Here is a 70896-nt window from a genome sequence, read left to right on the forward strand (position 1 = left end):
GCTACGACATTATGATGTGCAGGATTTTTCATGTTATTCATGCCAGTTTTGCCCCTAACCAAAAGTTAGCCCAATTTTGGAGCATTATTTAGCCCCCTTCCCGACAAGCAGTGCATAAAAAAAAGGGCACAGCCTCTAAAGACAGTTATGGCAAACGTTCATCAAGGGGACCATGGTACCCCTGCCCACCCCTAGGGGGCGCCACTGCTACTGAGCACCAGTTGATGTAAAAAAAAAAAATTCATTAAAATTTGGATCTCGGAAATAATGGACGTGTGAATAAACTGATTATTTTGACATTAATCTCATGATGAGAAAGATGGTTAGCTATTAGTATTTACTCACTCCAAATACATTTCTCAGAAATGTAAATCAAACATTTTGACCATTTTCTAGAGTGATTTTGTATAATTTTAAGTCATTTTAATAATCATGATAATAATAATAGCCTAATGACAATGAGTCTAATTTTTTAAACAGCTTGGTGGTCTTGTGAGAAACAAGTTTTTTTTTTGTTTTTTTTTGTCTACCAAAAACATGGCACCATCAATTGATGTTTTCTCTGGTAATCTTGCTCCATTTAACAATTTCCTCCTGGCTACTTAACTCGGTGGTAAGTGTTTTCCATGGCAGAAGTGTGCCCGTAATTCATTTCCAAGGCAACACACTGAAATCCTTTTTGCATGGATACCGCTGAGCCTTTAGGTGCATGTGTTGACAAGACAGCTGCACCTGGGGAAGAAATGATTTTTCTTTCCTGGAACTAATTTTGGTTGCGTTCAGATCAGATATTGACGTGATATGGTCAGGGAGAAGGCCAGCTACGAACTGGAGGTCTGCTTACTATTTTTCTGCTGTAAAATGTAATGTACATCACCGGATTGAATATTTGGATGGGAGAGGGAATATTCTAATGTAATTTTCTCTGACTGTTGGAGCTGATGGCACCTGCCGATGCGGAACTGGACCTGATATCTGCAAGGATGACGAGAAAAACACATCTGCGGGAGTGAAGATGAATCCTTAGCTACTCTTCCTCTTAAAATATCTGCATGAAAAGAAATCTCATAGGCTGTTAATAACACTTTTACACTCCTCTCCTCAAGATTTCACTGATCACCAGACAGGCCTTGAACATACTGCTGACATGTAAATGTGTTTGAGACTTGCTGCTGAACATGATGTAGCTCTGACGTGTTGGGAATATAACAACGCTTCCCATAAAGGAAAACATTTCTTTTGCACTTCATGTACGGAATCTGAGTTAAAAACATCAGAACAGTAGAAATTTGGGAATCTCCAACACTCCTGGAACAAAGAGGGAATTTCCACTGCAGAGCACTGATGGTCGGCGGGGCTCTTAGGATCTAATCCTCGTCGTAATACGATGGATAAGGTAAGAAGAAAGTTTATATTTATTTCATGAAATGAGTTTTGTTTTACTGATGATACAGAATGCTTCATGCAATCTATCTATCTATCTATCTATCTATCTATCTATCTATCTATCTATCTATCTATCTATCTATCTAAAGTAGGCCTAAGTTATATAAATAGGTAAATGGACAGTGTTAGGGAAGCTACTTTGAAAGCATATAGTTTTGCAAGCTACCAATTACCTAACACAGGAAGCGCTTGAACTTACAGGTGATACAAAATTATGACAAAACACAACATAAAAAGTCACCTGCCAGCAAAAAATCCCCTTCATTTAGTTTATTATAAAAAGGTGTCCACTTGTTCACAGGTCATACATAACGCCCAAAATAAAATACTCCACTTTTAATGGGAAAGTGCAAGAAAAGTCAGCGTTGGTTTTGTAGACACCTGCCTACAGAAACTAGAGTCCAAGTGGGGGCATTGCATTACTTAGTTAACCTCTAAAACAGCATGCAGCAACTCTTCTTAACATTTAATTGTGGTCAAAAGGGGTTCAATTACAGTAGAGAGGCAATGGTAAAGTAAAAAAACAATCCTTTGCTTTCATGGCCCAAAATATGTTGTGAACTTGTGAAGTTAAATACTTAAATCGCTATGCAAATATGAATGCAACTGAACTACCAGCAAGTCTCTGCAAAATGTAGTTAAACAGAGCCTACTAGTTTAATTTAATGTACTTCACCACCCCCCAACACTGTACATGAGTTGATAGTTGCAAAAGGTGACTATATATTTATGGGTAAAGCATCATCAGTAAAAGGCATCCTCTGTTTAAATATTCTACCAGCATTAAATGTTCTATAGCGTCAATAAAATAACCAGGAGATGCATAATGTTTTCAAAAAGTAGGCCAGTAGAAGACTTTTCTTTTTCACAAACTTAAAGTTACTTAAGGAGGCATCTAAGGAGAAAATCAAGTTTAAGTATAAATTTCTTCACTAAATATTACATGCTAAAATTAGCAGTATTGGGTTATTTTAAGCAGATGTACGTGTCCTCAGGTCAGTGTTAGAAATCGTACAATCAGGGCACTGGGGGAGAGGGTCACTGTTACCTTACAGCCAGGGGTCAGAGCTAAAAAAAAGCTGGTCGGGTAAACTATGGAGCTGATAAGCACAGGAGACCTTCACCTGCAGCACAATATTGTTAGTTTTAGAGGTCATTCCTCTCTCACTGTTGCTAATTTAAGACATGTTACTAATTTTACAAATATATACGTAACTCTCTCAGGTCTTTGAAATTCCCTCATTGAGCAACTCTGGCATTGGATGCTGCTTCTTTAAATAAAAGTTTGATGAGTTCAGATCACGAGGTTCAGGTTCACGTTTGTTTGATTTATCCTGTTGGTGGGCTGCTCGGGGTCACAGGTCACACCTTGCCACATGAGCGCAAAGAATCATTTACCAAATTTATCTGAACTCCTTTTTGCGAGGTTAAAAGGCCATCTGATGAATGGGTATGCAGGTCTTTACACTGATGCATCAGTGATTATTGTGAGGTTATGATTTTGTGTTATATTTTATTTTATTCCTACAAAACAAGCAAAACCTAACTTTTTTTTTTGAAGAGTTATTATGGCAAATATAGCAGCAGTTTAACTAAAATACAGGCAAGCAACACAAGACATAGTGCGAAAATTATATATCACAAAATCCATGTTAGATTGTGCAGTACGTTTAACACTGGTTAAACTATTTAAAAAGTCATCATGAAAACATAGGAATCATAAATCCTGTAGTTCAGACTGCCATTTATTTTGATTAAGTGAGGCATGTATTAAAGAAGTCAGCATGTCCCTTGGTTATTAAGATTTATAACTGTGTATATTCAATCATGATAGAGTTTCATGAAATATAAAAACATATTATATATCTCCATTTTAATGCTCAGCCAGTCAATTATATTTATAAAGTTTCATCCCTGCAATGAAACTTCTGTCCATAAAACTTAATTCTTACTTTGTAGAAATGAGGTCACGTAGATTTTTGGCTGTGTGTGTGTGTGTGTGTGTGTGTGTGTGTGTGTGTGTGTGTGTGTGTGCGCGTGTGATTCCCGGTGGCCAGATGGGGTGAGTTTGGGAAGGGGTTGGCATTTGCGTCTGGTGTGGCCAGCCCACTTCACCTGAGCATAAAAACAGCTGAAGTTCTCATTCAGTGCTACTCACACTTCAGTGACTCTGCACACACACAGGGTGGACACACACTCACCACACACCTAGAAACACACACAGAGGCTCATTTAGCTCAACCCGTGAAGATGCCGTGTGTCAGCTCTCATCTCGACCAGATGGTGAAGATGCCCAGTGGCTACAGCTCTGTGGTTGATGAAATCATCATGGTAAGATTTGATTTCCTGTCTGTTGGGACTTTGTAGAGGTTTAAGTCATTTGTTTTATTTCGGATTTTATGCCATGTTGTTTCAGAAGAAACTCAGGGTGAAGCGCTTGATTGTGTTAGATTCAGATGCAACTTAGTCCTGCACTTTACTGAAAATATGGTAAAACAGACCTCAGAGTCCTCTGCTCTTCATTTCATTGTTTTGTTTTGTAAAGTACTGATTTTTTTCCTTCTGTAGCATCTCATTTGTCTGTGCTCTGATTCCCTTTTTGCTCATACCGCTTCTGATTTTCCTTCAGCTTCTGATCTGCTCTTCTCTCCTCTCGCTGCAGGTAGAACAGATCCTGTCAGAGTTCAGGCTGAATAAGGAAGAGCTCAAAGAAGTCATGAAGAGGATGCAGCGTGAGATGAACAGAGGGCTGCGTTTAGAGACACATGAAGAGGCCAGTGTCAAAATGCTTCCAACTTATGTCTGCTCCACTCCCGAGGGATCAGGTAAATACTCATTCTGGCATAAGATTTCTTCCACATTTTTTTGTCATACAGATGTCACCAAGATGTAACCTACTGAGTACCACCTGTGCAGGTAAAGCCAGTATGTGCACATTCAGACATAGTGCGTGTTTTGACAGAGGTGGGTGATTTCCTGGCTCTGGACCTGGGGGGAACGAACTTCCGCGTGATGCTTGTGAAGGTGGGTGCAGATGAGGAGAGGAGCTGGAAGGTTGAGACCAAGAACCAGATGTACTCCATCCCTGAAGACGCCATGACGGGCACTGCTGAAATGGTAAGCAATAAGTGTAGTTTCTCATCACCTGTTATAAGGAGTTGTCCACTTGTAGTGCTGATAGTATCTCCATGTCTCTTAACTTCTCTTCCTCTCTCTCTCTCTCTCTCTCTCTGTGCAGCTTTTTGACTACATAGCAGAGTGTATGTCAGACTTCTTGGACAAACATCATATCAAGCACAAGAAGCTTCCTCTGGGTTTTACCTTCTCCTTTCCTGTACGACATGAGGACCTTGACAAGGTAGGGTGTCACACTGCACATTAGACATACCTTGGGTCAAAGCTGCCAGATTTATAAAAGCTCTGTATGTTTTATAATGTTAATACATTTAAGGTTTGTCTTTTTTCTTCCACAGGGTATTCTGCTGAACTGGACCAAAGGCTTCAAGGCTTCTGGAGCAGAGGGGAACAATGTTGTGGGTTTACTCAGAGATGCTATCAAGAGACGAGGGGTGAGTTACTGCATATGAAAATTGTTTTAATAGACAACACAAGACTGATTTGTAGCTCCTGCACACGGCTGTATGACTCTAAATGCATTGTGATTTGTTGTAGGACTTTGAAATGGACGTGGTTGCCATGGTGAATGACACAGTAGCCACCATGATTTCCTGCTACTACGAGGATCGCAGCTGCGAAGTTGGGATGATTGTTGGTGAGTAGTTATAAACACATGCAAGTATAAGTGCAGAGACATGTATGCTAAAGCATATCTAAGGGTTATATTTTGCTTTTTTAACCAGGTACTGGCTGTAATGCATGTTACATGGAGGAGATGAGGACTGTAGAGCTGGTTGAAGGGGAGGAGGGCCGGATGTGTGTGAACACAGAGTGGGGGGCGTTTGGAAACAACGGGGAGCTGGAGGAGTTCAGGCTGGAGTACGACAGAGTGGTGGACGAGACCTCGATTAACCCCGGGCAGCAGCTGTGAGTGCATTCAGCCAAACATGCAATCAAGTTCACACATAGGAAAGCTCGTCTCAAGCTCGTCGCTTGTTTGACCTAACTTCATTTACTGTGTGCACATGCACTCAAGTGTTCAAGCTTAGAGTAATGTCATTAAAGGAGCTAGGAAATTCACACTGCAATTTAAAACGTGCCACACACTCCCCCCCCCCCTCTCATTCTCTGATTGTTTTTTTTCTGAATTAATCATCCTTTTGTGACAATACTCACCTGAATCTCACCTGAGGTCTCTGTGTGGTTGCTAAGCTACCAGTTGTTTTTCCTGAGGATGTTTGTGAATGGCCAGAGCCCTCATACGTCAGTGGTCAGTCAGTGTGTGTAGGTGTCAGATTAATGACCCCTCTCCACTGCTTGCCATAGTGCCTGTTGGCCTAATGGCTGTTTACCTTTAGCACTGGCAACCCCTTTAACACAGACAACTGCTGAGTCCAGCCTCATCCAGCCTCTTAGGCATTGACGTTGTCATCCTCATCTGCCCTCCTTCTTTGACAGAAGAGAAAGTTGTTTGCTCATGTGTTTTGTGACGTGCATGTCCTTCCTGTTTCTTCAGCATCCTCTCTTGAGTTCACTTGTCCCACCCTTCCTCTCAATATTTATTCAAAGTAACCTGTTTCTTTGTTTGTTCTCGCCTCCTGTAGATACGAGAAGCTGATCAGCGGGAAGTACATGGGCGAGCTGGTCAGGCTTGTTCTGATGAAGCTGGTGAATGAAGACCTGCTGTTTAACGGTGAAGCGTCAGAGCTGCTGAAGACACGTGGCAGCTTTGAGACACGCTACGTCTCACAGATAGAGAGGTGAGCATCTATGTATACAACAAAAGATAGCGATCTATGTCGACAGTTTTCATGAGCACAGAGGGAAATAAAACAAACATATATAATGAAACGCAGACAAATGTAAAGCCTGTTGTGCTTGTGAGCGTATGCTGTTGACATAAGCTTATATAATGTATTATAATGTATAACAGAGGACTAAAGCTGCTATTATAATAAACAAATCACTAAGTAAAATCATAATGAATGAAAGAAATTAAATAAAAGCTTCAAATATGAAATAAATATGCAGGTTCAGTTGAAAATAAATTAATATGAACAGAAATAGAAAAAAAATTAATAATAAATAGAATTTATTTAGTTAGTTGACAGTTGACTTATTTTATATTCATTTTTTTCATATTTAATTATTTTTGTTTATTTTTCTATTCATTCATTTGTTGAGTCATCTATTTGTAGCTTGATTTAATATCCAAATCATGAGTACAAAAAAAAAGAAAAATAGAAAACACGTCGACTATAATAGATAAATAAATGACTCAATAAATTGCTAAATAAAATTATAATTAATGATGAAATGAGCTTTAATTTTCAAGTTTATGTGCAAGTTAATTTGAAAAAAAGTAAATAAAAATGTGCACAGAAACAGAAAAATAACTAAATAAATTAATATCTAAAAATAAATATTGATAGATAGCTTAGTTTTGTATTCATTTATTTTCATATTTAATTATTTGAATTGTTTTTATTTATTTTTCTATTTATTCATTTGTTCAGTCATCCATTTGTAGCTTGATTTAATATCCAAATCATGAGTGCAAACAAGAAAAATAGAAAACATGATTACATTTTTATTATAATGAATAAATAAATGACAATAAATTGATAAATAAAATTGGAAATAATGATGAAATGAGCTTTAATAAATAAAATAAATAAGTAAGTAAATAAATAAATAAATATGAACAGAAATAAATAAAAAAACTAAATACTTTAATAATAAATAAAAATAAATATATATACTTTGGCAGATAGTTTTGTATTATGAACATAGTGGACCTAGAAACTTTTGCGCTTTTTAAATTGTCCTTTTGCTCTTTATCTTTCAGTGACACTGGGGACAGAAAACAAATCTACAACATCCTGTCCTCGCTGGGTGTTCTGCCGTCAGAGCTGGACTGTGACATCGTGCGTCTGGTCTGTGAGAGTGTTTCCACTCGCTCCTCTCACATGTGCGGCGCAGGGCTTGCTGGTGTGATTAACCTGATGAGGGAGCGACGTTCTCAGGAGGCCCTGAAGATCACAGTGGGGGTTGACGGATCTGTCTACAAGCTGCACCCATGGTGAGGAATGCCCCATGTTTTAAATAGCCTACATATAAAGCAAATGCATTATGGTAATTATGTGACTAGATTTACCCCAAATGCAGAGCTTCCACATGTTGTTGATAGATGGACTGATTTTTTAGACTAAATGTGTTTTTCTTTCTGTCTCAGTTTCCGTGACAGGTTCCACAAAATCGTCAGGGAGCTCACGCCACACTGTGAGATCACCTTCATCCAGTCAGAGGAGGGGAGCGGTCGCGGAGCCGCCCTTATCTCAGCAGTGGCCTGCAAGATGGCTGCGTGCATGCTGACACAGTAAGAGGAGCTGTGAAGCAAGCCTGAACTCTGATCTGAGAACACTGATGACATGCTCATCCACAGTCGGCAGCTCTGGCCTGTTTCAGGCTCTGAAGGATGTGTGTCAGCAAACAGGACACTCACAGCTGGAAGATGTACAGACAAGAACGCAACTTGTATTATACTGTATTTGGTAGCGATAGGCCAACTTGTAGCAGTTTCAGTGGTTTTGAACCTGTGTATCACTGCCTGTTGATAGTGTTTGGGTATGCAAACAGCTCATTTCAAAAATGGCTGATGTATTTTTGATGATATATTATAAGACCTGTGCAAACTACTACTCAAGTAAAACACAAGGATGCTTTTTGTAAATGCTATTGTAAACTAAATCAAATTCATTGCTTTACCATGTTGTAATTCCTGTTTGTGAGTAACGAAATATTTCTCCTGTATTGTATATTTAAATTGTTATGTTTACAACTTTATGTGTGTTAGCCAGCAGCATTTAGTTTTGAATAATGTGAATAATGAAATGTGCTTTGGATGTGAATAAACTTAACTGTAAATAAAAGTACTTTAAATGAGTTATTATGTTTTTTTTGTTGCCAAATATGACCCAGATTTAATGCCACATTTTAACTGGATTAGCTCATGTTTTTTAAGTCGTGTGAACCTGTAAAGAAATCTTGAAGTTGTGACTTATTGTCACTTTCTGTCTGCTAATGGGACAGGAAACTGCTGTCCAATGTAAAACAAGAGACGTTTTTAGAGTGTTTCTCTGTTTGTAAGTGTTACTCTGATTTATTTCACTTGGTCCTAGATAATTTTACCATTTCTAAGATGATTTTATTTGATTACAGTCCTCTAATTTTCATTTCAACCATTTTTAAAATCAGATATGTATGAAATAGAAAAAGAGTAGTCCATATAATCTCCCTAATCTCATTGGCTGGACTTAGAAAATCTTTCTTACATTAAAATCTGCTGTGTAACATTGCACAGTGTTGTTACTTAATATTAGTGCTCATGAAACATACATATGATCTTTGAAGTTTGATTTGACCTCTGAGGAGTAACTTTACTTGGTTAAGTGGCTGTCAAATGTCAGAGGTCACTTTCCTCTGTCTCCTCTCTGCTCTTCATATCTCTATTTTCCAGCCCAGAGGAATCCTGCCTGGCTGTTTCACCTCTTATCAGGTACCTTCAGTGACACACAAAAAGCAGCCGTGGCCATGTAAGGGACTGTGCTGCCCACCACAGGCTATTTTAGGAGGGTAAAAGATAAGATGGGTCGCACATAAAACCCACCCCAGCATCACACCTCGGCTGGGAGTCCACGTACGATCATTCAGAGATGGTAAGTCAGAATCCTGTCATTGTATGTAGATGGGTTATAGTGTATTTAGGAACAAATTTTGTTATTGACTATTGCAGTGGTTGCAGTGCAAGGTCAGTGTGTAAACTGAATTAGTTTGTATTTATCTTCTCAGGCAAGCAAGAAGGCCTCCAATAAGAGACAGAGGGGAGGACAGAAGTCCTGCTCCAATGTCTTCTCCATGTTTGAGCAGTCCCAGATACAGGAGTTCAAGGAGGTACAGTGCAGCATCTTGTCCTGCTTTGAAACAGCTCCCTTTAAAACTTCTGTTGGAGGAACCTTTGAAGCAATTTGCCTTGTTTAGTCACCTCAATCCAGGGACGCTCAATTTGCTTTGCCCAGGGGCCACTTTAACAAACTGATAGACCATGATCTAGTTCACAAACAAATAATGATATGTATCAGTATATAATAAATGAGTTGCCTTCAATCCAGTTGCAGCAGCCCCCACAGGTCAGGTGTATGCAGGGATGTTTCACAGACTGAAGAAATGCAGGGCTTAGACCTCTGTCAGGGGACCTGGGGGATCCTCCCCTCAAACTTAAAAAAAACTCTATTTTGATGCTTTTTTATGCACTCTGGCACTTTTTTAAAGTTAAAGTACAAAAAAATGCCTAGTGTGAATCAGTTTACTTTCATCGTGAATTAGAAAATGGTCGGCAGGCAACCTGGCACCCTACTGTGAGCCAGATGTAGCACTTAAGTTGAGTAGCTCTTAATCACATAGTTTCTCAAAGTGCAGCCCACGGGCCAGTGGTCCTAAAAATATCATGAGCATGACATGAAATAAATGCATTATATCTGAATCACCTGTGATCCACTTCAGTATTCTAAAGTTATTAATTTTAGTGGACAGATATTTTGTTTTTAAGTGCGGTCCTCAATCATGTAATGGCTCCTTTATTTGGCACTCAGTCATCAAAACTTTCACCGTGATAAATAAATTGATAGATTAATTTAACTGATTGAACCACTGCTTTATCGGATTGTTTGGAGCCGCCTTATAAACAAAACTGCATGGACTGCATTGACTGCATCCATTTTATTTCAGACAAGAGATTAACAGTGTATAAGAATTTTGAATTTAGCTTGATTCTCTAAAGCATTCATTTCTTTTTTTGCTAAACCTACTTTCTGTCAACTTCAAACAAAAATTATGAAAATAAAATAAAGTCAGCTTATCAATATTCAGAAAAATAGAACAACTCTTTGTACAAGAAGCCCTATAAAAGACTGCAACATTCCCTTTAATTTTCAACAATAATGAATAGCGTAGGCCTACCTTGATTGGAAATGTACTAATAAAAATCCTGAAGCATATTTATCTTTACAGTTCATTAAATATGTCTTGTATGTCTAGCCACCTGTTTTGACTGATGTCATTGAGAACATTTTTACATTTGGTTCAGGAAGAAATTATTTTAACTATATGCATGGTGAAATACCTCCTTATTCAATATTTCACCTTAATGAATGATAATCAGCCTGTGTGGAAACATGTAACTCAACAGAAAAATGTTTCACAGGTGTTTGTTTTATTTTAACTCCTTACCAGTCTATTCTTTTTTTTTTTGTGCTTTATCAGGCTTTCGGTTGCATTGACCAAGACAGAGACGGTGTTATCAAAAAACAGGACCTGAGGGAGACCTATGGACAGCTCGGTAATTTTCACTTTTTTTTAAAAAAATAAAAAAAGTGTACTGTACTACTTATGCATCTGTTGAATGTGTTTAAGTTGGTTCACTGTGTCGGTCTGTGTGTGTGTGTGTGTGTGTGTTTGGGTTCCAGGGAAGGTTAACGTCAAAGATGAGGAGCTGGATGAGATGCTGAATGAGGGGAAGGGTCCGATCAACTTCACTGTGTTCCTGACTCTTTTTGGGGAGAAACTTAACGGTGAGAGCTTTCACTGATGTTAAAACAAACTTTGATTTTTAGCAGATGCTCAGTGATGCTCTCTTTTCCTTTAGGCACTGATCCTGAAGACACCATACTTGCTGCCTTCAAACTTTTCGACCCCAATGGGACGGGCTTTGTTAATAAGGATGAGTAAGACACATTGTATTCATTAACTTTCATGTTATTCATATTATTTATATTTTCCGTAACAGCACCTTATCTTATCTGTCTTATTCCTGGTCTTGTTTATCCAGATTTAAACGATTACTGATGAACCAGGCTGACAAATTCACAGCAGAGGAGGTTTGTGTTTTCTCTCTTTTATGGTGAAAGACTCTCAGACTATTCTTTAAGGTCATCATTTCTTACCAGGACAATTGTCACTTCATAAACCTCTAGGTGGATCAGGCCTTCGCTCTCGCTCCCATTGACCCAACTGGCAACATCGACTACAAATCACTCTGCTACACCATCACACATGGAGATGAGAAGGAAGATTCTTAAGAAGGACTGTGGTCAGGTCACATAGCCATCTAAACATGTGCAGAACTGTTTTTATACTGGCTGGTTATCATTAAAAAAACAATATTAATTGATTGAATAATATTGAAATATCTGATTCATTCAACATCAACTTTTTAACAGTTATAAATGCTGCAGTTCTGTATTAGAAACTGGCTTTTCTTGGTTTGCTGATGGGAATAAAATGTTCCTCAAAAGCTTCTTTGCTGATTGCAAGAACTCATTTTGTCAAGCAACACTGTATAAGACTGAAATTCTTTAACATCATTGTGATCCCAAAGGAAAAATCTATCATATGGAAAAAGTCTTATCTATGATTATTAGAAAAAAGGTTAAAAGAAGTTTATGGGTTGGGTTGGGAGAGAGCTACTGCCTCAAGTGAGGGTGTTCAAGAGTCTCAGGTTCTTGTTCATGAGTGAGGGTAGAATGGAGCGGTGATGCGGGCGCTGTGCTGGACTGTCGTGATGAGGAGGAAACTGAGCCAGAAGGTGAAGCTCCCGATTAACTGGTCCATTGACATCCCAATGGTCATGAGCTCTGGCTAGTGACCGAAAGAATGAGGTCCTGACTCATGGATAGAGAAATGTAACCTCATGTCACAGACCTTCTGACTATTTCTGTAAGCTGAAACCATCTCCCTCAGTGGAAACGAAGCTTTTATTTACTTTTATTTCACAGATAAGAAACAGTAAATTGTGAAGACAATAAAGCCTCCACTAAAATAGCATTTAGGTCTTGTGTGCAATTTATCCTGGCTTCATATGAGCAGAGGAAATCTCCGCTCATCCCTAGGCTAATACAATATAAAAGGCTATAGGCTTGTGCTAATAATGTTAGCGTGTTAAATTTGTTTGGAAAACGTGTTTAGTATAAGACAGTTGTTTTGTTTGTGAACCTTGTGAGTTGTAATGGAGCCGAATTTTGTAACATCACCTTTGTTAAATGCTGCTGTTGTGCCTGGCTTCATATGAGAAGAGGAAATCTCTGCTAGCTGCTAGGCTAATTTATAAAATGTAAAATGTCATAGGCTCGTGCTAAAAACATTAGCATGCTGTATTTGGGGGGGATAGTGAAGCTGATTTTTGTATTTGTGTTTTAAATGGTCTCTAATAAGTCATGTCTAAAGTGTGTTTTGACTCAACTATACTTTACAGCACTTCACAGAAACCCCACCACCGACTCGTGTTTTGGACGTGTAACTGCAGAGCGACACAGACACACAAGAATAAAGGCTCACAATGGCATGGGTCACATGCATAGGCTACGGTAGCCTCTGCATAGAGCTGATGCACAAGTATAAATCCTGCTTAGAAATATAGGATAAGGAGCTCGGACATCCAGATTAAGGCTCGGAGTGGAGCCGCTGCTCCTTTACGTCAAAAGGGGTCAGTGGTTCGGGCAACTGATCAGGATGCCTCCTGGGCGCTTCCTGTTAGAGGTGTTCTGGGCACGTCCCACTGGTAGGAGGCCCTGGATTAGACCCAGGAGGTATGAGACCTAAATATCTCACCTGGGTAACGTCTTGGGTTCCCCCAGGAGGAGTTGCTGGGGAGAGGGACGTCTGGAGTGCTTTGCTTGGCCTGCTGCCCCCATGACCCAGGCCCCAGAAAAGCAGATGAAAATGGATGGATGGAGGGAGAAGTTTAAAGGGAAATATCGGTTTATTTCAACCCGTCTCCTATCGTCCTAAATTTGTTTCAAGTGACTAGTGACGTGAAAATAATAGTTTAATAGTAATAGTAATAATAGTGACATTTATCCTAATGATAAGGCGGTCTTTGTGGAAAAAAAGCTTGTTTAGTGGACTAACTTTGCACTTGAAGTATGCCCGTTCACTTACGCTTTAACAGGTCTGACGCTACTATGCGCCCCGACTGTATCTAGGCTAACAGCTAACATGCTAACTATTATTTTTATGTCACTAGTTACTTGAAACAAATTTAGGACGATAGGAGACAGGTTGAAATAAACCGAAATTTCCCTTTAATAACGCAATTAACAATGAAATCTGTAACAGGAATCAGAATTATATCCACACGCTATAAAAGATAACATTAAAAGTAAAGGGAAATGACATAAAGACAGAATAGAATTAAAGTTATATAACTAGAGATTTACGTTTATATATTGACTTCAGTTTACAAATAATTGTTACAGTAGCCTAGTACTTCCTGCTGTCCTTCTGAATATGGAGGAAGCAACAATGCTGACCCTTTCAGGACTGAGCAAATGATCTCACCGCATGTTCATTTTGAAAGAGACTGTTTCTCTTGGATGTTAAAAAAGTTTGTGATAGGCCTACAACATTTCACACAGACTGCCTGTAACAGTTTATAGGATTCACTCTAAATATTTATCAGTAAAGTAAAGAAGATGTCAGTGCCTCCATCACATTCATCACATTCACGGAGGCCTCACGCTGTTCCTTTCTTTGGGGACACTGTTGCCATGGATACAACAACAAACACGTCCATAAACTCCACGGCCACATTTCCCTGCTCACACAGCAAACAGCCGGTCAACAACACGAGGACTGTGTGAAATACTGCAAGGCAAGCTCCACTTCCTTCCAGCACATGTGCAACAGCAGAGATTTGCATCCAGATGATTGTGAGTTTATTTTGGATTTCTTAAATCTGTACCTCTACTGGCAGAGATGCCGATTGCATCTGGAGCTGCAGGCAGGGTGGATGTGGGAGTAGATTCAAGCGCGACGTGGGCACCAGATGGAGTGAGGAAGACCAAACCTGCCAACAGGAACTGTGGCTCGTATTTGCAGCGGTGGGTGGATTAATTACTGAACATGTGTACGAAAATGTAGCAGTTGTATCTTTCAATTTAACTGAGTAACACTGTGACTTTTCAGCAGATAGAACAGAGAATCTCTATAGGCTAATACATTGTTTTTTAAAGTTAAAAGAAATTTGATTCACTAATGTTTTTTTAATTGATAGAAAGAAAAAAAATAAAAGTTCTAAAATGTGGCACATAATTTTATTTACAGTTAAATTGCAGGTATATTCTCAAATAAATCAAAAGTTTGCCATGCAAATGAAAATTAAGGATTTTGTGTTGTTATATTTATATTTAATATTTGACCTGCAATTCCATCACTGTGCAGATAATCAGCCAGTGGACATCAGTGCATGCTGATGTTATGAAGACACACTCATTTCCTAGTTCTCCAGCAGCTAGTAAAAAAAGGCCATGCATGCATGATGAAATCTAACATCACTAATAGGCTGACTAAAATGAAAATCACTGCCTAACACAAGACATGTAGTGTGATGGCAGGTCACTGGAGTCAGGGCTGTGACTGTAGAAACCACTGTATTCACTGAGGTAAAACCACAGTAGATTTGCCACAGAGCAACTTTATTGGCTTTTATTGCTGAGAGACAAAAGCAGCTACATTAAAACACTCCCTGTCTGAATCAAGAGCAACCTGTTTGTCATTTGAACTGCGAAGACAGGGACACAGATGTGAGGCACTAATTGGGCTCATAAATATCTCACTACCATTTGTCTCCCCTGGCTGGTTCACTAAAAGTCACATTTTAAAGAAAGCTGTGACACACTGGCTGTTCTGCACAACACATTACTGTCAATAAAGTTTTTGGCAATCACATGTAAACTTATTTCCCTGGTTGATATTTGCAGATATCAGGAGCTAAAACAGAAAAAGAAAAACAAATGTACCTCGTTGCAGGTGAGTACCACTGTCATGCAGCTGGGAGAAGGTTTCCTAGAGGGCTTTCTACCAGAGGGGGATTTACTGGGTTTGGAAAGTTAGGAAAAAAAAGTCATGGTTTGGATTAAAATGAATAGATGTCTGTCAGAAGGGGATTTCTGGGAGAAAGCTTACAAGAAAAACTTCTCTCGAGTAGTGCAGCGATACTCAACTTAATTTGCCCGGGAGCCACTTTTGCAAAATGACAGGATGGATGACAAACTTAAATAATTAAAAAATAAATAATTAGCCCAGCAAACCATGTTTTAGCCACCTAAAAATATCAATATCAGTTAAATGTGATCAATATTTGTAATATTTTCTAACACACTAACCAATCCAGGCAGCTGTTGACCAGCAACTCTCATATTTTACTAAGTAAAATTTTTGTTGTTGTCAGTGGAGTGTGGTTGCTTTGAGACAACGGCTTCAGTTCCCTGTCGGAGAGGGCTGTGTGACAGCAAGGTAAAGTGGTGAAAAAAAATCTATGTGGCACACACTGAGACTGATACTGATTTTTCTCAGGTGGGCCTTTCTTTAAGTGGCTAAAAACTAACGAGCTGAGGTGGCGTTTCCTCAGTACTGTTTCAATTTATGTATGTGAAGCTTCTACCCGGAAGTTATTGTATATAAACATTGTGATTCCAGCCTTTTAGAAAGTGGTTGCCGGGCCACCTGGCAGCTGGCACCATCTGGCCCGCGGGCTGCAAGTTGAGTATCAGTGAAGTAGAGGCTTGTAGCTGATTGGTTTAGAGGTTGTCAGACACAATGTGACTGTTAAGTTTGTTTCCACACAGGGCACCCAGGACAACACAGATCTGAGTGACAATGAGAACAATGAGAACGATGGTGAGAACCTTGAAAGACTGACACAAAAGAAAAATCAGAACTGCACCAAAGTGAACTGTTAAAAAACATCTGCCTTTAATTTGCTTTTAGGAGCCAAAGAGGGGAACCCACAGACAAACGAGAGCAGTGAGGATCACACTTCAGGAAAGCTACCCAGTGGAGGGAGATCCAAAAAGTCTCGGCTGTGTGTTCTCCTTTAAACCCGTCACATCTCATGTGGACATTCAATGAACTTTCTTTAACAACATTATTATGTGTTATTTAAGTGCCAAACCCTTGTGCCTGTTGTTTACCCTTGCAGTACTGTGAGAAAAGAGTGAGGGGTCAAAGGTTACCAAAAACACTGTGCAAGAACTAACTCAGTGTATCATGTCTATCAGTGTTAAATTAAAAAACCAACGTTTGCTCAAACAGGTCTTTTAAGTGAAAACTGTTAAATAGGTGCTTACCAGTGTTAATTACATTGCAGTATAATTCTGCACAGTATCAAACCAGTATTTAAATGCTTATATCACAGTTGTCTCGGCAATCATCTCTGTGCATTTGTTGTATTAAAAAATATGTCATGTTATGTTATAAAACAGCACAACCACAAAATACCGCCAGGTTGTTTTTGCCACTGTGTAATCACACAATGAGCACTGAAATTGTAAACTAAAATTGAGCTTAAAAACAATGAACACCACATGAAAATGTCGACTGACTGTGATGTTCATGAATCCAGTTTTTCGGACCGGTGGCTTATCTGCAATCACACGTTTCATTCAGAGCATTTCCTCAGCATTAACATTCAATCACAACAGTAGCTACAGTTTCTTTAGCAGCAGTAAAAACAGAGTTTTCCCTTTTAAAAAATCTGCTCCTCATAAAGTTCAACATTGCACTTCCGTCGTCTGAGACTCTCCTCCTGTTAGATGTACCTGAGGTTTCACAGTGTGTTTTAAAAAGTCCACTTGGCAGTATTCCCTATCAGGTCCAGCTAATAAGAACATACAAGAGGAGTGAGGCCTGTTTCCAGTGTATAATCTCCACAGGGCTGGGATTTGTGCACCATACCGGTCGGGTAATCTCAGTCACTGTTGCTGCTGCTGTCGTCTCCCACCACCATGCTGCTGTACTGCTTCTGCTGCTCCTCTTTAAACGACTCCTTCACCTTTGCTCTCTTCAGGCCTCCATCCCTGCAGAGGCAGCCAGGTGGAGGGGGGATAAACAGAGAGTGGTGCTAATCATTTAACCAAATCAGTTCAATGTAGTTATCACTGTCGAGCTAAAACAGATTATCTTTTGGTGTCATATCTGACATTAAGTTGAAGGATTGCATAGATTGTTTCTCTGCAGATTAAAAATGTTGTTTCCTTAGAAACATTTTTAGAAAGCAGATTGATTTGCACATGTTGAAACTCTGCAGGTTAAAAGGACAATTCACCCCATAATCTAAAACAGTTTACCTCTTACCTGTAGTGCAAATTAACTATCTAGACTGTTTTGGTGTGAGTTGCAGAGTGTTGAAGATATCGGCTATAGAGATGTCTGCCTTCTCTCCAGTATAATGAAACTACATAGCACTCAGCTTGTGGTGCGCCAAGCTCCAAAAAAAACAAAAAAAAAAACAAAAAAAAAACACAAAAGATTTGAATACTCAACATTAATGTCTATATCCAGAAATAACTTGATTTTTCAAGATAATCCACAGACCTTGCTGTGAGCAATCTCATGTAGGAACTATTTTCTTTCTACTGAACTACACCCACCAACCGTATCACCACGCAGAAGGAAGCGTGCATCTCCTCACGGTTGGCAGGTGTAGTTCAGTAGAAAGAAAATAGTTCCTACATGAAACTACTCACAGCAAAGTCTGTGGATTATCTTGAGAAGCCGGGTCATGATTTCTGGAAAGAGACATTGATGTTGAGTTTTTCAAATGTATTTTTTGGTGTTTTGAGCACCACAAGCCGAGTGCCATCTAGTTCCATTATATTGGAGAGAAGGCAGACATCTCTACGGCTGATATCTCCAATACTCTGCAACTCACAACAAAACAATCCAGACAGATAAATAGCACTACGGGAAAGAGGAAAATATGTATATGTGATTTTGGGGTGAAGTGTCCCTTCAAGTTTTGACCTGGACTAAACTGCACTTGAGAAGATTCTTAAACAAATGAGTCTCTTAAGAGAGAAAAATCTCTGATCTCTAAACAGGTTAAATCTTACCACTGTAGATCCAGCAGCCCTCCCTGTCGAGCGATGGCTGACTTCACTCTGTTGGCAAACTGGACAGCATCTTCCCCCTCCTGCCATTTTTGAAAAAGAAACAGCAAAGTCAGTCTTATGTGAAGCGTATCTGTGTGTACATAACTGTATGTGGGGTGGGGGTGGCACCTGTGGGCTGTACACGTGGCTTTATGCATGCTTGTGCTCACGTGCTTCAACACATGTCATACACACCTGTTGGTGCATAGCTGGCAGGTACCAGACGTTACAGACGAGGGCCCAGCTGGTCATCATCCTCAGCAGGTAATTGACCATGCTGTACTTGGAGCTGTTCCAGAAAGCATCTCCGAACTTTGGGTCATACTAACAAAAGTGAAAAAAAAAAAAAAAAAAATACATAGAAGCGCAGTGAGGAACTGTGCTTTGAAATATGTGAGCCAGAAAACATCTGAATGAGTGATGCAGCTGGACTGACATAAATACCTTAATGGCTACTGGATATATCGTTGCTCCAATTTCAAAACTTCCCTTTTTAAACATCATGACAGATGTGTTGTTGACACAGGTTCCTGTGGAAACCAGACATGGGGAGATTAAAGGGGACGGAGCTGTGTGAGCTCTGTCCAAACCCACATGAAATAGCTGCTCATTTGTCACCGCTGTGGCGGCCAGTGGCCAGACTGCCATCAGGCGCTGGGCTAAAATAACAACACTTACTGAGTCTCATCTTTGATGATACAAAGACAAACTACTGTGGATGAAGTAACTCTATACTCTCTACTGTTCATGGTCACACTTACCCTCTGGAAATATCAATATGGGAAGCTTTGTCTTGTCATTCACATGATCCCTCAACCTGGAAGCAACACAAAGAGGTAATGGAAACCACTTCCTGACTGTAAATATCTACATATTGCACCTTTGAAGAGCTTTTCACATTTGGGACAAAACATCAAACATTTGGAGAGCGTGTCTGGGTGAAGATGTGATATTATGAGACAGTGGAACCCAAACTGCATGAGTCACTGTTCAGTAGCAACTTTCCAAAACATATCTGTTCTTGTTTGGATAATAAGAGATACAGGACTTTACTGCCAGGAAAATGCCAACCTCTCTTAGTGCCAGAGCAACCACAGAGAGAAAATACAGGCGAGAAAGACATGCAGTGACAAGCCTGTAAAAAAAAAAAACATGCTGGAGTTTAGGAGTAGAAAACTAACCTTTTGGTCACTAGGTGGCGATCTTTCATCTCTGCTCTCTCAAACCAGACATGAGGACACGACCTCACCATGGCTCTCTGGACGACTCCCATCAAACCTCCGTGTACCTGCCCCACCTGAGCACGTTTTTGACAATTCAGAGTCATGATTTAACATTAAAACTTCCACATCAGCACAGAAATGTAGAGTTAAAAGACGTTTTCGTACCATAGCATAACACCCATCATTGCAGAGAATCACAATGTCGATAGGACTGGTGTGATTGGCGACACAGATTCCTCCTTTTTTGGGTTTATTTTCCCTGTTGTTGCACAGTGAAGACATGGAGTCAGTATCAGATGATATTCTTGATCTGACTATTGGAATGTCACATGGTGATGAGGCTCACTTACCTGTTGTGATAGCGGATGGTGGCAGAGAGTCCTCGAGCACAGATCCTGTAGCACATCACATGGACCCACTCACTGAGCCAAAACTTCATCCTGAAAACACAAATATATGCAAAAAAAAAAAAAAAAAACCCACAAATGAGGAGGGAAACATCACAATGAGAAAAAAGTTAGATATTGAATATGACTATATGACTCTATTGGTGTGGTTAAAGTTTGTTGTCACCTCCAATTTGGAAGTAATCCAACGGCGGATGTTCCTATGACCAACCAGGTGAGGCCGATGCAAGCCAGAGTTATCCTGGAGAAAGTGGAGCACATTTATTGCTCAATTTTCCAGCAGGTACAATAAAAAACTCAGACACAACAAAATACTGAATAGTCAGACAAAAATAAAATAGGTCTGAGGCAGAGAAGCTGGAAGTAGCAATATCAACTGCTTCTCTTTATGGCACTTTTTTGAAGGCCCAGTGTGTAGGATGTATGGGGATATATAGACATAAGATGATTCTCAGATCTATTTAAGCTGTGATCCAACAAATAACCACCAAAACATGATTAACCTGTTAAATTGCCTTCATGACATACACAAGCCAATGTTACAAAATGTCCTGCAGCTTAATGCTGATAAGACAGAGATATTGATCATAGGACAAGATGCTGCACACGTTCAAATATCAAACAGTCTTGGATTTCTGTCTCACTCAATAACTCCATGTTACAAGTCTCGGTAGACAAACATGTAAATTCAGCAGCTCAATCCAGCTTCCACCATCTCAGAAATATCTCCAGGATCAGATCATTCCTGTCTAATGAACATCTGGAAACTATTATTCATGCATTCATAACCAGTCAATTAGATTATTCCAATACCTTGCTCTCTGGCAGCAGTAAAAACTTCCTTTCCCGCCTCCAACTCACCTAAAACTCTGCTGCCAGAATCTTGACTCAGACTAGAAAACATGACCACACACACACACCAATCCTGGCTTCCCTACACTGCTTACCTGTTGCTTTAAGAACTGATTTTAAGATTCTATTGATTCTTACAAAGCACTGAGGCCTTGCTCCAAGTTATATAACAGATCTTTTATTGCCCTATGTTCTTTCTCACACCCTGAGATCCTCAGATGCCTCCGCAGTTAATTCACAAAGTTGAGACCTTGCAGTTAGAGCTCTACAACTTTGGAATGAGGAGATCAGGGCTGCAAACTCAGTCTAATTTTTTAAAATCACTTCTGAAAACATAATTGTTTAAAATCGTCTTTCTGTGATTCACATTTTGCATTGGCTGCTGTAGTTCTTGCACACGCTTGGCACACAGGAGAAGTTTCAGTTGGTAGCAATCTGCTTCTCATAGCTCGATGCCACTGAATCCTACACACTTGATCTTTTAAGCACTGGTGCTTAAATTTGTCGACATTCATTTCTGTCTTTTGTATTTCCTTGCAACATAAAGAATATAATCCTCCATAGACTAGTCATGCTATTGTTAGACATGACAAACCTGTTTGCTAATGAGCACATGTTTGCAGTAGGATATATTCATGTAGACGTATGTGTACAGAGCAGTTTTTGCATTTTAGCTGTTTTGATGTGTGTGCAAGTCGACCTGGTTAGCTAGCAAGTGGGGTCAAATTAGACTAGCAACTCGAGGTAATGTCACAAAAGTGGATATTCGATTTATTTTCAAAACTTCCCTGTGAGCCCGCGACGCAACTGAGAGAGACAAACATACAGAAAGAGACAAAGAGAAATGACAGTTGACAAGTTAAGACCTGCACCTTCCAGATTTGTGCCAGTAGGCCGGCAGCAACAGGGGTAACAACAGCTATCTGTGAGAGCTTCACTGAAAAGAGCATGTATGACTATGTCTCTTTGATATGAATCCTTTTTATTGTTGTAGTAATAAAGATGTTTTGTGAACATCTAAATCTTTCTTTATGGTTCTCTTGATCGCTGTAAACCCCCTCCCAGGAAATCGTTACAGCGTCTGTGGTCAGAGGTGATGTTTTAAGTGTTACTTAAAGGTCTAGTGTGTAGGATTTACTGGCACGTGGCAGTGAGGTTGCAGAACTGAAACTTCTAGCATGTACCAAGCATGGTGGAGAGGTATGGTGGCAAATGCAAAAACGACAAAACGTAAATGGCCCTAACTAGAGCCAATGTTTGGTTTGTCCATTCTGGGATACTGAAGAACAACACAGCAGACTCCATGGAAGAGGACCCGCTCCGTATGTGGATATAAACAGCTCATTCTAAGGTAATGAAAACTCAACAGTTCTTATTTTCATGAGATTATAAACTAATGAAAACATAGTTGTGAATATTCCATACCATTTCTGCCAATAGATGTCCGTAAATCCTTGACACTGGACCTTTAACTAAGCGGAAACTAATCTAACTAACTGGCTCAAAGTGAAATTATAGCCTTCACAAAATGCAAGAAGCATGATTTGATATCAGGTTGTTGGAGAAATGGCTGGTTTGACTGTGCTAATGTTCACTGTTGGTGTACCTGAGCGGAGCGAGGATGCAGTATCTCACAAAGATGCCGATGCCATAGACCAGCGTCAGCTTCAGACTGATGTACTGGAAATCATTGTTGGTGCGAGTCAGTAAGTTCCACGACACCAGCTCCTCTGACGAGAACCGCTGGGTCACCTAAATTTAAAATTGGATAAAATTAAAATTCAGACTAGCATATCAAGGCCACTTTTACCACTTCTATAACAAACTTGGCGCAGTAAAAATGTACCTCATCGTCTACAATGCTCTCAATTCCTTTCCGGGTGAAGTAGAAAGAATCACTAAGCGTAAAATCACCGCCCACTGGTGGTTTGGGGCGACTGCGTCTGAGTTCCTCTAACTCTTTCTCCATAGAGCCATCCTCCCTCTGGATGAGACCTGACACACACACACACACACACACACACACACACACACGCATGCTAACTCAATCATCAGATAAGGATTATTATTTTAGCAGCAATGTAGAAGATAAATCAGCCTTGCCATATCTGTTGAGATTGTGCTGATAGCGTCAGAAGACGGAGAAAAAAAAAATCAAAGTTCATTTCAGGAATGTGTTTTTGGAAGGACATTGTATTTTGTATTTGGCAAGACTTACATGAAAATAAAAAAATCTAAAATAAATAATTCCAATGAATGAATGCATGTCCTCTGGGACTTGTACTTCAGTAGAGAAAGAAAAACATCAATCACATAAGGATGTACAACATGTGTCATTTGGCAAAACAAAGCAGACTCATCTGTAAATTTCAACATGAAATACTGGCACTGATGCAGCAGGAGCCCGGATGAGATATTGCATAAAGTTTCTAAACAGAGCAGGAACTTCCCAAGTGGGGTCACCTTGACCAACAAAAGGTATTAACAGCACACACAAAACACGACCTTACACTGTCTGACCTAAGTTACATAATACCAACACTAAACCTGAGGTGTTCAGAGAGCAGTCTTAAAGGAATACTTCCCCTTCAAAACAATCATTTGTATATCAATAACTCACCCAGTGGCTGAATTCATGAGAACTTTCTTTGTCTCACATGCCTCAAGGGTGAACGAAGAATCTAAAAACGGAGAAATTCTTAAATAATGTTTGGGTGCTTTCACATCTGCCCTGCTTGGTTCGGTTCAATCGAACTCAAGTTCATTTGCCCCCTAAGCGCAATTTGTTTGGGCAGGTGTGAACACAGCAATCACACTCAGGTGTGCACCAAAACAACCGGACCGAGACCTTCTTGAAGAGGTGGTCTTGGTCCGGTTACAAACAAACTCTGATGCGGTTCGTTTGTGGTGAGAACGTGTTCCGATCTGGATCTGAACCAACTGCAGTCACATGACACATTGTTTGGGTTAAACATGAGCATGTTACAGTCCTGGAGGATTATTAATGTGCACCTCCTCCTGTACTGCCTTAATATGCACATTCAGCACATCCAATGTATCAAAACATTGTTTTCTAGTTGGAGCTGCGCCTCGTTTTCAAACTGTATGGTTTGACTAAAATGAACAATGACAGCAATATAGTCCACGATGAACAGCGCTAAAATCAACCTGCGCAGTTGTCCCTCTGTTGTGACATTAGAAAGTGTTGCATTTATCTTGCAAATGTACTCTTCTTCAATGGTTTGTTTACTTCCTAGATTTTTTCCCGCATGGAAATTCTGACCAATCAAGAGCAGATTTCTGGCACAAGGCATTTGATCTGGTCTGCTTGTAAATGCTGCCGTGAGAACACGAACCAACTCTAGGCAATTGTACAGCTTTGTAATAAAATTAGTCCCTGATTCGTACCAAAGCAAGACTACTCTAGGTCTGAAAGCGCCCGAAGTAAAAGTGGGCGGCTTTTAGCTACATCAAAACACCAGTTTACAAACTCTCATTCAACTCATGCAGTATAATCCAAGTCTCATTTACTTTGTATATGAGTAGCACACTTGGGCAATCGCATGTGTTTAAACTTTGGTCGTGCCTTCCACTGAGTTTCCCAGGTGAGCTCCTCGTCCATGCATGAGACTGTTTATGTGGAGGTGTTGTAAATGGTAATGTTTCAGCAAAAATTCAAGTGTTTGGGAAGCACTGAGCTTATCACTGGATAAATGAGGCATCGATATAGTGCACAAGCTGTGTGAGAGCATGTAGACAGATGTTTTGATATAGTTTTGTCGTTGTCTAATGTGGACCCCATTTACTCCACTTCATCAACAACTTTCTTTGATTTTGGATTCTTTGTCTATTGTGGAGGCATGCGAGGAAAAACAAATGTTTTTTCATGATTTCAGCATAACATGGGTTGAATAATTGATACACAAAGTGGTTGTTTTCTGGATGAACTATTCCTTTAATTAATGAGGACAGCACTGCCTGGGATCTAAAACAATCCACCTGACAGCTCTCAGAACAGTTTAAAGTTGGCCTCAGCTCAGACTGCACATTGTCAGATAACTCAGTGGGCAAAGTCCCAAACCTGAAGGAGCAACCTACATATTCAATATTCAGTGCAAACTTTGCAAACAATGTCAGCCTTCTCTCTGTTTATGAAGAACGTTCACATCTTGTATTCATGGTCCACATTTAAAGTTGTAACACTGACACACTTTGAACTTTGCAGAGGCCAGATGTTGCTGATATTATGTTTTATAGCAGGGGCACACCACCCTCTGCAGCTTAGTGACTGATATGAAGTTGAGTTATTGCACCTTGTAAGATAGGCAGTTTCCAGAGCAACTTCATCTTGTTGACTATCATAGACGTTAACTAAGTCCTGGTGCCAGACAGAGAGTGCTCGGTGCGGAGGACGCAGCACTGTAGTCCAAAATAAAACCATTTAAACCTGCCTTAAAAGGTCACAAGAAATGCATCCATATGCAGAAACACAAATCATTCTGAACGGCACAGATAAGTCAATTGCTCTGTCAAAACTGGGCAATATCATTGCAACATACATTCCAAGACGCGTAATAAAGTATCTTGTGAAATTCAGCATTGCATTGCAGCACATATGTCACTAAAACCCTATCTTTCACAATAAAGGATATGTCAGCAACTTTTCTTCAGCAGGATGCCTTACTAAGTATTTATTAGGAACATTGAATCATTTCAGACACTTTTTATTTTCTCAACAATTTTCTACTCACCATTAGATGCAGAGGTTGTGAGTGTTCGTTCATCTGCGTATACCTTCTGTATCTTCAGAGTGGCCCACTGTAGAGGAGGACACACAGGAGGCGTTCAGGGTCATGTCTCACATGGACCAGTGGATGTATCAGAGTAGCTTAAAAGCACGTAACACCTCTGAGGAACACAACAATACAAACAATAGTACCTCCAAGGTTTTCACCAGGATGGTCATGTAGGTCTCAGAGATGCCCAGTGAGAAGCCAAACATGGCTGGGATCATGATGAGGCTGATGACGAGGTACAGCCAAATCGTCAGGGCCCAAAGGGCCAATGCCCAGAAATCCTCCATCTTCACCTTATTCTCTGAGGTACACAAGAGCAACCCTGTGGCTCAGATGTACTGCAGTCCTGTGGGGGTGGGGGTGGGGGGATGCATTTTAAGTTATGTAATCTCACTATTGTCACCACCAAAGGACAGACAAATAGATCCGTCCTGTGTAAAACATAATCTCTTGTCAACAAGTGGAGGTCAACAATAACTGCTATGACAAGGACAGCAAAGTAAAGCAAACAAAAGGTTTAACAGGAGTAAAGCCACATCAGGTCATGGCACACTTCACAGAGACACACACTGACACCGCGCACAGACACGATCAGTATCACCTGTATTCCTGCCAATATAAACAAATCCATAAACAACCAAACTATGACACAACTCCTTTACATTTTAACTCCAAGACTTTATACACGACAACACTATTTCCGTTTGTTTTATATAATCACCTGAATATTTTGTCAAGTTGCACGAGCTCATCTTACCTGTCAGACGTGAGTCCATGCCCTTGCTTCCTGGGAATAACTCAGAGGACTGAGCTCAGAGAGAAAACACGCCCATTTACTACTGGAACAAAGTTCACAGAGAAGCGCCCAGCAGTGCCCCCTGTGGACAGAAAGGGGAAGCGCAGACACGTGGCTCATTATTCATGTTTGATTAGGAAATACTTTTGTCCAGATTTTATTTCATGACTGTTTCTGCTGGTGTTTGTGCGTGGCTGTTCTTTGTTGCTGGTCTTATTTCACTCATCTCAGGTCTGCCTTGCAAAGGAGAATTTGATCTCAGTGAGATTACCTTCTTAAATCTTATGATAATAAAACACAAGAAAATAAATGTAAAATATGAGCTAGTCGGTTCATTCTTGACCTTTGGAATGGCAGCATGGCAAAATCATTATTACAAGGTCCACTTACTTGTTTTTGCAGAGGTGTAGATGTCAGGAGGGATGCAGGGGACACGTCCACCTCAATATTGAGAACATGTGAATTGGTCTCCCCCAGTAAAACATGACTGTAAAGGACTTTTAATACACTGACACCATAAATTGATGTAGAAAAAGCAAAAAATGGTGCATGAAAATTCACCAGAGGGCAGATGTTTGATGCTCAGAAATGAAACATCCTGTTTCACATGTGTGTCCCCAGAACAAGCTGGAAAGTGGTCAAGTTGTGCTGTAAGATCACTGGTGTTACTTTTAATAACCTACAGCGTCTGTATGAATGCTCAGTCTATCGCCTCAGACTCACAACATCCCCTCCATGTTGAGTTTTAGATGCTTCCATTAGGAGGTTTTGCCTCTCTGAATGTAGCACAAAGTGTTAAAGACCGTCCTTTATCCCATCTGCTATCACTCATCTTAACCAGCAGTGACCACTAATTGTCCATGATTTAGCCCTGACAATGTGTGGTACTGGATTGTGTGATATGTATTGTACAGTCTGTTTTGTTTTACTTATGACTACTGTCTGTATCTGAAATTGCCCATCGGGGACATTAAAGTTTTACCTTTCCTTACCAAAGTTAAAACAAAACCTACACCCCTGTATGAAAGCAATTTGCACTGAGTAAACTCTATCCACTGATGAAGATCACAGGATGTGGCTGAGAGCTCTGGAATAAAGCTGGAGAACATCTACAGACCTTGATAAGAGGTTTTTGATTTTAAAAAATATATATGTCTGTTTGTCAACTTCATGTTGCAGGTTATACTAATACATTACCTTTATTTCAGTGATCTAACTTTTCTTTTTTGGGAGTGATATAGCTAGTAATCTTCACTTTCTCTTATCATTTGAGAGTGTTGATCACTTACCCAGCTGCTAACATGCTAATACACTAACCTAAAACTGATGCATTTGGGGAAACAGTGATTCTACTGTAATAACATGCCCCCAGACGTGTTACTCATACCACACAGGGAAACCTGATGAGGAATGTGGCCACAGTCTCTCTATGTAAAAGCCTCTCTCTCCCACCTAAGACTAACAAAAGGTCTTGATTATTCTCCAGGTTCAGACATTTCACAGTCTGTTGCACATTACTGTAACAGGGGACTTCAGGGGGTCAGTCGGGGTAATGTCTCTGGGAATGATAAGAAGGCGGATACTTGGGTATTTGGCAGAGATGCATTTTAAAAAGAAAACTGTCTGAAGACTGATGATGCAAGTCACATCTAAAATCTTTCCTTTCATTAAAAATATGCCGTTACTTTGATTCAGCGAGACAGCTGCAATTGACACCGTGCAATTATGTGTTGTATCTTTATCCATTGTTGCAGGCAAATTGCCCAGTCGTGCGATTTTCCACCAGGTAGACATTCCAGATGTGTAGTAAAACACCAGTAACAACACACCATTTGTCCTTTAATGTCAGGGTGTGTTAGCTCCAGTAAAGCAGTGCTTGTTACTTCGAAAATAGCTGTTTTTTAAATCTTCATGTCAACACAAAGAGCTCACTGCTTCTGTTGCAAGCTGGTTTTATTGGGTCCACTTGGGGGAACACCCCAGAATGGCCCATTAGCGTTGTTATTGTTGCCCACTCTGGAAGGGGAAGGAGGGCTTTTAGGGTCGACTGAGATCGACCTTCATAATGTGTGTGTGCAATCTGTGGTTTGCAAAGTTATTTTTAGCGGGGGCCCTTCATTTTCCAAAATTATCTTCTCTTTATATTCCAAAACAGATTTTGTGAGAGACTGAGAAAATCCAACAAATGTTTCCTTGTTTAGAAGCCTTTGCACCATTATCCAGCAGTCTTGTGTGCCTTGTAAGCTGCAGGACTTTAAAACGCTTTGTGTTAAAAATCACTGTAAATCTCAGATGTCAGACGACTCGACAGTTAAATGAGATCACTGCATTGTCTCCCTTAGACCAAGACATGAAGGAGAGGAATGTGTCATGTCTCAGCAGTCATTTAGTCACACGTAAATCTGCTCCAGGGATAAATATTAGACCTCTCAACCACAGCATTTACTGAGAGGGGGGTTACAGCTTTCAGAGGATACGCCCCAGAAAAACCCTTTACCCTGAGCTATAACATGCCGTGGTTCACAAGGGCTTTAAATGTTTTCTGGAAATAATAAATAATGTCCCACAGAGGGGCTATTCCACAGTGCACCACTAACATCAGACACGCTTGTCTACTTTTACAGGGGAACTCAACGGAGGCTGGAAGCAGCTATAGCCAATATATTTAAGTGTGAAGGTATTTTTGGCGTCCAGTTCCCTTGGACCCACTATACTGCACACTAAAATCTCATTCCAGGTTGATATGAAGTGATATAAAGTCACCGGTCCATATAGAAATCATTGTTCAAAAGCTGCAGCATATATGGAACAAACAAATATTTGTCTCCTTACCTCAAATAAAACTAAAGAATGTGTGTGTTTGCACAGGATTGGTCTGTCGTTGGACTTTTAGACCTTTTTTTCTTCACAGAATTAAGACATCTGCTAATCTAACATTTGCATTTTTCCCAATCAATACAGTATGCAAACCGATAAAAACAAAGCAAAACCATAGAACCTATTTTCTTGCTTTCTTCTGCTCTTGCTTGTTTAGAAATTCCATGCAGGAAAAATCCAGGAAGTAAACAAAACGTTGAAGAAGAGTACACTTACAAGATAAATGTGACACTTTCTAATGTCACAATGGAGGGACAACTGCACAGGTTGATTTTAGCGCTGCTCATCGTGGACTATATTGCTGTCATTGTTCATTTTAGTCAAACCATACAGTTTGAAAACGAGGCGCAGCTCCAACTAGAAAACAATGTTTTGATGCATTGGATGTGCTGAATGTGCATATTAAGGCAGTACAGGAGGAGGTGCACATTAATAATCCTCCAGGACTGTAACATGGTCATGTTTAACCCAAACAATGCGTAATGTGACTGCAGTTGGTTCAGATCGAGGTCAGAACTCGTTCTCACCACAAACGAACCGCACCAGAGTTTGTTTGTAACCGGACCGGCTGGTGCACACCTGGGTGCGATTGCTGTGTTCACACCTGCCCAAACGAACCTCACTTAAGGGGCAAACAAACTTGAGTTCGATTGAACTGAACCAAACAGGGCAGGTGTGAAAGCATCCTCAGATATCTTGAGGTGAGACTTCAAGGGCCCCTTTTGAAAATGGCCATGATAATTTCTCTTCTTAACCTAAATTCCGAGCGTTATTTAGCCCCCTTCCCAACAAGCTATGTTGACGTGGTTAGTACCAATTGATGCCTTAGGTTGTCTAGTTTCACAAGATGCTACTACCTTCGCTAGCTCAAAAAAAATGAGCATGCTGCAGCCTCTCAAAGACAGAAATGCTGGCCTACCTTGGCAAATGTTTTTGCTGGGGGGTTCAGAAAGAGGTCAGATATTTTACAATTACATCACTTGTATCTGTACTCAGGTAACAGTCATTCTCATGCATTTTCATCTTGCAGCGACGAACTTTAACACAGCAGTACTCCTTACTTACTTTGTAAGTGTTGATTTTTGAGGTATTTCATCTTATCATTGCTGATATAGCTGCCATAAGTTGTGTGATTCTGGCCATACAAAAGGCTGAGGAAGTTTGGACATTTGGAAGTTTTATGAGGACACGAAAAAGGCCTATTTGAAAACTGTCTGCAGAACTGTTTATTAATTAATCAACTCTGATAAGTGGACTAATATAAACAATGCTTCTGGATGTTGTTGTTTTAAAGTCAGATTAACACTAATGTAGGCAGAGCAACACTTCCTTTTTGTATCCACAAATGTGTATCCAAAATGTTCCGCGTAATTTCCCTCATGCTTTTTTACAGAGGCAGTAAATAATCTGGTGTTAATGATGCGCCGCTGGTGCGGGACTTAATGACAAGTCTCGACACATGACGGAGCGGCTGCCTCATTCAAATCAATGAAGCTCCTTCTTCTGTTTCCCCTCGCTCCTGCAAGGAAAGTAGACACTGGCCCAGAGAACACTCCTCCCCTCCTTCCTCCGCAGAGCCAGAGCTTTCTCCCTCTTTAAACCATGCTCAGGCTCCCAGTCCTCCTCGGTGCCTGTTTGCCTTCGTGAGGGGAGATTTCTCAGCGTGTTCATGTCATGACACAGTGCAGCGCAGGATCCAAGTGGTCGCCTCTAACGCCACTGCAACCCCGATGCCCACGACTCTTTTGCAGTGCTTTGAGTTTGGTTACATGAAATATGCGATGTTCGCAGGAGTGCCCGGTTCTTTTGCTGCTACACTTAGTTTTCATTTTGGCAGCCGGCCATGAAGAGCTCTCCGACTCTGGCAGGCTCTTCTCCCTCTTTGCAGAACAAGGTCAGTGTGGTGCAGCTATAATAGAAGCTGCATTTCTGTGCATGTATGAACTGAATGCATGACTGGGAAAGTTTGCAGGGTGCAGTGCATGTCGATATCAGTATGCACTGAACTCAAAAGCTGTGTGATGAATAAATCACAGCAGAAAAATTATATGTTGTGTTATATATTACTCTGCAGGTCAGTTGTCCCAGTCAGATGTGTCCACTGTCCACCCAGTGAAAACCACAGCTGATGGAGACTTCATCTCCCACTCTCTGGCTCACCACATCAGGGGTGAGCGAGTCAGGCGTGACCTGCGACCCCATGGTTTGGAGGAGCAGGTTTTCTACAAGGTCAACTACAGGGGTCGCGCTTTATTGTTCAATTTGACTGCAAACAACCACCTGGTTTCAAGTGACTACATCCTGGAGAGGAGGAACGGCAGTGTCAACAGGACTGAGCATCATCGCTCTGAGGGGAACTCCTGTCACCTCCTTGGCACTGTGGAAGCTTCTGATGTGCGAGGAACTGCTGCCATCAGCACCTGTAAAGGACTGGTAAGGCATCACACACAACAGGGCAGAAAAGTTGATTTGAACTTCTTCTTCTTCATCAAGCTGAATCCTCTAATCCACATGAAGCTTTTACTCAGTCGTCCTCCCTAAAGCTACACTGAAGGTCCTATCTCTTTGAAAATCTAGCTGCTTTGGGCAGGAGAAAGGGGGGCATCACTCAGGGGAAGCTGGTATGTGGTTTAGGCAGTCATACACCGTTGAGCAAACCCTTCCATCTGACAGTGCCCTGTGTGTTAGTTTGCCCTTCAAAGGCTTCCTGACACTATTTGCAGAACGACTGTGCTGCAGACCCGCTGACGGCTGCTGCTCCTCGGCCAACCATGAGACCCTTTCTGTCTTTCTTTGTCTCTCAGATGTTCCCTAGATACTTTCCTTCTCACTCATTCATTCACATCGCTGTGTGCGAAAACTCTCTGCAGCCCCCCTCCACCCTCGGACAGGCAGTGGTACTTTGTTCTGTGCTGAGATAGAGCGTCAGTAATAGATTTTGGCACATTTTTTATAGTCTGGAACAATGCAGTTTGACAGATGGAGAGACAGGAAATAGGGCCATACGTTTTGCTCAGAGAATTTGAGCTCCTTTTTTTTATTTTTCTTGGGCTGAAATGTTTCTAATCAAATAAATAGTTCAACTACAAAGGATAGAGGACAGCTGGACAGCATAAAGAAAAGGGAGCAGCTCAACATAAGAAGAGCTTTAATTATGAAAAGTGACATGCACCATATGACAGTTTCTGGAGAAATGCATGGTGCACAAATGGTGTAAGAATCTGAGCTTTTAGGGCCAAATAACAGCTGCTTATAATTCACTCTTCAGCATTGTTGATGTAATAACAGATTCATTCAATTTACACCAATATTCTGAGACAACCAAAAAAGAAGAGGTTGTGGAAAAGGAGGAACTCCTCCGCTCTGAAATGATGGGATGTGTCAGCTTTAGTCAAGAAGAATGTTTCGGTGTTCGTGTTTGATTGTGTCACAGCAGGAATGCCTCTCCTGCAGGGTCTTGCCTCCTGCTTCTCTGTTGTATTTGTGTGGGTTGCACTGCCTCTTCCTGATCTTCCAAATCTTGTAAATGCAGTTCATTTTAAAACCATCCTATGTCACTTTAAATTCCAATTATCTGCAACCTACCGCATTTAGAGGATTTTTTTTCTCCCTGCAATCCAGAGTGCTCCAGTGTGTCCCTTCTCTCCAACCTACCAGGAAAACCACTATGATCTATTACACTGATTTTCTGTCCTGTGGAGTTCAGTTTATAGCAGCTAAAACCACAGCAAGACCACTAAACAGCAAGACGCAGCCTCACAGATGTGGGGGGGAAACCCTGCCAGCTGCTGTGGAGGTCATTCACCCTTGGGAGGCAGATGGAGATGGACTGCCTCAAAATATAAATTCATGATAATCTTTTGTTTATATAGTGCAAGGCTTGAGTTACTAAAGGCTATAAACAAACAGGAAACATAGGGGACAGTGGAAAAAACATGACATGAGAAAGACATATGAAGTGTGGTTTACAAAGTCAGGGGGACAGTTTTTGAAATGTGATTCCTGATTCATGATGATCTGATGTGAACTGTTGTCAGTTATGTGGTGTAATCCAATAGAGCCCTCAAATTAGGGACGAAGCTAACCACTTGCTACTTCCGCCAAGGAAGTTGTATTTTTGGTGCCGTTTGTGCGTCTGTTTGATTGTCAGCAGGATTGCGGAAAAACTACTGGCCCAATTTTCATAAAACTTGGTGGAAGGGTGTAGCATGGGCCAAGAATGAACCCATTTAATTTTGGATCTGAACATTGGGTGGATACACAAATAATATTTTACTTTTGCTAAACTTGTTTGCACAGCTCTCACCTCGGACATCACAAGAAAACATGAAGGTGGCTGAGCCGAAGTGGTGGCGGCTAGCAGTGCGGTTGCTAATATAGTCTGTCCCGTTGGTCCTGCCATGTTGATTAGACGCTGTTGTCAGCGGTAACAGTTGTATGAGCTCTATCTTCGCAGCCTGGGTAGTGTGTAGTGCAGAGCAGTGGTGATTAGCTAGCAAGTCGGGGGACATGACCACGAATGTGACTTAATTCTCTGCTCAGGCCTCTGCTACATCTTTACATAGCAAATAGCTGTTTGCTACATGATCAGTTTTTTTGGCCCTGGTGGAGGTCTTTGCTCTCTGAGTGCTCTTCTAGTTTTCTTAATTTCACAGAGACCAAATTGCTAGTTTTGTCCAAATCCCAAAGATCTTGTATCTACCATTATGTAAGACAAGGAAAAAAAATCAAATGAGCAGCAGATTTTTGGCATTTTGCTTGAAAAATAGTTGAAATCATTTCTCAATCAGAATTATTTTTTTACCGATAAACTGATAGATTAGTCGACAAATCATTTCAGCTCTTACTCAGATTATTGTTCCTTGAAAACATGGAGAATAAGCAAAAGGAATTGTATATGACATTCAGCTAGCAGCTAATGGTGCTAACAGGTCGAACAGCACCAACAATGGCAACAATGGAAATAGATGCAATGGTGTTTACACTTTCGCAACAACTCTATTGCCATTATCAGCACTAACTGCTGTAGGAGCGCAGTGCAGAGTGGCGGTGATTAGCTAGCCAGTGGCATACACATACAGGGACGCATATTCATTAACATGCATGCATGGCTGGACCCTATTCCACAACAGAGAAGCTTGGATTACAACACACACAGATCTACTGTGACCTCACTTTCAACAATATCTTTATATAGCAAAGAGATGTCTGCTGTTACATTAACGTCTGTTATAGAACCTTTTGAATAGTAAATTCAAAGATGATAATTACCCACCTCTTGTGTTGATCCAAATGATGTCAGTGCCAGCAGACACACAATTAAAAGGCTTTTGCCTTTGTTGGTGAAAGAAATTACTTAGCGATATGTTTGCACAACAGAACTTAATATGAAATAGCTACAAACGTGCTGTGAGCGCTAGCTGTGGGCAGGTGAAATGGTCTGCAACCTGATCTGTCATCTGCGTCATCTGGAGTTTATTGGGCTGAACAAAGTAAAAGAAGCCTGGCACAGAACAGGCAACAGAGCAGGATCATGACTTTTAAATGCCATAAAAGCCACAATATGGTCCCTACCACATTAGCACCATTTGAACTCTCGCTTTTGGTTGAGAAGATGAAGTCACATGTGCTCCAACAAATCTAGCTCTGCTGCAGTGAGCCATATTTACCTTGCAGGTGATTATGTCTTTACTAGAGTTAAACTTACCCTTCACCTTTACTATTTACTGTACATGTGAAACCGTGAAGACCAGAGTAATTGGATGCCTGTTGCCAGTGTCCTTTTTTATTCCCCTGAGAAAACCTTCAATCCCAGCAAAGCTTTCTCAGTAGAGTCTTTGGTAATCCCTGAGGCACAACACAAAGATCATGCAAGTTCAGACTTATTACAGTGGTATTTTCCTCACTTAAATGCATGTTTCCTCGCACTATGCAGATGAAAAATGATAATGTGTTTGACCTCTGAGGAAGAAATTAGCTCACAGGCAGAATTATCTTCTGAAGTAAAAAAAAAACAAACTGAAGGCAAATGAGTATAGTGAAACCTGTAATTATGAAGAAACAGTTGTGTAAGAATATAAGCAAGTTTGTTTGCAGCAGAAAGTAGCTGTGATTAATCATATTGTGGTAATGAGCACCATCCGCCCCCACCTCTCCTTGTGTCCCACTAATCACTGCTGAGGCCACAGGCCGTGTAACAGCAGAGACTTTATTCCAGACCCAGTTGGCCGGCACTACAAAAACCCACAGAAGCAGGAAACAGAAGTAAAGCAGTTCCACATGGCCGGTGTATTTAGAACACAGACCTGTGTTATGGTAACCTCCCCTGGCTCTGGCACCTCACACCCAAACACGCTTCCTCTAGGTCAGAGGAGGGGGATTAATGGAGAGGAGGAGGAGAGGGGCAGGAGGTGGCAGAGGGACGAAAGGTGGCGAAAGTGCACTCCAAGGCTTTGTGAGCTGGCAGAGCATTTGGGATTTAGAGCAAAAAGTGTTGCAGAATAATCCTGTACTTTTGCTAAAATGGAAAACAAAGTCCTAGTTGGAATCCTGTCAAGTTGTCTTTGTTTGTTGAGCGCAGACATCACACAGGATCTGTACATGGTAATTTTAGGATCACAAGTAACACCATAACCACACTGTGCAAGCAAAGCCTTGCAGTCGGCGTAGCACAGTAGGACTGCATTTGGTATGCAGATCGTACAGATCATGCAGAGCAATGGTCTGAATGTTTGGATGGGCCTCTCTGTAGCATTCCTTCCTGGTTGATCTGCACTCCACCACCTGCTTTTCGCTGCTGGGACTCAGTTGGAAGTTTAATGGTCAGGAAAACATAAAGGAGACAGCAGGGAGACAGGATAGTAACAGAGAGCGCGTCACAGCCCGCCTCATCATTGGTTTTTGTCTGTGTTTTGTCTTGCGGTAAGATGATGCAAATGCAAAAATAAATCTTAATCTGGGAAAATGTTGATTCTGCCAAATGGAGTGTGCACATGAGATACAGGGTGAGTGCTCTCTGCACAGAGCCGCTGGGAAATATCCCCAGCTGACTGCAGACAAATCAGCCTGCATGTTTTGTGGATGAGTCCACCTCAACTCAGAGACCCCTGGCTCAGGGCCACAGTCTAAGTCAGTGGGAAACCCATTCTCAATACTTTTACATGATCAAACAAGCATGAGCGGCTTGGTTGTATCCAAGATTGCAACAGTATGAGATTTTCCCAGTGCGATAACCATCTCAGAAAATATTGCAGTGTCATGGTATCACAGCATTACAGAATTTATATTATTATCAGTCTTAAAGGAATGAAAACAGAAGGATTTTGGTTCATTTTTGGTTCAACGAACATTTTATTACTATGATTTTTCTGCTCCAGTTTGTGGATTCTATCTTATTTCACAAAGTTCAGTGTAACAGGTGGAGTAACACAGTCTTTCCAAAGGGAGAACCGCTCTTGATTTGCACTTTCTGAACTCCCTGAATGGAGAAACAGGATAGCTCTGCAGAGCGCTGAATGAATGTAGTTGAAATACGTATCCCAAGAAACACGTAGAAAACTTGTCAGGATGACCCAGAAAGCTGAGCTGTGAGCAACTGCAGTAAACAGCAGGGTAGACCCTTGGGACCACAACTGGCCAAACTGTAAGCATTGCATGACCTAATTTTTCACATCTGCCTTTTGGCTGCCCGAAGAAATCCAAAAATCACAAGAAACGCTCATATCGTAAGAATTCTTTGTGTTGGTCTTGGTTGACTCAATACATGTGCAAGTTAAGCAGTTTTTTTTTTTTTACAGATACTGAACACATTTATTCATGTGCATGGACTTTTTACGGTGCAAAATTCCTGCTGAAGATAAAAAAAATTAAATTGTTGTGCTTATTCCATTTGTTTGGCTCTTGAAAGAGTTATGCACCCTTCTCTCCTTCTCTCATTCTGTCTTTTTGAAAGTTGGTTTAAGGGGAGAGGGAGGGAACAGTCTGGGCTTGTTTGGGCACACACACACACACACTTACACACTTACACACACACACACACACACACACACACACACACACACACACACACACACACAGAATCGACTTAATGAAGAGAACATACCAACAGGTAGCTGGAGGTGAAACATTTATAATGTGTGTGCTTACAAAGTCAGAGATCTTTAAAAAAGCCTCTTGTGTTTTTGCATGCATGTACAATCAGTGTGTTTTCATGTAGGTGTAGTTGTGTGTGGGGGCGCGTATCTATGTACTCCGTTCACCAGAAGACCTCACCAATCAGTAAATGAATAGTCTTCTGCACCAGTAAGAACATGCAGGGCATACTTAGGAAAAAGTCTTTGTATTGCTGCTGCTGCTGCTGCAGACAGAGAATGTGCCTGAGGGAAGGAGAAAGGTTCATATTGAGATCTGTTGACTAATGATGGATTCCACCCAGATGGAAATTACTGAGGAATGGTCTTTCCAGCAGGCTTTACAAGAGAAAGTCCAACCTCTCACTTTTTAATTGTGGGAACACTATAATTTCTGGTGATTTGTTGTCGCACCTGTAAATGCTCTAAAGGCTCTGACTTTTCTGCTTCAGTCACAGTCTGAGAATGCATGGCATTACAAAATACACTTAAAGCTGCATTAGGCAAGATTTGGGATAAAATAAAAAACTTTTTAATCTTAAATACAATTTGGAGCTTTGGCAGTGCAGAATAGCATGTCCCAAACAATTGTAACAATATAGATTTGACCTATATTTCAGTGCACAGGAAGTGATTGATCAAAACGTAAACCCATATCCACTCAGTCTTCATCAATGTCATTCTCCTTTTCCTCAGAGAGGCTTCTTCTCCCTGCCAGAGGGACACTTCTTTATTGAACCTGTCCAGAAATCCTCTGATGATCCTGCAGGGACTCCAGAGCCCCATATCGTCTATCCAAGAGTTACACCAGAAAGTCAGAGAAAAAAACGCAGCGTTGAGTCCAAAAAGACACCCAGCCCCTGTGGAGTTCAAGGTGTTTATCTGGATTTGTGTGTGCATATGTATGGAACTGCAGATGTTTGTGTAATTGTACACAAGTGAGCATTTTTCTCTGTCCGCGTCTGTGTCAAGCAAGGATAAGCCACAAGTGTTCTGCTAGTTATGTCTTCTGTTATCCACACTCTAGATGCTCCAAGTGACTCTGTCCAGGTGGAGAGGGAGAGGGAGGAGTGGGAGAGGGAGCAGCAGAGGGGGGAGGCTCAGGCTCAGTCCCGCTCGCAGCGCTCGGTCAGCAGAGAGCGCTGGGTGGAGACAATGGTGGTGGCTGATGCAAAACTCATAGAATACCACGGCAGCGATAATGTGGAGTCGTACATCTTCACCATCATGAACATGGTGAGAAGTGAGAATTATATTGTGATCATTTCAACTGTTCTCACCAAATCTGCTCAAATGTTAAGTTTTAAATTCTTTCAGTGGTGAGTGATTTCTGTGTTGGCAGGTGGCTGGGATCTTTCATGATGCCAGTATTGGGAACGCCATCCACGTCATCTTGGTTCGCCTCATTCTTCTCCAGGGCGAGGAGGTAACATTTTTCTAAACAAGTTTTCTCAAGAAACTTTAATGCAAATTTATTCTTTGGCATATATTAAAGTTGGATCAAGAGAAGCATATGCATATCTATAAAGCATTCCTCAGTGGGGTTAGGAGGTGAAGTAAACCTGGAGACTCCTTCATTTGGCTGTGATTCAAGCTCCAACTAAAGGTTCAAACCACAGTGAACATTATGTCCTCACTTTGATTTACGTCAGTCTTCCATGTCTGGCTGCATGCGGGACAGACTGGAAAACAATTTCAAAGAAAATTCAGCAAGAACGTAAGGAGCGACAAACAAAAATCCTATTTGACCCAATAAAATGTCTGATCACTCATTAAAGGAGCTCTACACGACATTCAACATATGAAATAATATAGCAGCAAACAAGTATTTGCTATGTACAGTAAAGACAAGGAGGAGTAATGGCGTCTTGAGCAGAGAATGAAGTCAGGCTTCCTCACTTTGTTGTAGTCCAAGCTTCTCTGTTCTTTATTTGTTGTGGTAGCCAGGCTGACTGGGTGTGCGACCTTTTGTTTGGTATGCATTTTTGATTTCTCCTAGCTATTTGGGATCAGTAGGACCCGCTAAGTATAAAAACTCAAACACTGTCAGTGATAATAAAGTCCCAGTGTCCTCAAATGAGATGACAATAAAGTCCCAACGTCTTCAAACAAGGACTTACTAAGCAACGGGGTCTTAGCTTGTTGCTGTCGCTAAAATTGGTCAAATTATGCATCTTAAATAAACAGGTTTCAATTATAAAATGCGATCATGTTTTGGGTCTTGTCCACTTTTGTGTCGGGATCGGCTGCAGACTGACTTAGCAGAGATGGCTGCCATCTTGTTTTTACATGGATTAGTGTATTGTGCTCTTACTACCACTGCACTGCACTCATAACCATCCACAGATAACGGCGTCCCAACCCATTGTGGCAACACAGCGCTGATGTGGAAGTCTAAGCACAACCTCCAGTCTCAACCCCGTATTAATACCGTTAACTCTGTCAGCACTGTTTGGCTGTTAGCACCATTAGCTACTAGCTGTTGGCTCAGTCACCTCCATGTTGAGAGCCCTGTGCAGACAACCTCTGAATCATGGATATGCTTTGAAAGTTTTAGAGAGCTCCTTTAAAAAAACTGTCAACAGTAGTGTAATGAACACCTGTTTAGAAAAGAAGAAGAATGAAGCCAAACGTGTTGCACTAAAGTCATGTCCATTACGCTGCTGCTGGAACTGAAATTACATACATACCTCTACAGGTTACTGCTGTGTGACTGACACTTTACTCTAAACCCCATGTGAAAGAATGAAAAGAAACTTTTTTCTACAGTGTCAAAAATGATGTCCTGAAATGACAAGAAGTAAAACATCCAAATGAAGCTAAAGATGTGCAGAGTGTTATTTCTAATTCTGCTGTTTGTTGCAGAAAGGGTTGAAGATCGTCCACCATGCGGACACCACTTTGGCCAGTTTCTGTGCATGGCAGAAAAACCTCAATCCCCAGAGTGACACACACCCAGCTCATCATGACGTGGCTGTATTGGTCACTAGGCAAGTGACACACACATATGCACCTGTAGGTCAGCTATATCAATAGATAAATGAAATGGATGGATTATAAGCTCTGGTGATAGGCCCTCTTATAAAAGGAATATGTACATAATGTTCTTGTGTTTCCTCCTCAGGAAAGACATCTGTGCTGGAATGAATCAGCCCTGTGAGACCCTGGGTCTGTCTCATCTGTCTGGGATGTGTCAGCCACACCGCAGCTGCAACATCAATGAGGATTCGGGACTACCTGTCGCCTTCACTGTCGCTCATGAGATGGGCCACAGGTGTGTGTGTGTGTATGTGTGTGCGTGCATTTGTAATTGTTGTGAATAATGGAATATCATCACAATGAGCCATGTGACAAAGAAAGCATCTCGTTCCCATGATGGGTTACTATTGAGGAATATACAGTTGCATCATTAAATCCTATTTAGTGAATGGGCTGATGCAAATAATAGTTAGTATCTGGTAACCAGACATGAAAAACAGATTGATACCTGAGCTTGATATGATGTGGGTGTGTAAATCATATTTAATGACAGTGGAAGTGAACGGACAGAAAGATCATTTGTTTCTAATGTGACACAGGAAACCAGACTTTCTTTAATCCCATTTTCTAATGCACAGTATAGTTGAGTTGTAGCTTCAGTGTCAGTTTAATCAGAAGACATTGGTTAACAAATATAGTCTTCCTGATAAAATGAGAATTGGTGCCAATGTTTTTAAACTTCTGCTTATGAGGACTGTATGATTGAATTTGATTTCGGGAAGACTGGTCTTCAGACTTTTAAAGGAGCAGTGTGTCAGATTTAGTGGGACTTAGTGGCATCTAGCATTGAGGACTGCAGCTTGCAACCAGCTAATACTTCTCCCAGTTAGAAATACTTCAGTGTGCACCGTACAGAAGGTGTTTTACCGAGAGCCAAATTATCTGCAGAGGTCTCTTCCTCACCATAACACGTGGAACAGTTGGTTTCTAAAAACACACAATAAAGTAGTTTCACATAAAAAAAAAAATCAGTGTTTCTCCAATGCTGCTCATTGAAAAGGGACTACTAATTACGGTGGCCAAGGCGGAAACGTGAATGGCCTTATATTCAATAGCCAAGAGGCATTTGCTGTACAAGCTGTACAGGACTGAATTATGTCAGTCAAATCAAATTTGGCCGTTTACAGTAATACTATATTTGACTATTCATTCCTTATTTTCAATATAGAGTGTAAGAGTTTGAGCATGGTTCAGAGTGACAGTGATGTTCGCATAATATAGTAAACAAGTCAAGTTACTCGCCGAGCTAATGCGTGCAAACTATGCTGACAACAGACTGGGAATGTGCAATAACATTTTCTTGGGGAAACTAGATATCAAACGAAAGATATCATTATTTGGAGCCTGATTGGACAAAGCCTCTCTTTTCCTTCGGGCAGCTGCCTCCGTCTCACTCAAATTCACCCTGGGTCTGGACGCAGCATGAAAATGACAAGCGCTCGCTCTGCAGCCAAATCTGGTGACCAAAACATCCCCAAAACTACACTGACTGACAACAATAACCCTCAAAAAACTGACTGCTTTACTTGAAGAATCTTAGTCGACTGACAAGTCTCCAACTAATAATTTGAATTTAGGTGCAGACCTACAGATTACAGTAGAATCAAGCCAAGTTTGGGCCCAATCCCCCCTTCCCACAATTGTCAGCAAAGCCAAGATGTTTGGGGCATTTTTTACATCCCCCAGTCTGCTTAGAAATCCATCCTGGCTACACTGATTTCAAATAACAAATATTCAACATGTTCAATATTTACGATCTGATAATCCTGTTGTGAGGGGGGAACTCTGCCAGTTGCCAGCGGCCCCGAAGGTCTCGTATGGTTTTAATGCAAATTCAAATGGGTTTCCACTCAGACTTTACTCACCACCAGCTTGTACTGTAACATATACAGTCCAACTTGATGACATTTTGATCCATATTTCTCTCTTTTTTCTTCGTGAATTTTTATAAAACTTCGTGCAAAAACAAACAGCTAGTTCTTCTGTCCATTGTCTGCCATTTTTGTTTACCATAAAGTCAGATTTGATTGCAAGTGGTTCGCAAGATTTTGCTGTTGAGAGACAGGACTCTGGATGTTTGTAAATGGAATCTGTTAGCATGTATTGTGCTCTCCACACACTATAGAGACAAACCTGTTAAATTTATCATCACATGCTGTTATGTGTGGAGTTTCTTACATTTGTAACATCTGTTGAGATTTAAAAAATCTTTTAGTCCAGACTTTAGACAGAGTAATGAGTGAAGAAAAACAGGCAAATCAATAAAGTGCCTTTCCTGGTGGAATTTCTTCTAGGCTCCATTTGACTTTAAATACCACAATATGTATTGCAAATATAATGTATAATGTAGTTCACTGCTTTGTACTAACAGGCAATTATGATGCATAACCAGGAATTTGCAGGTCCAGCAGCTCAAGGCCATCCAGTCTTGTGAAACATTTGCTTTTGTATTGATAATATGATAATGAGTCGTGTTGTGTTTGAACGCAGCTTTGGAATTCATCACGACGGTCAGGGGAATGACTGTGAGCTGGAAGGGAGGCACCCATTCATCATGTCCAGACAGCTGATGTACGACAGCTCGCCTCTCACTTGGTCCTCCTGCTCCAAAGAATACATCACACGCTTCCTCGAGTAAGGCTGCATTCATACTCTATTCTGAACCCATTAATCATAACGTTATAACATGATTCACCCAGTTTAAATACTGTTTTCTTTGTGGGGGGAACACACAAGTGGTCTGCAAACTGTGTGAAACGCCAGGATTGTGAAATCATTGTGGAAAACGGAGTATTTCCAAACAAGCAGTGACTCTTCCTGGATGCAGATAAGTGGGCGTGCTGGTGCAGATTTGAATGGAGGTGGTGGAAATTCTCCAGAAAAGCTGCATTGGGAGTGGTGTGTGTTTGAACAAAACTATGTTATAAAAACATTCATGTGTAGCAAACCATGGCAAACCAAGTTTTTAAAAGAGCAAGGAAGAACTTAAGTGCCAATATGCTGAACAAACACAGTCAAAGCCAAAAAATCCAGCAAAAGCCAGAAAAGCAAACAGAACCTAAAGAAACATTAGAGGGCGGTCACACTTGCACAAATAAGTCATGCTCAATTTGTGCTTTGACTCTCATTATTTTCTATTGAAAACCATGTCAACTCTGAATTCAAGAATTCCTCTCTTTCAACAATTTCACCTCAAGCCGCTTCAAAGTCAGAGGTCAGAGTTCATGTTTGCTGAACTCATCACCCAGTACCCTACTTAATTTAACACTGAGCTTGGAGGCTGCAGTGAAGTGTAAGAGCAAATGGTGAGTATGTTCACTGGCACGATGGGATTGCTTGTAAACTTATTTCATCCGTATCAGTGTGGTTTTGCAGGATGTGGAACTGCACGCTTGTGCAGGCTCGATGACCGTCTCACTTTTTTAAGAATGCAGAACAAAAATCCTGAATTTGGTTTGATGAAAACAAGAAGTTAGACTGAGTGTAGTCTGAGTGGGCGGAAGTTCACTGCATAGATCAGCCTCTCATTGGGCAGAACGAGCCACCCGCTGAAGTCCCGCCCTACCACCTCCGGTTGTCATAGTCGACAAACATCCTTTACTAACTTTTGCGGTGTTTGATCTTGGGGGGATGTAGCCATTTTTCTGCCATGGTTCGCGTCCTGTAGGTGATATTTTTGTGGGCGTGTTACACCAAAACCTGTTTCCCCTGGAAATATTTTTGCAAGCGTACCGTTGCTGTGGCACCGCCCAGAACGATTGTGATTGGTTGAAAGAAATAAAAAAAGCCAGGGCGTTTTTTTTCTCCAATCTTAAAGTGAGAGTCGGTGCAGCCAGACCTTTCTTTTCTTGAGAAAGGTCTGGTGAGCGAGACTAGACTGAGTGTGAACGTATGGGCTAGTTTTATTTCCAAAACTTGGAAAATTAGGCAAATTAGACTGAATAATACATGCTACATATATAAAAGCAGACAATATACATAATAAATGTAATTTCAGTGGGCTCATGAGGTTTTGTTTTTTGTGAGAAAAGATCCCAAATTGTCTTGTCATCTACAGTAAGTGAAGTATGCTTCATCATCTGTTCCTGATAGCTGGGCACAAAAGCTGACTCACAGTCGGCATTTTATTGAAGTGAAACTCAATTAAGCTTGTCTTTTTCTCAACCCTCAACCGTCATTAGTGCCTGTCGACCAGTCGTAGAGTACTGGGCTGGGCATCTATTGATGAAAGATCCTACACTGATACCAGAACACAGACCTCGTATCTGAGTAGAATTATGCTGTTAGACATCATTTAGTCAATCTAAATGTCAATATTCATTAGCACCAATTAGTTGTATAGTAAAACATTATTGTGGTCAGTTTGAGCAGTTATCAGCAGTCAGGTAGAAGTCATCTGAAAACCTGCAGGGAAGTCTAGTCACAGTTGCAGCAGCAAATCAGTGACAAAAATAAAAGTCATCTCTGTTTCAAGTTACAGTTAGGCGTAAGCGTTACCTGTTAGGTTAAGATTACACAGAAACTGAGCTGGTCCCGGGAGCCGACTGAAATATCTTAATATTACATTCACTTTTATGCTGTTGACGTTCCCCTCCTGTTGTGGGCCAAGCTGACAGAGCCCTCCTGTCATTATGCCCTTACCTTACTCTTGTCACCATTGTTTCTTGAGCTCAGAATGCATTATATGTACCACCCTATTCCTGATACCATTGTTTCTCATCCTCAGAGCATCATGACATCACCTGAGTGCATATGGCAAATACACAAACCATCTTGAGTACAAATGGCAAAAAAATTGGCCATTATCTTTAAGACTACATCTAGGATAACATAAAAATAAGTGTTGAAAGCATGCTAGTAGCCATTTCAAACAAGCGTCTCCCTGCTGAAGTCATTGTTTGTTTTCTCAAATTTTCTCTCGCTGGTGTCTCAGCGCCACACCTTGTGCCACGTTCTCCTTTTCATCATTTTCAAAGGTCACACATTCATTGTCACATCTTTGTTTCTGTCTTAGTCGTGGCTGGGGTTTCTGTCTGGATGACCGCCCGTCCAAGAGGGACCTAACCACCCCGCTGGCTCGCCTTGGTGTCCGCTACACCACCCACCACCAGTGCCAGCTTCAGTACGGCCCAAATGCCACCTTCTGCCATGAGGTTGATGTGAGTATTGTGTCTTGAATCACCGACCAAATATGTCAGAAATCTTTCAGAACACCCTTTTCTTATGTCTTTTGGGATTACGTCTCTTTCTTCAGAACGTTTGCCAGATCCTGTGGTGTTCAGTGAACGGCTCCTGTCGCTCCAAACTGGACTCGCCTATAGATGGCACTCGATGTGGACCGGAGAAGGTGGGTGGTGCCAGTTGCTTTGTCTCGTTAGGGTGTGGGTTTCATTAGCCTGGGGATGGAGATGGTTAGCACTATGGATATGTGGGTGTCACTGACGCAGAGCCTTGAGTATGAAATGTGTCATGTTACTGATGTTATTTGTGTTACTTTCTCCTACAGTGGTGTATCTCAGGAGAGTGTGTCATTGTGGGTAAACTCCCAGAGACTGTGAATGGAGGCTGGGGACAGTGGAGTACCTGGTCTCACTGCTCCAGGACCTGTGGGACTGGAGTTCAGTCAGCAGAGAGGGAGTGTAACAACCCCAAGTAAGAGCTGACTTTAGATTAAACCTGTCTTGCAGTCCACTGGCATGTCTTACACAACAGATGACATCCTGAAACTGATCACGTGACTGATTCAAAGCTTGCTGCTGTGTTTTCCACAGACCAGAGTTTGGGGGAAAGTATTGCACTGGGGAAAGAAAGCGTTATCGCACCTGTAACACAAAACCCTGTCTGAAGAATAAACCAACTTTTCGGGAGATGCTGTGCAGTGAGTTTGACACAGTGCCCTACCACAACGAGCTCTACCAGTGGATTCCTGTGGCTAACCCAGGTAAGTGACCAAAGCCTCAGATGTACAATTAGATACTACAGACACTGGTATTCTGGTAGCCCCTCTGTTCTCTCCTCAAATCATAAAAGATCTGTGGCTGTGATTGCATATGTCACCCAGCAGGGGGCAGCATTTACACTAGAAAGTGGTCAGTGATGCAGCTACGCCATCAAATGTATCTTGGCAGGGTTATAAAGAGGGCCTCATGGAGCAACACTTTCTTAAATTTCTCAGATATTTTCTCTTAATTTTGTGCTAAGAGAAAAAGTAAGAGTAATAAGAAATCAATTCCAGTTGCACCAAACATTCTTAACCATCCAAATCTGCTCTTACCTGGATGTGCTCAATGATAAATTCCACTTGATCACAAGTAACCTCTTAGCACAGATCAGTGGTTCCCAACTGGTCCCGGTATAGGCTCCAGACCTTTCCTTAGTCATTGGTTCAAGGTCCACAGATTTTGATATAGTCAGTGTCATACTTTGCATTTAGCCATGTAGCTGAGCTACTTTTCTGTCTCTGTCAAGTAGCTGTCTGTTAGTCACTCAAACTGCTGCAAGAAACACAATTTCAAATTAAATGCTCTGTACCAGAAATCCACTTTACTTCAAAATAAAGTGTGTTTTTTTACAAACTTGACACTTACGGATCATTTTAGGTCCATTCAGAGTGGACCCACGAGCCACTTTTGGACTGTGACCCACCAGTTGGGAACCACTGGCATAGATAACACCCCCTAAACACTATATAAGGGCAGCTGTTCCTTGTGGAAAGACTCGGACACATGCCCAGGAATTGGAAGATGCCACCAAAAAGGCTGTAAGAAGAGGAATCAATGTACCGTATAATAGACTTGAAGTAAATGGGATTTTCCGGAAGTAATGTTCTGGCATTACTGGAAAATTAAAAACTAAATCAAAAGCAATGGCAAAATGTTCGTGATGCTGTAAGAGGTGTGTCAGCAGCAGTGGAGGAGGAAGTATTCAGACCCTTTTCATAAGTAAAAGTACCAATACCACAATGCAAAATTACTCTGTTACATGTAAAAGCTCTACACTGAAAGTATGTAAACTGGAAGCTGGAACCAAATGTTGTTGCATTAAAAATGAATACCTCTCAAGAGAGCTGCAAATTAATTTTCTAGTCAATCCACTAATCGTTTCAGTTGTATATTTTGATGATATCAAATAATTGCAGTAAAGTAAAAAGTACAATATGTCCCTTTGAAGTGTAGGGGAGTAGATATTAAAAGGGTCAAAGAAGGTAAAAGTACCTCAGATTTTTACTTAAGTAGAGTCCTTGAGTGAATTTACTAAGTTACATTCCACCACTGGACAGCAGAGCGACACACAGTAACTATGATTAAAAGAAAATGTTTTAGTTTTCTGTTTAGTTTAGTTTTCTGAAGTGATTCAGCAGCCATTCATTGGTCTCATCAAACACATCTTGGTAAGAGTGCTTTCAACCACTTGAAAAATGCTCTCTTACCTAAGAAAGGAGTGAAAACATGAAAACATTGGTGAATCCCAAAAATCTGTGGCTACTAACAAAATAACAACAAATCATGGATACAAACAAAAATAAGAGAAATCTGTTTACATATCACTTCCTACAGGAGGCCCAATGTTTCAGCACAGCTCAGTCGTGTCCTTGCAAAAGTCTGCAGGCATTCTTTTTGAACTTTGTGCCATGTTTGTGAGAAAAGATCAAAAAATGTCTCATCATCCATGAGAAGTATGCTTCATCATCTGTTCCTGATAGTTGGGCACAAACGCTGACTCACAGTCGGCATTTTATTGGAATTCAACTTAATTACGTTCCTCTTTTCCCCAACCCTCAACCATCTTTAGTGAACCCCTGCGAGCTGCACTGTCGACCAGTCGTTGAGTACTTTTCGGAGAAGATGCTCGACGCCGTGACAGACGGGACGCCGTGTTTCATGAACAACAAGTCCAGAAACATCTGCGTCAACGGAGTGTGCAAGGTAGTGTGGCTGGGTAAGAGACTAAAAGAGACAGGGGGTTATAGTGGAGCAGGATATGAGACAAGCTGCAGTGTAACGATAGTATAATGGAGGGAGGAGGTTTTTGGTACAAACTTCCATCTTACATGACTCTGTAATGCGTCCAATGTTGTATATTTATGTGTTTGTGCGTGTGTTTTGTCTGTAGGCGGTAGGCTGTGACTATGGCATCGACTCAAACGCTGTGGAGGATCGTTGTGGAGTCTGTTTGGGCGATGGCACAAGCTGTGAGACGGTCCACAAGACGTTTGATGAAGAAGAAGGCTTTGGTGAGTGTAACACAAGGGATATTCGAGCAGCTGGAGACAAATCGAATTATCTAGACATAAGAATTGATCCAATTATAAAACTGTAGTAACACAAAACAGATAACCTATTAATGGGGAGAGGCTTTGATGTTCCCACCAGAGGAGTGTGAAAAAGCACGAAATTCAAGTTTATGTCTACAGGCGCAAAGTCATTTCAGGACAGTTCGTTAGTATTACGCCATTTGTGTTGTTCCTGTGTTGTCATGGCAGCCATCTTGTCCACACTGTGCAGCTGTTTGTCCTGCTGTACTTGGCTGGTGTGATGTGTGCATGTGTGTGTGCGCCTGCAGGCCCATGTTTGCGTTTGTCTAAAGACTGACATGTCTTTGGCTGATTTCACTGTGCTTGGAAAAATGTAATTCACATGCAGGAATAACACGCCACAAAGACACTTTAATAGAGAAAGAGGCTCTAAAACAATAAACATCCCTCCTTCTCTCCCTCTCTCCCTCTCTGTCTGTGTGTGTTTGCCCCGCACAGCATCCTTTCCAGATAACCAGCCCAGATGTGTAAGACTTCAAAAGGCTTAGACCAAGGGCAAACCTCCCCCTCCTTTGCACAAACACAGAAACACACACACCTTCCCACAAACATCATTAAACTCCAGAGACCTACTCATAGCTGCTTTCGTCCTCCCCCATCCAGCCCCCCCATCCACACACAATAAAAAACAGAGACAGGGCAGTGCCCCCCACGCCGAATACGCACACGTACACTCACACACACACACATGCCAACCGCCCCCACAGACTGAGCCCACCCTCTATTAAAGATCAGAGAGAAACTGTCTGGTTGTCTGGATGTGAGTGTGGCAGCAGCCATGGTGGGCCATCCATTACCTCGCTGTGACTCTGACTCCCCTCTCGACTCTCTCAGGGTACGTGGACGTGGGTGTGATACCTGTGGGGGCGCGGGACATCCTGGTAAAGGAAGTGGAGGAGGCAGGTAACTTCCTGGCTCTGAGGAGCGAGGCGTCAGAGGAGGAGTACTTTCTCAATGGCAACTTCATCATCCAGTGGAACGGGGAGTATGAGGCCGGTGGGACGACATTTTACTACGAACGCAGCGGGAACCTGGAGAACCTTACCGCTCCTGGACCCACCAAAGAGCCAATTGTACTGCAGGTAGGCCATCATAATACAAAGGCGAAATATATATGAAAGGAATGGACGTTCTTTATTTTTTTAAAATGTTTCAGTATTCTAAAATAACAAGCATTTTGCATCTTATCTCACTGTCCATGTAGAGTGATCTCAGCCAATCAGAGCATAAAAACTTGCCAGTAACAATAACAATAATCAGATATTTCAAAGACACTGAATACTGAAATCTGGAAGTCTTTTTACTCTGTGTAATAATTCATGTGGTTGTCCAGTTGTTCTTTCAGGAGAGGAACCCGGGTATAAAGTACGAGTACGTCATCAGGAAGACCAAAGAGACAGGAAATGAGGTCATGGAACCCATTTACAGGTGGAGACATGGGGCATGGACGGACTGCAGCACCACCTGTGGCTTAGGTTGGTGTTCTCATCCTATAAAAAAATATGGATATCCAGTGATATTTTAGTTACAACTTGGCCATCTGCTTTCTGACTCCCTGGTTGTTTCAGGTGAGCAGCACCAGCCTGTTCGGTGCTTTGAGATGGACGTGGGTGTCGTGGATGAGTCTCTGTGTGACCCGGCCAGCCGTCCAGAAGACAGGCACCGAAAATGCAAGAATATGGATTGTCCCGCAAGGTCCCCAAAATGCTCTTTAACTCTTATCTTTCCCTGTCAGCACTATTACGACCTCAAAACATATTGAACTGTGGTTGTAGTTGTAAAAATATTTCTTGATGATCATTGCATTGATAATATTGGGGAGTCATCAGGCTGTTTCGCTATCTCCTGTAGATGCGTACGGAATATAATGGCTGATTTGAAAGTAAAAAGAAGCCATTTCACTGCCTAATTTAGATTTTTCAGTAAGTTGAAAGTGTGATGTCTCTGGCTTTCATTGAAATGACAAATAGAAGAACTTCAGCTGATGAAGCTGATTATTTAGTCACTGATATTTTCATCTTTTGGACTGGATATGGAGCCTCAATACATTTTTTGGTAATGACTAAAATGTGTTCATACAACATGATAAAACTGTCAAGTACAGAAAGTTGGCATCAATGGCCTGGTCAGGTTTTATAGTCTTGTTTACTCGTTCTTTGATGACAAAGTTCTGGATTTAATATATTTCATATTGTGTATATTTAAAGGTCCAGTGTGTAGGATTTAGGGAGGGGTGAATGGAGCCAAAATACATAATGTCAAATTACCTGGGGTATTATATTGGTTATATAAAAAAAACCCTCAAACAACGAAGACAAACACAACTATTTCATCTTTCAGTGAAAAAGTATTTAACTTTCCACTGGTCCTGAAAGTGGCGGCCCTCGCTCCCAGCTTTTCGCTTCTTTGCTTTGGTTCAGTCTGTGTATTTCATACTTGGTGCATGTCTACAAACTGTATGATAGTCCAGCCATTGTGAAGTGATTCAAAAAAATACAAAGTGATCTTGCTTCATTAACCAATATTGTATCAGTCATATTGTATATTTTGAATGTCAAGCTGCAGGCTGTTTAAAATCAGTCTGAGGGCCACAGTGGTCACAGGGAAGGACGGATTTCTTGTAGATGTTTTTCTGGGCCAGTGGTCTGGATAAAGTATGTTTCCATTTGTGCATAATCACCTGAAACTAAGAGTTGCTGTGCTTTCATTGCTTTAGAATGAGCTGTTTACTGTGTATCTTCATATGGAGCAGATTTTCCTCTACCGAGTCCACCATTGTGTTCTAGAGTAGCGTTCTAGTAACAAATCAAACACTGGCTCCAGATGGGGCCCATTTATGTTTTCACGTCGTCCACTATAGTTCTCCTACGCACTTGGCACGCGGGAGAAGTTTCAGTTGGTTGCAATCTGCAACCTCATCTCTAGATGCCACTAAATCCTTCACATGAGACCTTTGATATATATAGTATATGATATTTTGCAAGCTGTAAACTCTATTTTATTGAGGCAAAGATCTTTCAATTAGTTTGGCTTGCTTTGGCAAATTTAAAAAGGGTTTTGTCTAAAACATGTGTTTTCCTTAAAGCAAGGTATTCACAAACTTATTTTTGGGTTTCAGCACCAAAACTCCAGTAATGTATTGGCAGTAGTATCATTTTCAAACGATACCCAGACCTGTTTGCTGTTAGAAGATGATAATAGTCGTCTGCTTGCCATGTGTTCCCCATTTATTTTTTTCAGTGCCATCAAATCACTTTTATCAGCAGTCTCATTCTTCACCCTCTTTTTCTGTCTGTCTGCTCGTCCTCAGGTGGTGGGTGAGTGGCTGGCAGCAGTGTACGGCCACCTGTGGATCAGACGGGGTACGGAAACGAACCGTGCTCTGTGTTCGTACAGTGTCAGGCGAGGAAAGGGTGCTGCATCCTGTCGAGTGCAAGCATCTCCTTAAACCCAAACCTGTGGTGCAATGTAACAGAGATGTCACCTGTGGACAGGACTGGGCTGTCGGCAACTGGGAAGAGGTATGCTTGTTTTTTCTATTTTACTCTGTTATTATTCTGTTGCCTTGTGTCTCTGTAGCTTTTATCTCCCTGACTTTGGTCCTCCAGATCACAGACTTTTTCCCCAGTAAATGTATTATTTATGCCCTTCCTCCTTTGCAGTGCCCAGTCACATGTGGAGGAGGTGTTCGCTCACGTACAGTCACATGTGCACTATCACCCAAGAAGACCTGCGATCTCTCAACCAAACCTCGGTCTAGATCGCTGTGTGCCTTGCAGAGCTGCCCTAACTCAAGTCTCCGGCGACGACCGGGGCCTCCACCTAAATACCGCCGCATCTTCCCACCCAAGAGCCGCCCCACCAAGCATCCTACATCTGCACCTACCTGGGCTCCCTCAAGCACCACGGCCACAGCTGCACCCACAGCTGCCACTGTCACTGTAAAGAGGAAAACAACCACCACAGCAACTACAACTGCTTTCATCCCTTCCACAACATCCCTTTCAACCCCTAAAACAACAATCCCTGAAATCATAGACACAGATGATTATGGGTTTGATGTTAAAGTGAAGAACAATAAGGATAAGAAAGGGAAAGTTTCCCCACCTAAAGCCAAATCTGCTGAAAAGGACAGTAAAATAACTGGCATGGAAAAGGAAAAGGTAGAGGAGAGTGACGAGGGAGAGGAGGGAAGTACGCCAAATGTGGTGATGTATACTCCAGGATATGATTATGTCGTTGAGGATAGGACAACAGAGGAGGAGGAAGGGATCATTGACCTGGATGTTACCACATCTGCATCACTCAAAAATCCTCTTAAATCAACCATGCCGACACCACTCATCACACCTGCTTTGCAAACAAGTCCACCCACCAAAGCATCCACCTACTCCACCCAACACACCAGTACTAAAACATGGGCAAAGACCACTCACCACTATCCCTTCCCCAATTCCCACACCACCCCACGTATCAATCCATACAGCCCCAGGACACAGAGGGTTCCCCTCACCACTCCTGCGTACCACTCTGTCACATCGAAAGCGGGCTTCACTACAACAAGAGCTCCTTCAACAACTGCAAGGAAACCATTCACCACATCAGCATCACCCCAGCCCACAGTGAAGATCATTAAACTAAAGAAGCCTGCCGTGACGCCCAGGAAAAACAGCTCCACCTCTCGTTCTAAAAAGCCGTCCTCCTGGCCCAAAGGCGGTCGCTCCAAGAGCCAAAACCAGCGACCACAAAGTCCCGTGAGCAGCTCCGTCAGTGACCAGAGCAACGTGATGGCCAGAGAGCCGGTCAGCATGGATCTATTCTGGATTGTAGGAAACTGGAGTGAGGTGAGTACAAACCATAGAAATAGAATGAGAGTAGGACGGACATTGAGCTGTTTGCTGTGGTGAAATGGCAGTAGTTGGTAGTTGTTATGGTGACAATACAAGTCAATGGGGCTGTAAAGTGTGTCACTCACACTCACTATTTCAAGAACTCTGTTTCGGCCAACTGTTCATACTTAGCCAGCGTTTCCCATTTGTCTGTCTCTTGCTATAGATTGGCATCAAAGGTCCAGTGTTATTCAATGGTAGTTGTTATGGTGACAATACAAGTCAATGGGGCTGTAAAGTGTGTCACTCACACTCACTATTTCAAGAACTCTGTTTCGGCCAACTGTTCATACTTAGCCAGCGTTTCCCATTTGTCTGTCTCTTGCTATAGATTGGCATCAAAGGTCCAGTGTTATTCATAACTATATTTTTTTTAGTGTATCATCAGTTTTGTGTTTTTATTACCTTAGACTCATCTATATCTACATACAGAGGGGGTCCTTGTCCACGAAGTCTGCCATGTTGTTTCTACAGTGGCCCAGAACGGACAAACCAAACACTGGCTATAGGCAAAGCCATTTACTGAACTCAGATATGAATTATAATTTGATGAATTACCAGTTGAAATATCCATCCACCATAGTTTCAGTCCTGCAATCTCCATGGTAACTGCTTATCCTCTTGAGGGTCACGGGGAGGCTAGAGCCTATTCCAGCTGACATTGGGTGAGAGGCAGGGTACACCTTGGACAGGTTGACTATCGCAGGGCTGACACATAGAGACAACCATTCACAGTCACATTTACACCTACGGACAATTTAGAGTCACCGATAAACCTATCCCCAACCTTCATGTCTTTGGACTGTGGGAGGGCGCCGGAGTACCCGGGGAAAACCCACACTTACACGGGGAGAACATTCAAACTCCGCACAGAAGGGCTCCCTCCTGGGATTGTACCGGGAACCCTCTTGCTGTGAGGTGACGGTGCTAACCACCACACCATTATGCCGCCAGTAGAAATATGAAGAAATTTAATCTGGCGATCCTCAATTACTTTCTTGCAGCTAGGCAACTTAGATCATGCACAAAAGATGCCTTTCCATGCTTCGTACAACTTCATTGCTCGTTTGGTCATTAGGGCAAAACCTCACCTCAGTGAGTTTGCCAATTTAAGTACAGGCTTGACATTATTGCTGGCAGTTGTCCAAGGCATACTATAACTTTAAAAGATCTTTCCTAATAGACATGCTATGACTGTTATGATGTGAATGCCTTGAAAATTGTCCTGCAGCACCTTGAACTTTATGTAATTTATCACAGTGAAGTTTTGTCTGCTTTACTCTCTCTTTTTTTAAGTTAATTTTTCTTGCATGGAAATTAAGTCACTAATGCTTCAGTGAAGCTTTGACACCTAGGTATTAATTTGAATTTTCTAAGAAGCATGATGTTACCATAAAACACAGAAGACAAACAATGAGCAAAGATGGATGTTGGTAAAGGTTTGTGTTAATTTGATCATTTCTTTGTCAATGTCAGCTATTTGGCAGCAAAAAGGAGAGTCTCTTCTTGCAGCTGCATAATGTGACGTAAAAGTATAATTGTTTGATGTTTGATTAGTTAGATGCATATTAATGTCAATGTTCTATTGAAAAGTTATTTCCAGTAGCTTCTTGATAGTAGGAAATCGAGTGAGGTATAATTTAGAGAATAGTTACAGGTGTAGTCCTTAAAGAGTTTCTGGTTGTTGATTTTTAGATTGCCAAAACTTCTACTTTACAGCGTCATTGCCTCACATGTCTCTTTAATCAGTTTGTCAGTGCACACATAAGCCAGGTAGAATTTTAATGAGAAAATACCCTTCCTCCCAAGTGTTCAACAACATGTGGAATTGGAGCAATATGGAGGACAGTGGTGTGCAGCTCCCAGAAGGATGAGGACTGTGCCAACATAAAGAGACCTGAGCCTGCACGCACGTGTCACCTGCAGCCCTGTGCCACCTGGCAAAGTGGCAGCTGGAGCAAGGTGAGTAACCTTAGATTTCCTCCTGTCACCGAATCTGATAATTACTCTTAATACTTAATTATAATTCCACTTATTATCCTTTACTTTTCCATCTGACCAGATGGGTTTGTTTCTGTTGCAGTTCTCACTTGTCGTGTTTTTCCGAGCTGTTTATTTCACTGTGATTTCCTCCACAGTGTCCAGATAACTGTGCGGTGGTGGGAAGGAGGTACCGTGATGTCCAGTGTGTCGATTCGCAGAGTAAACGTCCCCTTCGACCTTTCCACTGTCAAGCTGTGTCCAGCAGACCCCTCAGCACCTTGACTTGCCCTCACAAGCCCTGTATGAGCTGGAGTACATCACCATGGGGACCGGTAGGAGCCTTATACACACTAAATCTTTATATATTACATGTTTGGCATATTTTTAATAGCTACAAGGAGTTATACATGTTTATATGGATATACATGTTCATTTGTCTTACCCCAAGTGATATCTAGCCATGCAGATAGTTTCATTTTCATCCCATTTTCCACCAGAGACCACAGTTATTGCAGCTCTGTCACAAGATGTAGCCTCTCTACTTTAATACATTAGGGACTGAGGATATGTAGCCACACCCAACTCCACAAATCAATGAAAGTTGTCACATTCAGGCCCAACATTATACAAATACAAGTGTGTTTGCAAGGAGATTTTGTTCCAATCACAGTAAAAAGAAGATGCCTTCCTTAAATGTTTGTGTTTTCCTCAGTGCTCTGGCAGCTGTGGTGAAGGTGTCAGGGAGCGGCTGGTGTACTGCCCCGAGCCTAATCGCTGTAGCACCACACTGAGGCCAAACGGCACAGAGCTGTGCAGTTTAAAGCCCTGCAGTCACTGGAAGGCTGAGGACTGGGAGGAGGTCAGTCACACATGATTGAGATTTCCTCGAGGCATTGAGGGCATTTCTAAATGTTGTTTGCAATAAAAAAAAAAAGCTGGCAGTTGCAGTAGTCGTAGAAGCGGACTAAATTATCACTCTTTGTGTTACTTTGCAGTGCTCTGTGAGTTGTGGTGGGGGTCAGCAGCAGCGTGAAGTTAACTGTGTAACTGAGCAGGATTTGGCTGTAATGCCAAACAACCTCTGTGAGAAGATTTCCAAACCAGAAACACTCAGGAAGTGCAATATGCAGGAATGCAAGACCAACACAGGTTTGTACACAGCGCCCAGTCTGTCTGTCTGTCTGTCTTTCTAGCTGTGCGGAGCGATTTGTGCAAACCTCTTTGTTAAAATCACTCCAAACAAACTTAACCTTACATATTACATTATTATTATTACCACATATTGCATAGTTTAATGGTTTTTGACCCTTTGTGTTGTGTTCCTCCCTCTGCAGGTCCAGTTTGCAGGAAGAACACCATGTCCTCTCGCTTCTGTGACAAGCTGAAGCTGTTGGGTCGCTGCTCTCTCAGGTCGGTCCAAAGACAGTGTTGTGTCACCTGTGGGTCATAGCCAGGGTCACACACTCATATTACAATGGACACATCCATAACTACAGTAATACTTACTGTATCCTCATGCAACACAAAGCCATCCACAGACTGACACGTCCAAACCAAAGTGCTTTTGACCACAACAAGCACATCTTAATCAGCACAAGAAACCTGGGTCGACCAAAATTATATTTCCAGTATACACATATATATATATATATATATATATATATATATATATGTATATTTTAAACTTTGTAACTTTTTGTAACTTTTTACAATGAAAATTTTGCTAGAAACATTGAAAAAAACTGAGCAAAAGAGCATCCAGACCACCGTTAATGAATACACATGCAGACTGCTACAAATGTAAGAGCTTAAAGGAATACTTGACCTCAGAAACATCCATTTATATATCATTTAGTCACTCCATTTTACATTGAATTTGTGAAGAAAATGTTGTTTTTCTTGCACGCCTCCATGGTAAACACAGAGTCCAAAACTTAGAAAATTCTTGATTAATTTAAGTCATGGGTTATATGTTTAAGAACATAGCAAAACATCATTCTCACACAACTTGTGCAGTGTAAACCAAGTCTCATTTATGCTCAGTACTTCCTAAACGCATGCATTTTCGCTAAATTGTTACTATTAAAAACAATGTACCATAAACGGCCCAAGCACGTGCAAGAGACAATTTAGCTATTGTTAAACACCGACCCCTGTGACTTAAATTCTTCAAGAAATATCTCAATTTTTCTCAAACAAAGTTTTCAACCCAATTCAACTTACCACGGGGTGAGAAGTTGATAAAAAAAATTGTCAAATTTGGGGGATTAAGTATTCTTTAAATGTTTGTTGAGCCATGTGGAGGTGTGGATAAATGCTTATCAGAATTAAAATAGTTATTTTAAAATAAAATAAAAAAATAATTAAGAATTTATTAGCAGGCAAGTTTTATGATGTTTAAGGACATCAAACGAAACAGACTATACCAAGTCAAATAACTAATTTAAAAAGTAATCAATAAGCACAATCCCGAGATACAAAAGCTCAATCCAGTGCAAAAGACACTCCTACACAGTTATGATGAATTAATAACACAAGGTACAGTATTCACCACTTTTATTCAGTAACAAAAATCAGTAATGACCTACGGTACATATCTTTCCGGTGCTTTTATAACCGTGGTGCTGATGATTCACCGATCCACAGTCAAGTTACCAGTTATATTTTTATTTCAGAGTGAACTGGTAAAAACAGAATGTCAATAAAGATTTTTGTGACCTCTATAAAATTGTTAATAGTAATTATAATCTGTGTTTGTTTTTTTTTTTTTACTCATATATTTTGCTTTTGTTTCTGCGTGAATTGTGGTTTTCCTCTCAGAGCTGGCACTGTGTGTTTACATTTTTCTGGGTACAAGTTCCTGCTTTAGTCTTTTTTTTTTTTTTTTGAAACGATTGTCAGTGATAATTAAATCGGCTGCAGAACCTGCACAGTTCTGTGGTTGAACCTGTGGTGCTCCTCCTCTGGTGTGAGATTGACCAATGAGAAAGAGGTGTTGCAGGTCATCCCTCTCAGGTCCCTGTAAAGATGGCCGCTGTGTTTGTATGATGTTGTACAGGCATTGTGTGCGCACATGGTACATCACCTTGACTGATTTGTACTTCACGTCTCCATCAGTAGATGTGATGATAAAAGATTGTTGTGACAAAAATGCTTTGTAACTGAGACATGAAATAAAATTTTCTTTGAGTATCTTTAATGTGTTTGTGAGATGCATGTTCGAGTATTTCCATCCAACATTTTTAAAACCCATCATCCTTCTTTGAAGCCACAGAATACCACAGTGATAACAGTGTAAATAAGAGTGTTAGCACCTCCTGTTAGCCAGCATACCAGACCCGTCTTTGCATCATGGTCTTCTGCTTTGTGACCTTCCATGTCAACAAGGTCATTCTCGCCTGAGAGTGCCAGATGCTGCTGGATGTGTAACACCAGAATCAGCCGCACCAGGCTCTGTTTCAGGGATCGAGTTCAGCTGGCCCAGATTTCCCAGGCTCCTCTGTGCCAGATAACTTGACACGGACGGACGCTGCCCTGCTCCGTGCACCCTGCTGCTATCATTCAAGCCAGAGACCAAGAGTTAGTCAGCAGTAATGGAAGGAGTAACACAATCCCGGCTCAATGTGGAGCAGGATGTCCTAAAAAACAGCAGTGTGTGTGCATATGTGTGTGTTATCATGACGAAGCAAACACCATCCAGTTGTATTACCTAACCACGTCTCTCATTCTGTTACATCATTGTGTGTTGCTTAATTTGTAGAGTTGCACAATGGAAACAGGCGACGGAGCTCAAAATCAGGAAACACGTGAAAATATCAGATTCTGACTTTTTGGCTTTGGTTTTCTTGGCAGTTTTCTTTCATAGCTTATGTGTGATTTAAAAAAGTCCCCACTAGTGTTGTAGACATCTTTATATATTTCCTAACTAAATTCTGGATAATCAACAGAAGGCATAGAGTAAAGCAGGCTAACAATAAGCCAATGAGTAGATGTGGATGAATGCATGAAAAATACTGTCATCTTTACTCGTCAAAACATCAAGTGTGGATGTCAGTGTAACAAACAGCGATTTACCCTGGCACAGCTCAGTCTCAGCTGTAAACAACAACATAAGTGGCTGATGACCGGTTGTTCTCTAAAAAAGGGCAAAAATGGCCATAAAATTACTTTTAACAGCTTGTGCAACACAATGCAATTGTTCTAAAGCCAAACAATTGTGGTTTTGGATTCAATAGTCGACTGTTTACTTTATCGTTTGTAGATTTTCCAGACTTTTCTCTGCACAATGGCCAACAGTAGCAAACCGATGTTCCCTCCAAAGGGTTAGGGCATATTTTAATAATGGTTAGAGCATGCCCGACTGGCACGTAAGTGGTAAATACCAAATGTAACTTAAGCTTTCCGGTGTGTGTGCTCTGTTGCTGCAGCACTGAGTGTTCTGAGTAGTTTTCAAAACAAGTATTATGAATCTAGCTTTTGTCTGAGTGGCTATTTTGTTATTTCTGACTATAAAGTACTAATTTACGTACAAAGTACAATTTTTCGTTTACAATTTGGACTTGCAAGACTTTCAAGTCGCTGTGGTGCAAGTTGAACTCAGAGCTAATGTTTAATAAATATTGGACTTTTGGATGCATGGAGGAAGAGCAGGCAAATAAGCTTTCTATAATCGATATCATCCCATCTAGTTCACCTGATCATCACGTACGATGATATTTTATTATTAAGAGATGTATAGTTCTAATTATAGCACATTGTTCTTATGCCAGGTGTCACATCCATCAGGGTGTTTGGTGTGTATTCTTACTATATTAGGGGTGGATACAATCCTTTACCACACTTACTATTTTACGATACACAATATCTATATATATCATAGCATAATAAAAATTATATATAACTATATATTTAAATTCAATACAGTCTAATAATATATGTGACACACAAAAAAGAAGGAATTAGAAAAAGGGAGTGAAAAAATAAATAAATAAAATTAAGAGGATCCCTTCAGTACACTGACAGCACCTGTTCATTTATAAACTGAAATATGAGTATGACATTTTGACCATATTTAGAGCTTTCATGTTGTGTTGTGCCACTTGGTTATGCTTGCTTATTTTTCAAATAGAAACTGGCTTCACAATATATTTCTTTTTTAGGAAACTTAGATTCAGATTAGTCCTTGACTAAAGATATTCTCCAAAATGACTGCCACTGAAAAACAGCTACTTATTTTACATTGTGTGTTACATATTTTCTTGGTGTCTGTTATGCAACATCTTGTTGCATAAATGTTGTTTGCCATGCAAACTCATCTGTACCTGCAATTTTGTTGTATATGTAGCATCATTGTTTTTGAATTGAACAACCATCATTATGTAGCTTCTATAATGTTGAAGAGGAAAACCAGTTGCATTTGTTTTTCTATCGTCCATGTGTTGCAAGTTTGTGGATCAATATCCAAATTAGCTACGGCCATTCAACATTTATTTTAAACATTATGAGGGGGTTCTGAGGGAAAACTGTCCTGGGATGATACGTACAATTATTCTGTCAAGTAACATATGTATATTTAAAGGGTTATTGAGAAATTATAGACCTAAGATCACATGGCACTCAATCATAGAAATCCAATATTGCCATAAAGCCATCCTGCCCAATGATTTGCAACTTTTCTGCAAAGCCCATCCGATTATAAACAGACATCTGCCAAGGCATAAAAAATGGCAAAATCTCTAATTAGAGATAAATGTATATTCTCTCACCGTATAAATTATCATATTGCATAATTATCCTCACTATGGTTAAACATTTGGTTGTAAAATTGACTGCATCGTCACCTCATATTGCCCCGAGGAAGACAGAGGACAGTTTACTGTGGACCAGTTGATCCAGTGTCTGACCTGTAAGTAAATTCCTCTGCCCTGCTGAAACTGACACTCAGCAGAGGAGGATGATGTAAGTGCCTGTTCAGGACGAGGAAGATAACATGACAAACATCTATTGATCACCGTAAAGCAGGAAACAGCAACCTCATCTTGTAGGTTACCAGACACCCCCCAACACACTGGCCAGGAACATATTAAATATTTACATTTGATGACTAACAGAAAAAAAGAGGCTGCCAGTGCGCGCCGAGCACATGTTTGCATGTTATGACTTTAGAACATGAGATAACACGTTTTCCTGTGATCTATGAAAAGCTTTAAAGTACCATTAAAAGGAGAATGTTACTTTAATCTGGCAGCTTACCCCTCAAATCCCAGTGTAAACCCAAAGAGGCTGGAGGAGGAAGAAGGCAGTGGAAGGTAATCTGTGCACCGACTGGCTGTTGGTTTGGAGGAAGAAGTCCGGTCTGGTGGCTCTCATCTGGACCTCATCACGTTGAATGTCCTCAGGCAGTCAGACTGGCATCCCTGCACCAGGCCTGTTCCTTTATTAAAGCCTCGGCCTCCTCTGACCCAGCACACACAGAGCGGGCCCCAGGGAACGCAGACAGACACACACATGGTTCCCATAGGTCAGTTTGGTTGTTTGTGAGTTGTGCGTTTGACTCCCTCATAGGCCACATATGGATTTGAGCTGAAGTAACTCGAAGTGAGGTGCTTTTCTTTCGTGAAACATCTGCTTAATGATAGTGTACCAAAAGGGAGGGCCCGATATACTCACAATGAGGCCAAGTAAAATCAGAGACACATGACATGAATAAGGTGAATTTCCACAGTTGCTAATGTGATACAGTATGTTGAGCAGACAACAGATTGCACAGTGCTGGATCCACCTGCTGCCACAGGGATCTGGATTAAGCAAGCTCAGGAGCACGGGACAAAATGTAACTAACCAAAACTAAACTGAGTGTGAATTCAATTCACATGTTACACTTAAATTAAAACCTTTAAATATGAGATTCTGCCACTCATATTGGATTAATTGAAAAGCTTCAGTAACATTCTGACATTTACAGCTCTGGCTTTTTGAGGTTAAGCAGGTCGTTATCAAGAAAATAAAATCATGACACACAGGAAGTGATGCATCTTATGCTAGCGGGCAGCAGAAGTTCAAATAGAGCAATCAGCGTAGTTTGCATGAGCAACAATGCCATCATGGCTTTACAGGAAAAGAACATAATGCCAGCCAACTCGAACTTCGTCAGTAGAAATCATAGTTCTGTGACAGATTAACGAATAATGTATGCAGCCCAAATAAAACCAGATGGATAATTCAACAGTTACTTCTAATTTGACTAAATAGGGGTGATTTGTTTCTGTGACGTCCTTTAATAATCTTGTCAGTAAGTAAAATTTATTTCTGTAGTGTCTGTTATGGTTACAAGGTGCTTCAAAGGTGCACACAAAATACAATAAGACTGTCAGATAATTGCATAACTGTCACTCAAATAAAAAATGCAAATGTGATCCCATACATACTGAATTAAACTCTGCACTGTAACAGCTTACTAATCTGAATACAACAAAAAACAACACCTGATGTGTTCATAGACAAGTGTGGAAAAACAACTTTGCTTCAGAGAAACTCACTGACATCACATGCTAAACGGGAATCTTTCCATGTGTTTCGCCTTGATTCATTTTTCCTTTCTGGCAATTGGTACTGTGTGAAATCAAATCTCCGCTGACGTGTATAAATTTCCGGTATTTGACTTTTCATTGCCTTTATTGTAATTATGTTTTTGTTTTTGAGAATAGGGTAAGAACCCAGCTAGAGCCACAGCCTGTAGGGAGGGATCAGAAGCACATTTGTCTGTTCTATTGCCTATTGTTTTGTACTTTGAAATGCAATTCGGGGAGATAGATCTATAAAGATACACTAAATGCTAAAGCTGTAGAGCAGCGAGGGAGATGAGACCATCTCCAGACCCTGCAAATCTCACTTATATTGAGTTTAGGATAAAAAACAGAGGCACAGTTACGTTTACAAAGAATTTGCTCCTTGGCCTCGAGAGAAATCCTGCAGATCTTGGGAGTCTGTCAGTATCATGGCACCACTACATCGCTCTGAGGCACCGACAGAGGACATTACAGTCTTAGTAGAAAGAACACTAAGTACTGAGGGTATATCTGCACAATTTTAGACTCTTCAGCCTCTGAACCCTGATCTGAGAATCTGACACATGCCTTTAATGTGAAATCATTTCAAATGCAATCTTGATGCATTAAACCGAGCAGGAGCTGTCATTTGAGCCAAGCTACAATCATTTAGCTCTCACACTGCTTATTGAAAGCATGGGGTTTAGGATATGACTGTCCACTGAGCAGAGAATACACTGAGACTGCAAAATTTCCACATTTATTTAGTCTATTATTTATCCCAAAATATTATTTTATGTCTACTCATGTATGACAGTGCGAGATGTAAACATTAATGGCGTCCTCCTCGGCTGAGCTGCAACATTAGCTCAGTGGTGCTAGGTGAGCTAGCAGTAGATGCTTCCTGTGTACGGCAACTTGGTGGGTGTAGTTCGGTAGCAAGAAAATTAAGTTTAAAAATAGTCCAGCCCCCCAGCGATGCCCAACAGGATAAGTGGTTACAGAAAATTAATCGGGGGAAAAAACATTAAAAAAGAAAAAGTGCCCAGATGGAACAAAAAGGGTTATTTAAAATTAAGTTTAAAAATAGTTTGGTTAAAGAAAATTTATACCAAAGTATTATTTCAGATCTACTCATGCATGACAGTGTGAGATGTAAACATTCATGGCGTCCTCCTCGGCTGAGCTGTAATGTTAGCCCAGTGGATGGATAGCAGCAGATGCACGCTTCCTTCGGCACAATGATACAGTTGGTGGGTGTTGTTTGGTAGAAAGAAAATAGTTCCTACATGAAACTGCTCACAGTAAGGTCTGTGGATTATCTTGAGTAACCGAGTCATGATTTCTGGGAAGAGACTTTGTTGTTAAGTTTTTTTAAATTTATTTTTTTAACGCTTTGAGCACCACAGGCCAAGCGCCATCTTGTTCCATTATACAGACATAGATATCTCTATGGTCGATATCTCCAACACTCTGCAGCTCACACCAAAACAATGTAGACTGATAAATAGCACTACAGGTAAGATGAGACATATATATATTAGGGGTGAACTATCACTTTTTTTAAATATATAATTCAAGTTTTTATTGGTTTTAAAGGCTTGGTAAATTGCATATATCATTTTCTGTGCATACATGGATACAAGGCACATATTTTCATAATATGGAGGTGGACTACATAAAGAAAAAATTAAAGTAAAATACATCTGGAAGAAAAGAGAAGGAAACAAACTAACAGTAGCATGTCACACATATGTCCTCATACGTCTCTCTACAGGGTCACATAGTCACAAAGCAAGTTCATAATTATGTAGTCTTATATTCGCAGTTGATAGGAGGCCATAACCGGTCCCACAGCGAACCGTCACTTTAAGCATGTTTGATTTATTTTCTTTACTCAAGGGACACTATCTTGATCTAAGATGATTTCAAGAGGTTGACACTTACATAACTAAAAATTTGTCAAAGTATTAAAGATCAGTGAGATTTTCAAGAAGAGGAATAATGCAGAATTACTCCACTAGATTAAATGACTTAAAATTGACATTTCATACTACTCTGTTTAGTATTTAATAGTAGAGAGGATGCAGACAAATGGCATGCTGTAATATAAAATTAAGAAAAACACATATTGTTCTTCTTTAACTACAATACATTAAACAAGATTTAAATTTAGATAAAATCATTTTTATCGGACCAATACCATTTAAGTTAGGTAGGGACCATTTTACATCATGCAAATACATCCAGATAAACTTACTCCACCATTGCTGTTGCAACGCTTATCAGTATAAATGATGCCTGCTCCTCCCAGCTCTGTTTCTTCTGCACTGATTCAGGTTATCACAGCGGGAAGAGACACCACAAAGGAAGCCATGATAAGATAGCTTTGTTTGTATCCCTCGATAAAGCCTTGCCAAGACCAGACTGCTGCTCTGGCCGTAGATCGTTGACAGACATTAAAGCAGGCACTAAAACTGGGACTTAGGGGAAGGAAAGTGAAGAACAGGACAGACCTGGACATTAAAGACACGGGGATCAGGGGGACTAGATAAGACTGCTAGCTCACGTTCTGTTTATCACAGTGGATTGTTTAAAATGTCACTATATGGCCCTTTATCATTGTTAACGTCTTAATAAACTTCAAAATGTATAACTGCTGTTGTGTTGCAGGCAGCCCTCTTTGCACAATGCAAATGTTTCTGTATCTTCTAACCTAGGAAAATCAGTTAAACCAATGACAGATAACATTCTTATCTGGCTCTGCCTCATCAGTGTTCTTCGTGAGAACAGCGACCATCCCTAATATTTTGCACATTCACTGCACATACTGGACATTGTTGTCTAGTCCACTATGACATTGTCCATCCTGTGCCTGCCGTGCCTTGAGGAGCAAACGATGCATGGTTCGTAAAAGAGAGTCTCACTGGCCGAGGGCCACTCAGACACCTGAGTCACAGAGGAAGGCAGAGGTCTGGTGAGTGAAACTGGAGAGCTTCATTGCATTACAGCGCTGCAGGAGAGATAACACACTACGATAAAGTGCCTTGAGGGAAAGAGAGAGGAGAGAAGATGGCCGTGATAAGACAGCTTCCAGACTGGAACCGGCAACAGTAACTTAATATGATTTTATCTGAAGAGATAGAGGAGGATGGCCACTTGTCAGGATTATCACATCTTAATGAGTAATAAGTGGGTCCATTTCAATTTGTCATGCTCATCCCCTTTTGCGCTCAGCCATACAAACATGTGCATGTACTGGATACACAAAAATATGAACTATAAAGGGACAGTTCACCCCAAAATCAAAAGTACATATTTTTCCTCTCACATGTTGAGTTATTTATCAATCAAGATTGTTTTTGGCGTGAGTTGTGTGAGAGTGTTGGAGATATTAGCCACAGAGATGTCTGCCTTCTCTCCAGTATTATAGAACTAGATGGCACTTGGCTTGTGGTGCTCAAAGCACCAAGAAAGAAGAAAAGGAAAAACATTTACAAAACTTGGCAACAATGTCTCTGTCCAGAGTTCATGACCCGGTTACTCAAGATAATCCACAGACCTTGTTGTGAGCAGTTTCATGTAGGAACTATTTTCTTTCTACCAAACAACACCCACCAACTGTATCATTGTGCCGAAGGAAGCGTGCATCTGCTGCTATCCATCCACTGAGCTAACATTACAGCTCAGCCGAGGAGGACGCCATGAATGTTTACAACTCACACTGTCATGCATGAGTAGATATAAAATAATATTTTGGTATAAATTTTCTTTAACCAAACTATTTTTAAACTTAATTTTAAATAACCTTTTTTGTTCCATCTGGGCACTTTTTCTTTTTTAATGTTTTTTTCCCCCGATTAATTTTCTGTAACCACTTATCCTGTTGGGCATCACTGGGGGGCTGGAGTCTATCCCAGCTGGCGCGGGGCAAGTGGCGGGGTACACCCTGGACAGGTTGCCAGATTATTGCAGGGCTGACACATAGAGACAGACAACCATTCATGCTCACATTCACACCTGTGGACAATTTAGAGTCACCAGTTAACCTGTTACCTGCATGTGTTTGGACTGGACCTGGAATAAACCCACGCTGACATGGGGAGAACATGCAAACTCGGCAAGAAGGGGCTCCCCCACCCCGGGGTTTAAACTCCCCATCCTGGATTCAAACCAGAAACCCTCTTGCTGTGAGGCGACAATGCTAACCACTGCACACTGTGCTGTCCGTGCTCGTGATTTTTTAAAATTGTGAATCATTTAGTAATTTTACCATATATATCTTTTCTCATAACTCCTTTACGCTAAATCTGTATCCTTTATTATGTTTTATATTATATATTATTGCTCTGTAAAGCACTTTGAATTGCCCTGGTGTATTAAATGTGCTTTACAAATAAAGCTGCATTGCCTCACACCCATTGACCGCAGGAAGAGTGCATCTACTGCTAGCTCATCTAGCACCACTGTGCTAGCTAACGTTACAACTCTGCTGAGGAGGATGGCAATAATGCTTCCATTTCGCACTGTCACAAGCACGAGCCTCTTGTCCAGGAGTAAAATTTCTGGTGCTTTGAGTACCACAAGCCGAGTGCCATCTAGTTCCATTATATTAAAGAGAAGGCAGACAGATATCTCCAACACTCGGCAACTCACGCCAAAACAAACTAAACAAATAAACAGCACTACAGGTAAGAGGAAAAATATGGATTTCGGATTTTGGGGTGAACAGCCCCTTTAACCTAGACCCCTCTTTTTTTTGCAACATACACAGTAAAAACCAAACCACCCTTTGAGTATTCAATAAAGCAATCATCAGTACAATCTGTAGCCGTAGGGACTGATCCAATACTATCAGACGGCTTCTTCCTGCCCTGCTGCATCTACTCAGATAAACCCTGCTATCACCTCTCACCCACTCTCATAAGTTAGATGTGCTTGTATGTAGGCATGCACACACACACACACACACACACACACACACACACACACACACACACACACACATGCAGAGCAGTACTCGCTCCCATATGTGAGAGGGGAAGTTGAGTAAAGGAGGGAGGGATCAAATAACTTAAGAGTCACACAGCTACACACAACACAACACAGTCATTTTCTGTGATCACCCTTCAGGTGAGGAGATCACACCAGGAATCCTCATATCAAGGACCTAACGAACACGAGGCAGACAACTCTGACTCAACCCTGAGACAGAGAGAGAGACCTCCCCAGTCCGTTACCTCGATGCTGCATGAAGGTGGAGTCATTTGGGGGTAAAGACAGAGACAGAGAAGGAGAGTGGGAGAGAGATGAGGAGAGAGCGAGAGGAGCAGGGCAACAGAAGAAGACAGATGGATTATCTGACATGCACCCGGATTGACCAGCGTTCCTGTTTAAGTCTTAAATCCTGTTTTTCCTCCTCAGAGTAAAATCTGAAAATGCTTTCCTGCACATGTGGAGTGTAGCAGCTTTCGGACAGGTAGATTGTGTGGTGCACTTTTTTTTAATCTACTGGAACTAAGGAATTTTACACATGGTAAACTTACCACCTGGATATCAGTGAGCTTTATATTTTTTTCTTTGACTTTGTTTTCTGAAACTAAGCAAGTGCCTGGAAACTCGAGGGTCACGCAGGAGCAGCCAAGCATAATAGTCAAAATTTCACAAACAATTTAGAGCGAATTAGGAGACGGAAGAAAAGTGGAAAAGCAGGTTTGTTACTGGAATACACACAAATAGTAATTGGTGTGTTGTTTTCCTGCTGAATCTTTCGTTCAGACTGATTTACTTTCCAAAACAGAATTTTTGATCTCCAGCCTAAAACCTTTCAACAGTGGAGACAAGATCTCTGTGGAGTATCAGCTTGAGACACAGTGACTTGTTAAACAGTCATTACTCTATCAAAATAATTCAGAGGGAAAACTAGGAATTTCAGACTCTGCAGGGGGACCATCTCTCCCAGTCTGGACTGTGGAGGGCTTCCCTCCCTACCCTCCCAGCCTATCCTCGCCCCCAGCAGCATGTCCCAGGCTCTGAGGCTGCCTCTAGTCCTCCACACAGCACACTACCATGATCAGATGGGCTGCTGGAGGGAGTAAGGCTGCCTCTGCCTCGTCCTGCTCCAGGGCTGGGCTAGGGGCTCGTTCTGGTTCGGAAACCATCCCCAGACTAAGGTCAACATCAACACTGCTTCCCTCCCTGTCTTTGCCTCTCCTAGTTGCCCTGGTGGTTTTTTCCCTCTCCCTTCCCGGGGCGGCCTGCCATCACCTCCGCAGGGACAAACCAAGACTCGCCAACCCACGAACTCTCAGGGTTCCACTGAACATTTCAGAGGCCGAGGTTGTCTCAAGGCCCAGGGCCACTGGGGGCCCCCTGGGTCGGACTGGGGGGCCACAGGGTAGGCATGTGCGCAGCTACAATCATCTCCAAGGGGACATGCGGAGGAGGAAGCTGTTCTCTTTCCAGAAGTTTTTCCTGAGGATCGATAGGAACGGAAAGGTCAATGGAACGAAGAGCAAAGATGACCCCCTCAGTAAGTAACTCACTGTGTCGCACAATGGTGAAAAGTAAACAAAAAAGACAGAATCAGACCCCAAAGATGATCTGAGTGTCTGTGGTGGCTGCAAAAGTTCACTGTGACCCCAACGAAGGCTTATTTGAGCTAAAACATCGGTTTTAACCTTCCAAATTGAAGCGTGAACTCAAGACTTTTATCCTTTGCAACCAAAACTGTATTCTGCATAATAAAAAGCACCTGTTGATTGAAGTCAGGGATGTTTCTGGCACAAGGAAACCCTCTTAAATGTTATTTTTAATGATTTTCCTTAAGAGAAAAAGCTTGTCCCCCCAAAACACCAACACAAATACATAAATTAGATATATAACTTGGCGTAAACACTGAATTTAAACAAAAAGCATTATTCTTCGTTAATTTCCAAAGACCACCAGCCTGCCCATTGGTTAGTTTGGATGAAGCAATGCCCGATTAGAGTCGTCTTTTTGTTTTAAACCAGACATCCCGCTGATATCTCTCCTGTCCAAACACTCAGCACAATGATGGTAGCTCTCAGATGGCTTAAAAAGGAGCAGGGACAGATAACCCGGCCATTATCAGGAAGTCTTCACAGCCCTGGGTAAACAGCGCTGATAACAACCACAGAAGAACAGGGCTTCGAGAGATGGGGAGGGGGGCGTTGAGGATATGGATGTCAGTCTCATTGATGCTTTCAGACTCTTTCGGCCTCACTGTGTGTCTGTGTCTCACTCACTCTCCCACTCACATTGCCCGTCTGCCAGCCAGCGTCAAACTAAATTACATACCCTCAGTGACAGATCAGACATTTGTTTAAAGCAGCTTGACGTGCTCACTTGGAGAAACACGTCTTTAAAGTGATTACATGTTGTATGTTTCGGGATATCAGTCAGTAAAATAGCATTAGTCTCCCAGCATTCCCCACCGCGCTCTACGTGTGTGTGCCTATCAGCCAGTGGGCACT

At 41.3% G+C, this 70896-nt stretch overlaps 5 protein-coding genes across 6 annotated transcripts in view; 4 read left to right on the forward strand and 1 right to left on the reverse strand.

Moving 5' to 3' along the window:
• Window positions 1–454: 454 nt before the first annotated feature.
• gck (glucokinase (hexokinase 4)) lies at window positions 455–8248 on the forward strand. 2 transcript variants are annotated; one of them, XM_049578452.1, is made up of 10 exons: window positions 455–1396; window positions 4109–4271; window positions 4409–4563; window positions 4685–4804; window positions 4920–5015; window positions 5119–5218; window positions 5307–5490; window positions 6168–6323; window positions 7412–7645; window positions 7799–8248. In XM_049578452.1, the coding sequence occupies exons 1-10, from the start codon at window positions 1388–1390 to the stop codon at window positions 7944–7946; spliced, it is 1365 nt and encodes a 454-aa protein (XP_049434409.1). In that variant the 5' UTR covers window positions 455–1387; the 3' UTR covers window positions 7947–8248. The 2 variants fall into 2 exon arrangements, with proteins under 2 accessions (XP_049434409.1, XP_049434410.1); XM_049578453.1 differs by lacking the exon at window positions 455–1396 and adding an exon at window positions 3606–3777.
• A 976-nt stretch (window positions 8249–9224) lies between these two features.
• On the forward strand, window positions 9225–11919 carry myl7 (myosin, light chain 7, regulatory). The gene is made up of 7 exons (XM_049579572.1): window positions 9225–9281; window positions 9415–9516; window positions 10885–10960; window positions 11088–11192; window positions 11267–11345; window positions 11450–11498; window positions 11595–11919. Exons 1-7 carry the CDS (start codon window positions 9279–9281, stop codon window positions 11697–11699), a joined length of 519 nt encoding a protein of 172 aa, XP_049435529.1. The 5' UTR covers window positions 9225–9278; the 3' UTR covers window positions 11700–11919.
• A 4430-nt stretch (window positions 11920–16349) lies between these two features.
• Window positions 16350–26704, reverse strand: agpat9l (1-acylglycerol-3-phosphate O-acyltransferase 9, like). Its single transcript, XM_049579224.1, has 14 exons — window positions 26584–26704; window positions 25970–26172; window positions 25782–25848; window positions 22877–23025; window positions 22637–22782; window positions 20345–20419; window positions 20122–20211; window positions 19937–20030; window positions 19730–19845; window positions 19310–19365; window positions 18993–19078; window positions 18744–18872; window positions 18510–18589; window positions 16350–17474 (listed from the first exon to the last, which is right to left on the reverse strand). The coding sequence occupies exons 2-14, from the start codon at window positions 26111–26113 to the stop codon at window positions 17366–17368; spliced, it is 1341 nt and encodes a 446-aa protein (XP_049435181.1). The 5' UTR covers window positions 26114–26172; window positions 26584–26704; the 3' UTR covers window positions 16350–17365.
• Window positions 26705–30125: 3421 nt separating this feature from the next.
• adamts12 (ADAM metallopeptidase with thrombospondin type 1 motif, 12) lies at window positions 30126–57476 on the forward strand. Its single transcript, XM_049579547.1, has 25 exons — window positions 30126–30200; window positions 30893–31393; window positions 31574–31932; window positions 38325–38502; window positions 38656–38864; window positions 38971–39054; window positions 40494–40618; window positions 40753–40902; window positions 43158–43301; window positions 45682–45826; window positions 45922–46014; window positions 46174–46319; window positions 46439–46608; window positions 48459–48592; window positions 48780–48900; window positions 49816–50063; window positions 50315–50456; window positions 50550–50676; window positions 52292–52502; window positions 52644–53825; window positions 55680–55832; window positions 56009–56185; window positions 56566–56712; window positions 56849–57002; window positions 57188–57476. Exons 2-25 carry the CDS (start codon window positions 31276–31278, stop codon window positions 57301–57303), a joined length of 4833 nt encoding a protein of 1610 aa, XP_049435504.1. The 5' UTR covers window positions 30126–30200; window positions 30893–31275; the 3' UTR covers window positions 57304–57476.
• An 11993-nt stretch (window positions 57477–69469) lies between these two features.
• Window positions 69470–70896, forward strand: part of fgf10b (fibroblast growth factor 10b) — a 6677-nt gene continuing 5250 nt past the window's right edge. The window contains exon 1 of the mRNA XM_049578960.1: window positions 69470–69932. Coding sequence (XP_049434917.1) covers window positions 69470–69932 — 463 coding nt within the window. The remainder of the gene's footprint in view (window positions 69933–70896) is intronic.

The sequence above is a fragment of the Epinephelus fuscoguttatus genome, linkage group LG6, assembly GCF_011397635.1.
Source record: "Epinephelus fuscoguttatus linkage group LG6, E.fuscoguttatus.final_Chr_v1".
Classification (NCBI taxonomy): Eukaryota; Metazoa; Chordata; class Actinopteri; order Perciformes; family Serranidae; genus Epinephelus; species Epinephelus fuscoguttatus.

Excerpts from the sequence above, each read along its gene's own strand:
- adamts12 (XM_049579547.1), top strand. The coding sequence starts at position 31,276 with ATGCGATGTTCGCAGGAGTGCCCGGTTCTTTTGCTGCTACACTTAGTT. Across the intron at positions 39,055-40,493 it reads TTCTTCTCCAGGGCGAGGAG|AAAGGGTTGAAGATCGTCCA; the intron begins GTAACATTTTTC and ends TGTTTGTTGCAG. Across the intron at positions 40,619-40,752 it reads GTGGCTGTATTGGTCACTAG|GAAAGACATCTGTGCTGGAA; the intron begins GCAAGTGACACA and ends TTTCCTCCTCAG.
- myl7 (XM_049579572.1), top strand. Across the intron at positions 10,961-11,087 it reads GGAGACCTATGGACAGCTCG|GGAAGGTTAACGTCAAAGAT; the intron begins GTAATTTTCACT and ends TTTGGGTTCCAG. Across the intron at positions 11,346-11,449 it reads GGCTTTGTTAATAAGGATGA|ATTTAAACGATTACTGATGA; the intron begins GTAAGACACATT and ends TTGTTTATCCAG.
- agpat9l (XM_049579224.1), bottom strand. The coding sequence starts at position 26,113 with ATGGAGGATTTCTGGGCATTGGCCCTTTGGGCCCTGACGATTTGGCTG. Across the intron at positions 20,420-22,636 it reads TGCATCCTCGCTCCGCTCAG|GATAACTCTGGCTTGCATCG; the intron begins GTACACCAACAG and ends CACTTTCTCCAG. Across the intron at positions 19,846-19,936 it reads ATGATGGGTGTTATGCTATG|GTGGGGCAGGTACACGGAGG; the intron begins GTACGAAAACGT and ends AAACGTGCTCAG.
- gck (XM_049578453.1), top strand. The coding sequence starts at position 3,697 with ATGCCGTGTGTCAGCTCTCATCTCGACCAGATGGTGAAGATGCCCAGT. Across the intron at positions 5,219-5,306 it reads CGAAGTTGGGATGATTGTTG|GTACTGGCTGTAATGCATGT; the intron begins GTGAGTAGTTAT and ends TTTTTTAACCAG. Across the intron at positions 7,646-7,798 it reads GTCTACAAGCTGCACCCATG|TTTCCGTGACAGGTTCCACA; the intron begins GTGAGGAATGCC and ends TTTCTGTCTCAG.